The 72,089-nt window shown below is 26.0% G+C and overlaps 2 protein-coding genes across 3 annotated transcripts; both read left to right on the forward strand.

Moving 5' to 3' along the window:
* Window positions 1-13,927: 13,927 nt before the first annotated feature.
* Window positions 13,928-21,239, forward strand: LOC114127527 (pre-mRNA-splicing factor CWC22 homolog). Its single transcript, XM_027991789.2, has 11 exons — window positions 13,928-14,334; window positions 16,884-16,938; window positions 17,273-17,495; window positions 17,563-17,691; window positions 17,777-17,971; window positions 18,960-19,101; window positions 19,178-19,324; window positions 19,733-19,950; window positions 20,392-20,672; window positions 20,747-20,848; window positions 20,907-21,239. Exons 1-11 carry the CDS (start codon window positions 14,256-14,258, stop codon window positions 20,944-20,946), a joined length of 1,611 nt encoding a protein of 536 aa, XP_027847590.2. The 5' UTR covers window positions 13,928-14,255; the 3' UTR covers window positions 20,947-21,239.
* Window positions 21,240-22,495: 1,256 nt separating this feature from the next.
* LOC114127554 (uncharacterized) lies at window positions 22,496-37,229 on the forward strand. Of its 2 annotated transcripts, none has more exons than XM_027991824.2 (3): window positions 22,496-22,593; window positions 31,196-32,457; window positions 34,423-37,229. In XM_027991824.2, the coding sequence occupies exons 2-3, from the start codon at window positions 31,334-31,336 to the stop codon at window positions 34,802-34,804; spliced, it is 1,506 nt and encodes a 501-aa protein (XP_027847625.2). In that variant the 5' UTR covers window positions 22,496-22,593; window positions 31,196-31,333; the 3' UTR covers window positions 34,805-37,229. The 2 variants fall into 2 exon arrangements, with proteins under 2 accessions (XP_027847625.2, XP_050064103.1); XM_050208146.1 differs by lacking the exon at window positions 22,496-22,593 and adding an exon at window positions 26,483-27,239.
* Window positions 37,230-72,089: the final 34,860 nt, after the last annotated feature.

Below are 72,089 nucleotides of genomic sequence, written 5' to 3' on the forward strand. Positions count from 1 at the left end.
TTAGATAGGTATAATATTAATACCTGTGCTAAATGTTAGTAATATATCAATTACTCATAATTGAGTAATTGAACTGAGTGACTTAAAAAAAAAAAAAAAATAGTTATTAGTTTATTTTAATTAAAGTTGTCTGAGTTATTAAAATGTATAATATTATATTACTATAACTCCTATCCGAATTATATAGCCCTTAAAAATGTTTCTACTCGAGAATATAAAATTGATGTAATTTATTTTAACTAGTTATAATAGGTACTCAGATAATTTTTATAAATTATAAAATGTTAATCGATTAATATTAATTAGATACTTAGTATTTTAGTACCTACCATGATGTTTAAATCCTTATAGTAGCTCTTAAATAATATTCTAAACCTATTATCTTTAGCAGGTTTATAAAGCTAAATTACTTGTTTAAATATTTTATATCAAATTTAGATATAGGTAACAGCATTGATTAAATATACAATATTTAGTGTATTTAATCAATGGTAATAATTATTAATATCAACAATTTCCAAAACAGTCATCTGTTTAACAATTTACAGAAAAAAATTGGTATTTTTTAAAATTTATTAATAAAAATGACTACAATTATAAAATTCGTTATCGATAATAATTTTCTAATTGATAAAAATTATCATTATGACATGGTGTTGGTAAACCAACTCTATTTTTTTCCTTATGCGTTTTACATTATTTCATATAATAATTATGTTAAGTATGTTGTCAAATAATAATCAGTTTTGCATATATTTTTGGCTTTCTTTAGGTTTGATAATGTACTATATTATAATAATTTAGTAAATAAGTTTAACTGACCATTATCTGTAATGCATGATTTTGAACATATTACGTATTTATGTGGTTTGTATATTTCAAATCATAAATACATGACAATAATAAGGGATTACTAAAGTCTAAAATCTGAAATTTGTAGCGGTGGAAAACAGAAACCTATATTATTATTATACTGATGAACAGAAAGGTCGGCTTTGGCGAAAAACGATGAAGTAAACGTTAATTACAATATCATCCTGTGTAATGTTATAATCTAAATTAAAATGTGAATATATAATGACGAGTTTTTCTACTTTTGCATTCACATTTTTATAGTACCTAAGTCAATTCTATTTAATATTGCCATATACGCATGGTTCTATAACAAACAGTAATTTAAAATTTTGGCAATAGGTACATTCTGACAAGGGAGCCCTTTTTCGAGAAACCTGCACGTTTTTGATTAGATATGAATTATTTGTACCCAACTACAATATGATATTGACAAACATAACGTATACCTATAAAAACAACGAATGGACCACTGAAACACTATGTACGTCGATGTCGGTATGTTGCTACTCCTATGCTTATATGATACACGTTAACCACATATTATTTAATATTGTATTATACATTATTGGCATGTGTAATTTTTTATACAAATATATTAGGTATATCTCATATTTTATATGTACAAATATTAATTTATTATTATAGTCTTACAGCTATGAAAATAGATACAACAATACAAATATTAGGTGCCGTATGGATCACTATTATATATTATTATAGAAGTGTTAAATTTGAATCCAATGATAGGTATCATTGTATATTTGTATACGAAAAACGATTCTTAACGGATATGATTTGTCAGTCTAAATAAGGATTTACATGCACTGTATTAAATAGCACAATAATCCACATAATATGCAGTAAAATTCGCAAAATTATGTAATAAATTTGCAAAAAGTAAAATTTTAAAGTAAGTAAAAAAAAAAAAAAATTTACACATTAAATTATTATTTAATATTTAAATAGGTAATAATGTACTTATTTATTAAATATAAAAATGACACCCAATAATAATAACTCGACTTATCAATAACATCGATATACTTATTATTATAAGTTTATAATATTATATATTAGAATACCTACTTGCTAATGAGCATAATATGAATCAGTCAGTCGCGAAATGGTGTACGTTGTGGAAACATTCTCGATACGTTTTACAAACGTTTTGAGTACGCGTTTAAACCGTTTAAGACGCGAAGGATTGAAACATAATACGTAATAGGAACATATGCGGTGATGGTAATATTTTAGTAATGACTACGAGAGACTGCACTACCGCCAAGTGCCAACAACGTCAAAACAGAATAGGGCACAAGCGATCCTGGTAAGTAGGTCTCAAATTCCAGAGGTTTCATGTATTTTCGTTAGGCTTTTACAGATATATACGTGATATCGGACCGTTCATATCATGCGTTTTATCGGTAACTAAATAAAAACGTTCGTATTCGGTGTGAAGAGATTAAAAAACGCGCGAATCATTTTTGATTTAAAAAATATATTTTACAAAATATATACTACTCTTTATTGATTTTGAAGAATCTATATAATAGATGAAGTTTATAATTTGTAAAATATGTACATGAATAATATTTTGAATGAAATAAGAACCACTTACCAGCAGGTCACACCAATTGGTTTCACGAACGACACTAATTAAACAGGTTCATAATATTGTTCTAAGTACTTCAAATTATTATTACGTATATCAATAACATCATATTTCAAATGCCTATAAATAGCATTAAAGTAAGTGAAATATTTTTAAAATTAAATCATGTAAAGAAAATGCCAATTTAAATAATTGGTAAAATTTTCAAGTATCTACGACTTATACTTTTTGAATAATAACAGTTATTTAAAATCGTTTGAGGAGAAATCGTTGTCGTTACGCTATTTCGCAAAAATTTAAAATTAAAACGCACTTAAAATTTTTCCTATAATGATGCTTCGAGTTTCTCTATAGCTATTTGAAAGAAAACTTATTGAAAACTTACTATTAAATTTTTTAACCTTAGATAAAAACACAAAAAATTTTATGATTTTTCAACTATAAAATTACTTGCAAATGTTCACGATTTTGACATATTTCGTAAAAATTTGAACTATAAATGCTTATAAAAAAAAAATTGTGACTAACGATTTTTGGTTTTTTTTTTTAACTTCAATAAAAACAACTCATAAGGAACCTTATATTAAATTTTCAAGTTTTTTTGGACATCCAATTTTTTTTTATCGACACTTCAAAAAAAATTTCTTAGAAAAATCTAAAATTTCAATTATCTATAAATAGCTAAAAAAAAAGTCAAAATATTTTGAAAATTTAGCCATGTATTAATAATTTCAAGTATTTACAGTGATTAGTTTTTGAGTTACAACTCAAAAATCAATAATTTTAATACGGGTTAGGAAGGATTTGTATGCAATAAAAATATTGTAAAATAAACAAAAAAAAAAATACGTTTTCATTTTTAAAAGATACACACAAAAATAAAGCTACAATAAAAATTATTTATTTATTGAAATACATCAGTGATTAACTGATTGTCTTAATATAATACGTATATAATTGAGATTAAAAATTATTTATTTATTTTTCGCATGCGTTAACTATTATTTTAGTAATACAATTTCAAATTCACATTCAGTAGTAAAAATATGTTATAGTTACGATCACATGTTTTTTTAAATTTTCGAATACAGGTATATAATATAATCGACAAACGCGCATAGTAAATTATACTATAGGATTGTATTTATAAAAATAAAATTTATGTTTGACCAAAAAACTAACTAAATTTTATACTTTTATCGGTTTAGTTATTATCAGCTTAAATATGATCATACTAAATATGCAAAAATATGCATTAAGCTCAAAATATGCAAAATAAAAATAGTACCGTTTTCATCATAATAATATAAATCGCGGACATAACTCACTAAAACTTCATTTGAACGTAGCAAAAAAAAACATGCTGTATTTGCATATAATGTAAATGACAATATAAATCCTAACCTAGCTTATGATATTACGTACATTCAACTATAGAAACTTTGTACACACTATCACGCCACCTATTTAATTGAATAATTACAGATTTAGAATTTTATAAAATTTAATTTGGATTTAAGATACTGCTATCCGTCAATATGTGTACTTCAGTCTGTATATATTTAGAAAGAGACTATTTTATGTTTTAAGATTCACAGGACAAACGCTCAATTAGAGCACCGAATCTATATACACCATAATATACTGTTCACACTCAAATTCTTAATTCACCATTGTCGCCGGTAACTTACTCAACATTGTACGTACTATAACGATATCACTTAACTGTTCATAAGTTATCCATTCGTACATGTATCTTGCTACACTTGTATATTAATTGTAAACTATGTACAATATATTATTTATATAATCAATATAGGATTCTGAATTTAAATGTATCAGTTTAGATGTTTAAAAATATAAGATTTCACTTTTCATGAAATTATGAAAAAAGAATGAAGTATATTTTTTTATAAATAATTTCCTAGTATAGATGCTTAGTGATTAATTAATTATTACACACAGATAAACGGACAAGTTGGTAGGTACCAACTCTAAATGATATAATATATAGTACGAATTATAAGTAGCTATGTACTCATTTTTATTTTAAAGGGTTAAAGAAGATATTAATTATAGACCATCACAAAGCACTGTACACCGTGCGATTAAAGAGCAATCAGATCTTCCAGACAGTGTCACTAACACTAATGATCATTTACTACGCACACACTTGTACCTAAGCTTGCACGCACGCCCTTATATTATTACCTATACTGAACTCCTTAGAAACTTTCTGTTTAGCAATCGATACAAAAGAGTGGATAAAGCGTTCAAAATTCCGACTTTTTAAGCGACACTGCAGGAAATTAAACGAAAATGTTATTGTGTTGCTAAACACGTATTCCTATACCGAGAGTCAATACAGAAATATCGTGTAGTAGGTAGTAAGAAAAGACGGATGACTATGTTATTATAATCAATCATTTATTTTTATTTATTTAAGAAAAATGTTCGGACACTTGCACATTTTCTTTTTAATTATATTTTCAAAACGGCAATAATTAGTTATTAATTTATTAAATATTACAAATGTATAACATTTAAACGCAGCCCAATACACATTGCAGCGTATACATCGTATAAAGATATACATACGCACACTGAAGTGTTGAAAAATGGTACACGTGCAATACTTACTAAGTCCAAATTCACACGTCGCCGAGTTGAAACCTATGATGGATCTGACGGCGGCAGTCGTACAATATATTATTTTATATTTATATATAAGTACAAGGCAACACATTTTGTTGGTTCAGAGCTGGGTCAGCGGGCCTGCAGGGAGAGAGTGTAAGGGGTACGCACCTCCTCCGTTAAAATTTAATTATTTGCATATGATTTGAACTTGAAAAAATGATCTTACACGAAAACGATAATAATAATATATAATTATATTATAGGTAAGAGGTAACGTTTTATCGAGATTACCAACGTGACCAGAAGTCACCACGACCAGCGCTTATGTACTGTGTATAGGAATATCACTACAAAGACAATCGATAGTAAGTTGTTTTCTGACGTTTGATTCTCTGAAGAAATTAATAAATATACCTGCTATCGGTTGAAAATTATAGAATCAAAACACAACATTATGTTAGACGAATGATTATAATAAAATCATACATATTATATACCTACCTTAGAGATTCTCGGAACGTGAGAACATTTTTCTGCGGAATGAAATAGTAAATATTTAATCCTTATCACGCATAATGTTATATATTATTTATAATTTATATCGTTTTCAAACGAAATAATTTTATTGGTGTATGTTGTGCCATGCAAATATGCAATGGACACTGGACAGTGTTTACTGTTTAGTTGGTCTAGTGCACTCGAAAGACTAACAGTAGCATTGCAATTTTATTTTCGTAAACATAATTCTTTAATAATGTCTTATTCAAAAAAATATTATACTGAAAAATTAACATTGGTTGTTAAAAATATAAAAATATTGCATGGCATATAAAATTACACGAGTTTAACGACATCAGAAAAAAAGATTATACTTCTGTATAGTATACTGTCATTAGTCAAGAAATTAATGCGGAAAAAAGGTACCTAATATTATGAAAATGTATTAATATTTTAAATTTATTTTATTTCAATACACGTATGTTCGAGATTTATAATTATTATTAAGTAGGTACCTATATCATTTTTTTGAAACATTATTTGAATATTTAATTGTTTTTTACTCTATTTGTCATAGATTACAAATTAATAATAATTTAAAATATTTTTCTTCTTCTATTAACTTAAAAAAATATGGAAAAAATGTTATTTAGGAGATAATAAATTTATATATTAGTTCCGTATGCGTAAAGATTCATTAGTTCCTCTTGTAATGTTGATTTCAATTGACCAAGATTTCATGATTCATTTTCGTCTATCGTTGTATTTACACTATCGACAATACATTTTTTCACGCAAAAGATAGTTAAACAATATATACAGACTATTAAAATAATTTTTATAGTTGTTTCCTCCTTTACTTATATTCTTTTTTTTGTAAATCCATTTTTTGTTAGACTATGTACCGAAACTGTTTAAAGCCACAGCCCGTACTGCCGTACCCAACATATTCTGCAATTATATAAATATCTAGCTCTATTGTCACTTGGAGTGAGTTGCGTGCTCGCCGTGTGGGCTTTTATTCAATCAGGATTTATTTGTATACACGCTGTTCATAGCCTAGATTAAATTCCCGATGGGAAAATATTATTTCTAGAAATGAGTGAGCGGCAACAAAGGATTTCATTGTTTGGCATCAATTATTGATGCTTTAGTTTTTATATAGTCTCAGACTTTAGTTCTGCGGTCAACTGAATGAACTTTCGTATTGACTTTTACTTCACGTTATAAATTTATTTGAACATTTTTGTATACTCTATAGTCTATATTTTACTATTTTTGTAAGAAAATGTCGATAAACAAACAGCCTAGTTGGTCAAAAAGTTGTGTCAGAATTAAGTAACTTGTACATTTTTGATCGACAGCAAAGTCTTATACTTCGTATTGTGACATTAAAGTTGCGTGTGAAAAACGGTTTATCATTACTCAATACATTAATGCAGACAACCACAAAAAAGTTGATCCCTAAAGAAAAAAATCAATTATTTGAATCACGAAAATTACTATATAATTGGTGAGTTATTCAAAAATGTCTATTTTAATATTTCTCATAATAAACATTTATGTCCTGCGATGCTGTCGTCTAACAGTCAACTTTCCTCTTAATAATATATACTATAAGTTTAATTTAAATTAATTGTCAGATTAATTAGTAAATAAATTAAGTTCATCTATCAATGCATCTTTTCATTCAAGCAAATCAATAAAAAATGTATATGTTACAGTTTAATTGTTTAGAAAAAAATGGTTTTTTAATTAATCTAAAATAGTAGGTACCTATGTAATGTTTTTAAATTAGGTTATTGTATTTTATTATTTTAAATTATATTTATTTTATCAATATTTATTAAATTAAGCTTCTAAAACAATATAAGCGTATATTTTTTATGAATCTTTAGCCTTACTAATAACTTATAAGTAATAGTTGGTAATATTATAATAATTTATAATACATTAATACACAATAAATGTGGTGTTTTTGGAAAAAATTAATTCGGTCTACTGTATAGCTATAAATACAAAAAAAAATATATTGTTAGAAATATGGGCTGACAGACTATCTCAGTATATCCACTCATACTGATCGTTTTTTCGGATGTAATGATTTATCTATATATACAAATTAACTGTTTGATCTTTTATGAGCATATAGACGATGCATATAGTACACTCGACACTTTCTATATATACAATACCAAGACATTTTCTCGAAATTTTAGTTTTCAAAGGTTAAATTTTTCTTCAAATACGATTTATTTTTAAGCGTATAATACTAATGATTTATAATACTCTTAAAATAAAACTATTATCGAATACCTATATGAAGACATAATGTTAAAAGCGTAAAATAGTTTAAGGCATATATTTTCTAAGACATAAAAATATTGATTATTTTGTTCATTGATCATTTCATGTATAAATGTACTTCTTGTTGTAATGATAATTATCTATAATACCATTAATACCTAATTCTGTTTTAAGTTTTATCTAATGGTGAAATATCTTTGACTAAAAATAAAAATACATGTTGATTTTTTAAACCCGAACATTAAGACGTTTTAAACAGAATAAAACTGTTTACAACAAAAAATCCTGTTTTTTCTTATGGCAATTATATAATAATTTTGGTATAAGGCATAAGGTGACGTAAGTGTGCGTATTTATGCTAGAAATATTACAATATAATTTGATATATAGAAATAGAGGATGATTATATTATTTTTAATCATCTTAGTCACAAGTACCCGACCATCTTAGTTCATATTGCTTATGAAAATATAGTTTGGAAAGTTACTCTACGGCACATTTTTATGAATATTGCTTATATTAAGCCCCTTAAAAATCCACTTTAACAAAAACATAAAATTGTCTATACAGGTAAGATAAATAGATATAAAGTACAAAGTACGTTATTATATGTATATTTAAACGATAAAACAATATAATATTAAAGAAAAATTTAAACTCTTACGTGTTCTTAAATCAATATTTTAGCTTGATATAGTAGGTATAATATAATATAATATAATACATAATATTATATACACAAAATATAATGCTCAGTGTGGGCTATAATCCTTCATCCTTGTGACCTTGTGACAATCACCTCGTATTTCATTTTATTTGGTGCATGAAAAATCCAGCGTTTTTGTTTACTTTTCCAAAATTGCTTTTGACATTTTACGTTCGCTAAAGAATACAGATTGTGATGTGTTATAAGAGATAATATTGTATTATTTTATAGGTATATAAACAAAAAAGTTAATGGATGAGTTTACGAAGATGGTAGGTAAAGTTATATGTATGCGTAAAGGATTTCAATGTGTTTTCAATGTTGTTTTTATATGCTTGTAGATCATGTTAAGAACAGAATAGATATGTACATTATAACCTGATAATAAAATAATACGTGTTTCAAATGGTTTTTGATTTTTCCCTTAAAATGTATTATTAAGTATTCTCAGATAAAATTAATGTTGTCACTAATACCTACTATTTAAACGAAAATTATTTTTTATGGTTTTATTTAAAAGCATTTTAATGTCAAGATTGTCTTTCAAAATAAATTAGATCTAAATAATATCAAAAATATTTTTGTTGGCACCCATACCAATAACAAACCGTCTAGCGTCTTCAACCTACCAACGATAGTTAAATCCAAAATCCAGCCATCCTACTTCAAATTGTATAGGTTATAATTTATTAAATCATATATCTATAATAAGTAATAAGTAATTATGAGATATGTTGTTGGTGTAACAATTTTCCAACAAAATAAACTAAAATCCTCTATTTTTTCAAAAAAGAAGAAAAATATTTTCTATTTTACTCTAATTATGTTAAAATATATTATATTAAAGTACATCGGATATTTTGCCTATATTTATAAGTTATAAATATTTATATTATATTTTATATGGTATACCTACAGCCTTAATTATGGTGTTCTGTATAGTGTGTATACGTATTATAGAGACTATACGCTATTAACAAGTAATGATCTATACTCAGATTTTTAATTAAGCATAATTTAGATGTAAACACACGAGCAAATAAATTATACGCCGTAAATTTATAATATTTTTATTTACTTAAGTAAGTATAAGTTTAACTATCAAAATTCTTCTAAAAATCGAGTAGATAACTAAGTATGTTATTTGGTTAGTTTTTAATATTATAACAAAAAATGAATAATTTACAATTTAATAACTATATTGTAGGTATTTATGATGTTGATGTACCTAATATAACTACCTATACATACAAATATATATGGAAATATATTTTTGGCCGTAAATGTAACAATTATAGATACCTATTAAAATTTTTTGGAGGCTTATTATTTTAGTTTCTAAGTGCAAAGATAAATGTATTGATTTTATCATGATGTATTTTTTTTAGGATGAGTAGGTACTGGGAGTTGGAGATAAAACTGCTTCGATTTTCAAAAATGAGGGTGGTTTTAGTAACAAAATTGGATTAGTTAAAAATATTCTTATTAATATAAATAATAATATATATATATATATATATATATATAAACTATTTACATAGTTGAGATATGTCAAGTGGTATAAATACATAATTAAATATATTAGTATACTTAGTAAATACTTTTTAGTCTTATGTACACATCTGCCTGAGCTTCTGTTTTTTAATTTTTTAATTTTTATTTATTGTTTTGATGGAAACCTGGTTAATAACTTATTTGTAAGAAATGAGTACTTATTAGTGAAATGGTGGAAAAAAGAAAAGTAATATTAGTAATAACAAGTATTGTGATAAAATTTAAAATTATGCACGTCATGCAAATAGTACCTAAACTTAGTAAGTACACGAGAATTATTATATACTTATGTCGTATTATTATGTAACTATTATGACGTCATAAACGTATATCATTAAAAATATTAATATTATAATATTTATAAATTTCTCGACAGTCATAAACGTAAGTAAGGAGACGAGTACCTATACAGCATAAATCGCATCCAAATCTTTATTGTGAGTCGATTGTTCGTTGTCATCATTACGGGGCTTTTATGAATTTCACATAAATGAAAAATGAAAAACAATTAAATAATAATGTATACACACACTTTTAGAGGGTACTGTTGTTATTTTTAATTTATTGTAACAACGTTGTGTATTTTAATTTTTATCGATATTGCTTAAGTATGACAATTTTGCAATAATAGAAGCAAGAGAGTAATTTTTAAAAGTGATTAAGAAAAGAGGATCGATATTTATTGTAAAAAAATATAAAAATATTGTATGCATATTGTTAAGTAAAAAAACAAATTGATTTATTATGTATTTTATTTGGATTGCTTTTGAGTGTCATTGTTGCATAGACATGTAGTAGCTTCATTCCCTTTTGTCAGTTAAATAAATAATCATATAGAACTTTTTCATAATAATCGTAACTGTCAACAAAATTATTCAAGATATTCTTGTCTTGAATACCTATCACGAAAAATAAATAATCATACTATAAATATCGACCATTAGGAAAATAAAAACCAAAAATGCCGATTGTGTTGGCAATTGTATTAGTGGCCTTTGCGGTTGTATATACGTTAATAATACTTAGGTACAATAAAACAGTCGTATGCTCATAGTCATATATCGAGTGTTATACTTATTTGGTATTCTCAATACCTATCTCGTTAATATTGGAATATTGTTATTTTATTCGATGTGTAAAAGTACCTTTTCTACAGTATACACATCTATACATAAATGATGAAAAAATGATATCGTTTATTTTTCAACTTCAATATTGCGGGCGCAATTAATGTCGTAGAACCTTTTTTATACCTTAATATCGTCCAACGCAGTTAACGTATATCCTTTTTGAATCCCTTTTTTTCCTTACCTGTAATTTCTGGCGAAATATATTCATAGTATTTCAGAGTATAATTATGTTGGCAATTTATTACTTCATTATTCTACCTACGTTAGTGAGATAATTTCTAATAGACACGCTTCAAACACTGAGAGTATGATGTGATAATAACGATTTGTCTAGAGTAGATTGGTAAAATATTTCGGATAATTGAAAATATAAATTTACGTACTTTCGTTGTATTTATTTCAATTTATTTAAATTGTTAGAACTTAAAAGCCTAATAGTTTTTAGTTCTTACACATAACTGAATAAAGTACAGAGTTTTAGAATTAAAAAGAAATATTTTCACAATAGATGGACATTTTTTATAGTTTGTTCTTAACTTCTGGATTTTCAAAAATGGTTGTAAAATATAATTTTTAATATAGGTGCACTATAGTCTATAACATCTAATTTTATTTAAAAAATAATATGTTTTAAGCATATGTAAGTATTAACGGAAAGTTAGTGATATATACAATAAATGTTCAACATAAATTCTGTTATAAGTTTCTGCCTAAGGTGTAATATTTTCATCTAGCGAGTTTCAACCTTTTTGAATCCGCGACCCACTATGATATTACCTATCACCAATATTTTTAACGACCCCGATAAGGTTTGTAGTATTAAAATTCAAAAGTTGTTATTAATCTATATAATTTTATTGTATTAAAACAAAAATAATAATTATTTGATAAATTCGTTAACCTAAAATTTAAAACTTAATATTAAAAGTTTATTTAAATACAATTTTACAGATAAAAGTTTACAATAAACCTGTGTCCTGTTTATTGTATTTTTGATGTATATTTTTACATAATATGTATTGGTGTCCTTAAAAAAAAAAATGTTGGCGATCATTTAGTTTGAAAATTTTTGTATAAAATAACATAATATAATCACTGTAATATATTACATAAAAAATTATATTTAATATTATTTAAAAATTTTAAACAATTTATTAATTACTAATATGATATTAGGTACTATGTCTATATTGTTAAAAGGTACATATGAATTGCATCCGAAATAAAAGTTATATTATAGTGAGTAGCCAAGCCTACAGATTTAAATAATTAACTTAAAATTTGCTTATCAAAAAGTTGAATAATTTATACAAGTCTTGTTTAATAAATTTAACAATAAATAAGAAAAAATTATAACTAGAGGTTGAATATTTATGATTTGTACATATTTGTTTCAAATGTATGCAGTTAAATGGGATTAAGATACATTTACGACATAGAATTAGCATATATTATAAAAAAATACTTGTGAATAAAAATCATAATTTTTATTTGTGTAAATATTTTTCTGAAAAAAAATAATTAATAACTAAATTACATATTATTTTACACTATTTATACATGAATTAATTGTTATTGTAACCAAATTAACTAAATACATTTAAACTGAATAGTTTTAATATATTTTAGATATTAATTTACAGCATATTAAAAAAAATATTTTGCATTTTCAAGGGCATAAAACATCATATACCTGTCCGGTATTTTAAAGGAATATTAAGGAAATAAATTACTTATTTTAAACACATAAATACATCACATTTTAAGGATTTTAAGAGAATATAAATATGATCTTTAATAATAACAAATAAATACCACTTATATTGTTTCTCGGGAGTAGTCCATCGGTAATAGCCCTGAATTTTTAGTGAGCTAATCATGTTCCAGTAACACTCTACATCAAATTTTGGGCCCTTGTATAAATGTATTTGAGAGTTTTATTCAAAATTTCAATACATATTTTAATTTGACAATATTATCGAGTAGTTTTTATTTAAGTTTAAGTTTTATTTTACGAGCTAAATACTATAAATTCAACTATGGTATCATCGATTGCTTTTTTATTACTAAAGTAAAAGCATTCTTCATTGATAAAAGAGCTGCAAGTGAGTTTAATTTAGTTTTATTTTTAATCATTCTTGACCCGTTATTGATTTTTGACTAGTCTTCAGTGAATTTACCAGCATAATAAAACCTCTTTATTCACTTTTAAATCTAGCCTAGAGGATAGGTATAAATATCTTATCATTTTAATTGAAAACAGTAACGACTCATTACAAGCGATATGAGTGTTTCATACACGATTATAATTTTTAGGTAACCAAAGTATTATATATATATTGTAAAATATTATTTAATACATAATAATTAATAAGTTTATCAACATTTTAATTCAACGGGTCTCTAAAATAACCGAGCCCCTATATAACAACCCTCCCTCTTGTGCGATTCCTACTTGGTAGGTAGGTAAGCGTAGCGCGTAAAGGGTGGGAAGCGTACACGCTGTAAATGCGTCAAGGTTGATTTAAGGGTTCGTCCACATTAATACATTATTCGACATTGCGTCCAATTATTTGTGTACTCCTGCATCCCGTTATATATATCAACACAGTGAGTCACCGTTTTCAAGGTCACTGCAACAAACTAATGCGAACGTGGGTCCGTCTTATTTCCCTTCTATGCGACAAAAAATAATATGTTTCCGACAACGATTGCGACGACGGACGTCGGACGACGTCGCCATCTGCGACGCGTGCCGACCGCCCGCTCATCACCGTCGCCAAAGACCACCGATTGCTGCGTTCAGAGTTCAGATTGCTGTGCCACCGCTCTTCAGTTCACCACTCGCTATCGAGCGCCACATGCAGCATGTTTACCGTAGTTTCACTTTAGAATTTTCCGTCGACGTTATTCGCTCGCATTTGATAATAATATTATTATTGTCGCTATCACAACTATGTTTGAAATTTATTCTTCGGACACGGAAGAAGAGCCTCGACTCGATTTATCAGTTTATTATGGCCGCCAACGATTTTGTGAGTATGACTTATCGCCTATAATATCATAGTATGGTATAGTGTTTATTATCATCGTCTAAATCGTGTGAAATAATTAGTTACAGTTATTGGTAGGTACTTTTTAATCCATCATCATACTATGGTAATTTACAATATTACTATGATATCAATTATTACTTACATCATATTATATTATTAGATACTATCAATATTATGACGATATTTTATATTACAGTATATTACCCTTGCAGTTATCTTAATAAACATTTAAAATTTAAATCGAATTTCTTTCCAGTTTTTTATATGTTATAGCATACATTTTTATTTAAGGTTTCAAATTAGAATATTTTATCGATATTTAACATGTATTTAATTAGATTTTAAGTATTGAGTTTGAAGAGGACGTCATACCCGCGTGTGTAGTCTCCGTTTTACACACGTCCGACAAATACAAAACGCGTTTATGCAGTCTGTATAGAACTCGCTCAATTTTGGTTCTAGAGTAAATATGCATATTATAAAATTGAATCGCCCTCGACATTTTTGAGGCAAGACGCAGCGTTTTTTTTTTTTTTTTATAAAAAAAATAAATTTTGAAAAGTAATAGGTCATTTAAAAACGTTGAAGTTTTCACTATTTCTAAACGTCATATTAGAAATAATGTAAAAAACGCAGTGTCTTACATTTACAAATATTATCACAATTAAATTTTATTATGACTATATTTATTCTAGAACCAAAATTGAGCGAGTTCTATTAAGACTGCGTAAACGCGTTTTGTATATGTCCTACGTGTTTAAGACGGAGACAACACAAACACACGTGGGTATATATGTTTTTATTAAATGTATCACACACCCGTATTATTCTCAGAATTGTAAAAACCTAATCTACGGGTGGTACTTTTATCATGTACCTTTAATCCCCCCCCATCTCATAAAATATCTGTATTGTTATGCTTGCCATTCCTTCCAATTTAGTACCGGTTTTAACAGCATGTCCTGGTGTCCTGGATGCTCACTAATTTTGTCCTGTTAATGGAAGCCGAGAGAAAATAACTTAAATATTGTATTATTCAATAATAAAACATAAAATAATATTGTACATAATATTATTATATTATTATATAAGTATCGTAGTAATAAAAATACTGTACGAGGTCTAATGGTGTGTAAAATTAATTTTGGTTTAACTTGTTTGTAATGAATTTTATGAAAAAATTAAGAATAATATAGCTTTGTTGAAAACAATTTATTCAATGGAAAAGTATCAATATCAGCTTATTACTAATAATTGATAAATGTAAATGTAGTAAATTTAGTTGTTGTAAAAAAAATTGTATTTTTTAATAAAATAACGGATATTATTATTTCCATATAGCTATACTAAAAAAAAGAAAAGATTATTTAATATGATGTTCCGGTTTGGTTTGATGATTTTAAAATCTGGCAACCCTATGTACTGTATGTATTGTGCATACATCTATAGACTGTATAATATATTATAGTTAAAATAAAAAATAAAAGATTAGAGCAATCGTGTACAAATATTTTACTGTGACGCTCCATTCCACTTCACTCATCTAAATTTTAAATAATTATGGTCATAATATTTAAGTTTTAGTTTATAATTACTATATGAATTATGGTTCAAAACTCAACTTTTCATATAAAAATTTAAAAAATATAAACATAATAATAACAGAGGATTAAAAATAATTTTTTTTAATGTATTAACAAAACTGTTTTTTAAAAATGAAATACCGTACTCTTCCACTGTTCTTTTTCCTCAAATAAATAAATAAATAAATAAATGAATAAAATAAAAAATATAATAATAATAAGTAGGTAATAACAACAAAATACATATCAGTCAATCGTCCATTTCTCACTATTATCGAAAGAAGAAATTGTCGCCTTCTTATTAATTTGATCATGTATCATTTTTGGCCAAAATATTGTTCTATATGTTTATATATTGTATAAGTATAGGCAAACATTAAGTATATAATAAATTAAAAACCATTTTGATAAAATATAGCAAAATATTCATTTTTATGATAATTTAGAATTATGTATAATACAATTACAAATTAATTCTTTAAATTATCTATGTATTATTAATATTAGTGTTTTATAATTTTATTACATAAAATAAAATACTTTAGTTTATTATTTTTGGAGGAAAATGATACCGTCCATATAGGCAAGAGAAAACTTCCCATGTTTGCACCTCTACATCATACAATAGTCCTCTTTTAAAATTTAGAGGTTCATTTATGTATTTATTATTTTGTATAAATAATTTCAGTAAATATGAAATAAATCATTAAGAGTTTTTATTTCCTATTACAATCGCACTGTCATTTATTTCCTATCTTCATAATTTAAAGTTAGCATTTAGTATGAAAATTAAATTAGTATTATACTATTATTCATTATCATTTTTAATACAGTGATATTGTGGAATACTAATCCATTTTTATAATGTAACTCGTATCTATAAAATACATGTAAGCCTTATACCTACACCTTTTTTTATTAATTAGGTATAATATTTAATTACAGATTCTAAAAATAATCACGCAAGAATGAACAGCGAATATAAAAATAAAACGTTCGAGTAAGTTAACAATTATTTTATTATTAGATTTAATAAATAAGGTAAATTATTTATAACACGAATTCATGGCTATCTGAGTATCTTTATATTTATATTTTGTACAAAAGTATGCCATATTTATTTTTCACTTAATAGCCAATAATGGGGTACATTTAAAAAATTGGTTGTAAATTGTAATGTATTTTATTAATTAAATTAATTTTCTGTCATAAACCATCATCTAAGTGAAAAATCAAAATATTTTTTTCAACTATTTATTGTGTAAAATCAATTGCTCTGTTCACTAAATCTAAAAATATTTAATAACCGTTGTATATTTATTTTATTTTATTAGTGTATCCGAACAGATAAAAAGTTGGGATACTTTGAAATTATCTATTGCAGCTGCAATAGAAAAGTTAAACCCAGGCAATATACGATGTACAAGAAATAAATTGTTGCGACTAAATATTGTGCGTGGTAAAGGGCTATTTTGTCGGTTTATATTAAACGCACAATTGGAATCACCCGAAACTACAAATATGTATGCTACTTTGGTTTCCTATATTAATCTCCAGGTAGACAAGTATTATTTTTTGTTAAAAACAATTTTGCTCCTTAATAAAAACGAACTTATACATTTAGTTTCCAAACGTGGTCGAACTGCTGTTGATGAGGTACATTAATGTATTCTTGGATGCACACAAATATAACCAAGAGTACAAGTATAAGTCTCCAATACTCTTTTTAATGTTTATGATTAATCATAATGTTGTAAGTTATATTAATTAACATATTTAATTTGAATAATGTACAAATGTACACATTTTCTGACAATGTATGTCCATTATTAATCTAGGCTAAAGACTGGTTGGCTATGGATATTATTAAATTACTTATACCATCACTAACAGTGCAATCGATGGAAATGATAGAAATAATTTTCAAAGAATGTGGTAAAATATTGTACTCGAATCCGTTGAATGAATTAGACTTAAAACTCACGTTTAATATACTGCAAATTATTTCGCAAGATACACGGATTGATTCAAAGGTAAATTGATACTTATTTTTACCTACTATAATAAATAACTTACATAATTTTACTCAATTCTAATATCAATGATTTTTATATTATAAAAGTATTAATTATTTGCTTATCAATATTTTTTTAATATAATTTTCAAGCTCAATTTAAAAATACTGCTTATTTATTATATCTGTATATTATTAATTTTTGGGATATACTATTATTGTCATACATATTTTGTTCATTCTTAACTAATATTATTAAAATAATTGAAATTGACAATCGATATAATTATTATTATAGGCAATAAGTAATCTTTCGATTAACTGCGTTTAAAATATTAGATTTAATTATAAGTTTTGTAAGTAGTATGTATATAATATATTTATACTACAAAAAAAAAAAAAAAAAAAATAGAGCAATTAAAAATTAATAATGTTTATTTATTATTGTCGTTTATCTATATTCTATAGCATATAATAAGATTGGTTATAAAAAAAAATATAAAATTATAGTTAACAAATTATTTTTTGCATTATCTTGTGAACCTACGATTTTTATGAAAGTAATTTTATAAAACTTTACTTGAAAACTTAAACATTTGCTAAAATAATATAGTTATGGATATAGTATATATTATTTAATATTTTAAATTACGAGACTGTATCATAATATCTATAAAATTATTGTTTGGAAGAATAATAATTGTCTATTTACATAAACTTACTTTTTTAATGAATTATTAAATTTAAAGTTATTAAATTTAGTACTTTCCCTAAATGCTATACATTATAAGACCCTTTCGAATTGTTTTCTATTTTTTTTTTTCTGGAAATCTTAAATACACTAAGTGCTGTGAATATATATATAGATTCTACTACATATGTATATTCAACAATTTAAATTTCAAATTATTTGATATTAGTGATTTGTAAGAAATTTTAAAATAAATAGTTAAGTATGAAGGACGTGGGTACATTAGTTTATAATAAATAGTTCACTGGTATTTTAGGTTCAACGTTTGGCAAGAATTATAATTACAAAATATCGAGATCATTACAAATACGAACAGCACTTTCGTGTAGTAGATCCTTTTAAACAGTATACTCATTTATTGAAATTAAATAACCAATACGATTGTCAATATGAACTTGGTAATAATTCATTATATATAATTAATATCAAAATAATATTGTTTTGATACTTTCATTTTTATGTTTTGTTCTTTAGATTATTTTGCGCCTGATTTAGATTATATGTCTAATGACATTATTTATGAAAATAATATAAAGCAAGCCCTGAAATCAAAATGTAAAAATGTTTACCATTTTTCAAAAGACGATTATGATGAAATGGCTGACGATGAAGATGAACATGGTAAGAATTAAAATAATTGTTAATAGTTAGCGTTAATAGTTTCTTTCGGTACAATTAAAATATTTATTAAAACAAAAATCATGTTTCAACTATACTATACAAATAGAATGCTCATTTTAAGCTTATTTAATGCTATAAATAACATAATTTTCTGATATTACATATAATAAATATATTTTTTTTATCATTCATTTCAATTATTATTATTATTATTAATACTTTTTCCTTTTGTGAACAATAATCAATTGTCATTGACATTATAATAATATGATAATTTGATATGTTATACACTGATAAATTGAAATTTCTTTCAACCTCAATATACTGTATATAAAATATTTTAACATTATACTATGTATCTGTATGATTAGTTATAACTTAATGTTTAATAATTATTTATTAATACAGAATCAGAAACAAACAATTGTTCATTAAGCAGTAATATAGCGATAAAAAAAACTATTAAATTAATAGTAAATTTGAATTTATCTGCATATGACATCGTTACTGAATTAAAGCAAATTAAGCTGAAACCTGGTCAAGAGATGAAACTGTGCCTTATATATTTAGATTGTTGCTTTGAAAATAGCGTTGTATACAATAAATTTTTTGGAGATATAATACAAGTAAATATTAAATTAAAATATATTATTTATTTTATTAAATATTACGCTAATATTTGTTATCCGATATCCATTACTATACACATTACACAGTAAACTATGTAAGTTATTCACTCAATTATTTGAAATAAAATAAAATGTATTAGAAAATATTTATGTATGAACCTATATTAATATCTATTTTATTTATATTCTACATTTAAGTATAATATACAAATAGTTTATTGTTCTAAATATTACTTAAAGAACTTAGAAGACATGATCATTGTTGTTTTAATTAAAAGTTAAAATATTGTGTTTAGTCACAATATTTATTACACAGTTTTAAGAAGGATTTAGCTAATTATGTGTACAATGGGTAAAGTAACAAGTATTAATATAAACACGTAGAGTCCTTTGAAATGTCATAATCATATTTTTTCTTATGTCTATTCTATTTTTCAGTGTTTTTGTATCATGAATGATTTGATTGTTGAATCATTAGAATTTATTTTCATGCAAAGCTTCCCAATTATCCATTTGTACAACCCAAACAAATTAGTGAATTTCGCTAAATTTTTCGCTCAACTTTTATATTCTGATTCAATTTCTTGGACAGTATTTTCAACAGTACGACTGACTGAAAGCGAAACAACTTACTCTACAAGAGTTTATTTAAAGACCATGTTCAATGAATTAATTGAATATATGGGACGCGATAATGTGAAAGAACGTATTCTGTGTCCGTGAGTATTTTATTTTTCATAAATATTTAAGTTTTGTATATTATATAAATATAAATATTAAATTTATATTTTAGTTCTCTACAAACATCATTTATTGGATTATTTCCGTTTAACACTCACGGCAATTTTCGACTTTGTGATCAATTTTTCACGGATATTGGTTTTCCTAACTTAATGTAAGTGTAAATCTTTTAAAAAATTTAAATAATTTATTAATAATCTCTTATACTTTAGTGTTGAATTCAGAGAATCTTTACGAGGTATACCCGTTTAATTATTCTTTACGACTGACGACTTTTTGTCATTAATTGCAGTGACAGCAATCCTAACAAATTATATATAAGTACCTACATAATTAAGCTTTAAATATTATATTCGAATTTAAAATATCACATGAATTATTATTATACTCGTACTTTATCTAAAATATTTTTATGATACGTTTAATTTGTACAATTTAACATTATTGATTTTTTTCTTTTTAATAAATGTATCAATTATTTAAATTAATTCTGAACAGGGATACACGTTTGTTATTATTAGCCTTCGATATAATTGTTGTTTAAAGAGAATGTATTTCACTAAATATAATACATTTCTTATCATTACTATTATACCTATAACTTAACAATTTACAGAATATACAAATGTAATTAATTATACAAGTACTATTATATTTTAATTTGACAATTTTTTTTTGTTATCAATAAACAGTTTTAATATCAAAACATTTTGAGTTGATTTAATTTGTCCCCGTTATTCAACAAATCTGAACTGTTGAGCGGTAATTATTCCAATATTTTCAGCTTGGCTAATCTAGGTAAAGACGAATTTGATAATTAGGTGGTAAAAGGTTATATTATCGTTTCGGGTGTCATATTTTTTAAGGATTTAGGGACAGCCGTATTTTTAACTTTTACCTACAACAACTTTCAATCGTCATTTGTCATTTAATAGTTATATATTTATTTATCATATCAAGATTTTATTTAAAACCCAAAATTATTTAGCTTGTAAAATATAATTTCCTTTTTTTATGATACTTGAGATAAAATATTATCGATACAATTGTTAATAATACATTGCAGTCATCAATAGCTGTATCGTTGAAAAATCGGAATAAGGAAGGTATCTAATTTAATTTTATGAATCTAATTTAGTATAAGTATTAATAATAGGTGCATTTACTTAGTTATTTTACATTAAATATAATCTTTTAACTTAGTAAATTATTTAAATGTTATTCTTAAATCTTATATTCTCACTTTTTTGTGATTAATTTATGATAGAGAAACATGATGATTTGACATAGGAAATGTACACAGTACATACGTATGGATTAATAAGTGTTGTTAATTGGAAGATTTTGTAGGTTTCTGTAAACTTTTGTATAAAAAAGAATATGTTCCTGGCGATACTTATACAGATCTCTCTCTCTTTACCCGCCGGGAAATTGAATGCGTATTTGGACATATATTGACATTTTAATAATTTTATCCCAACATAGATGTATAATTGTATATTGGTAACAGTAATTATCAATGTAGTTTACTCGATTCTTAACAATTTGACTGTTCAAGCGAATTTCCACTTTTCTATGATTACAGTATTGAAAGTTTGCAAGCTTATTATTAGTAGGGATAATTATAAAAATATAAATTAAAACTATTAGACGAATAAATTTCTACTTAATATTAAGTGTGATATCGTTTTATATCGTTTTCACTACGACAATACAGCTCTTTACAAAAACTAACACTGCAAAGTTGCGCAAATGCGCAGTCGCGAATCGATCGGATTATTTGCAGTCCTCGTACGCCCAGGTTAGTCGGAGTAGATTCTAACAAGTCAAGCTCGCCTATTATCGTCTATCGCAATTAACATCTGTTGCTGTAACCAAACCAATAACTACATTTAAAAGGTAATCTTATAAATTTTACAAGACTTTAACGTATTAAGGTAGATACATTTTGCATGCCTTTACCACCTACTAGCATAAACTTGTGCCGGTGTGTGCGTGGTTCCAGATTATTATATTAGAATATATAAGCACGATTCTTATTCACACCAACTACATGTTAACTACCTAATATTAATTGTTTCATGTTTTTATTGTTAAATTTATACTTTTCCTCTTGTTGGTTCATGTTTATTTCGTGGTATCATATATATATATATATATATATTATTTTTAATCTTTTTATCAAAAGATAATTCATCCCGACAAAAGTTTACCGAAATAATGTTGAACGCAACTTATAAGAGTAGGTACCTATATTACTTATTTTAATGTTGATTAAAATTATACAGTGATTTTAAAAATAAATAATTATCATAAAGCTGAAGACTACCTAACTTAAATGGGTGCCACGTAAAATTTAACAGGAGGGGCATAATTAAATAACAAAAAAGAGCATTAAAAAAAAAAGTTTATTCTCCGCAAACTACAAAATAAAAGTAAAATGTACAACAAATCTATTCTTAAGTTAAGTTAAAATTTGAATGAAATGTTTATTAAGGTATTATTATGTTTATTTATTTTTATTATCAATAATAAAAGTTTAAAATTAAAGTTGCTGTAGTCCTGGGAGGGGGGGAATTTTCCGGTTTCCCATCGTACACATGACAACTGACAATACTATATATTACATAGATATATTTCAAAATTAGAAGTTTAATTTTCATTTGCAATATTACGGATAATATCTTTTATATTTTTAATATCATATTAATACTATTAATTAAACATTAGTAGATACCTATGATTATTATAATTTTTTTGTAATTAGTATTCATTATGTCATTACATTACTAAACAGGTTTTACATAATATTATTATAGTATGAATGTATATTATGACAAGTACACTAAACTATTAAGTAGTTAATCTACGAATAAGGAAGACTAAAACATTTTAAATATGATATAATCGGTGGTGGTATAGATCAATATTGGTCTTAGTGATCATAATACATCGTTCGGTAAAATAATTCTAACTATTATACTTGTGGTGAATGATTTACAATCAATAGTAAATGATGTTTATCCATCTATGCCAGTCAGTCAAAATAAATTTATAGGTGTTGTTATTTTAATATAAAGTCCGCTGTCCAGTGTTATATGAGTTTATGAATATATCTACTATAACATAGAATTTTAAAACTGAATTGAATATTATAGTGATTCTACGCATACTTGGAGGTTAGCAATTAACATTTCCTAATTAATATTGAAATAAAATACTTGTTATTTATAGTAAACACGTACAAGAGTTCCTTATAGAGTAACAATACAATATTTTTTCTTATTAGTGACATTAATATTTTTTTTAATGTAATAGATTCAGGGACATACTTAAGATTTTGCATTGAGAGTCCATTAAGCAATAATAATTACTTTTATCTTGATTAGATCTTCTCGTACAAATAATAATTTACTTTAAAACCAACAGGTTAATTATAACCCATGTTTTATGTAGGTAAAATTCTGATAAATTTAGGTAGCTATAATGTTATAAACCAAGTTATTAAGTGATTTATGTTTGAGAAGAAGTATTTAAAATAATGTTAACATTTTTTGTCATGAGAGATTAAGGTTCTGAAAAACACTCCTCTGGGACTACATATTTATTGCTTCCTAATGATAATTACGAAAAAAGGTTTTATCTGAGTTTCGACTGGTGCATACTACCTGTGTTCCAAACTTTATTTAAAAGGTAATTCGCGACCGGTTTAAAAGGGTCAAAAACAGGTCTTGTGTCTCAATAGCATAATTTTTTACAGCCTATAATTACAATTCCAAAAACGATAGATACTACATAATTGATTACTTATGTTATAGTTATACAAAGTTATATAAAAATATGGTTGTTGAATTTAAACTAAAAATTACATAAACTATTTACTCATTATAAAAATAATTTAAATTTGATTTCCATTAAAGTAGGTAGGTTATACTTAACTATATTTAATAATCTATTACCTAGATTAGGCAAAACTAGACATTTGTCTAAGGGTATGTCAAAATATTTTAAATTTAAATTTACTTATTGAAATTTGTTTATTTTTAATTACCTATATTTATTTAGACTTTATTTTTCGTGGTAATATTTGATATACTAGATATAAATAATTTTTTTTTTTATATTTTAGTTATAGTGTCTCATTATTATATTTCATTCATGCTTTACTTTGTATTCTAAAAAAATATATCAATAATTAATAAATGCAACAGCCTATTTGAGGTGCAGATAACGTGTCACAACAACATTAACAAAATTACAGCCTATAGACATCAGCCGATACCGCTTTTTTATTATTTATTTCTATAAACATGCATATATTTAACGAAAACATTTGTATAAATTCCTCCACAATCGAACAATTATATTAAAATAAATGAAATATAAACAATATTACCTAAAAATAGTTTTTATTTAATATTTATTGATTTCAATAAAATAATTTTTAAAACGTATTTTTTTTTCTTGTAGAAGAAATTAATATTATACGTCCCATATTATGTGCATTATTATTGTAAAATGTGAAAAAATATAAATTTTTCCAACACTAAATTTCGGAAAAATAACTTAGAAAAAAGTATATTATTATTTTTTTAAATACATTTGTTTAATATAATATATTATTGTGTACTCACTCTGTATGATTTCTGAGATCGAAAACCTGCAGTCGGCGTTAAATTAAGTCATTTTCTGACAGATCTGACCTGTTGTTTTGCCTATGTACCTACCAACTAGAAATAATAATTTATATTTATAAACAATATAATATATCCTTACACCTGGGACGATCGATCGATTTTCGCTTACGGTATCAATCTTCTATAAAACTAAAAAATTATGCAGTATAGCTACAATAAATAACTCAATAAAATTTTTTATAATTTATCTATAACACTTTAACAATGCGAGCGGTATTAAATAACTAGTTTAAGTATAAATTAATACACACACACACACACACACACAATATATATATATATATTTATTTATTTATTATATACATATTTCTATTACCTATTGTTTAGTTAATTGATAGAATGATTAGTTATATTCAATAGAATAATGTATAATAAACACTTATTTTTGTAAATTAATTAGTATATAATTTTAATTAATTATTTCTTTTTATTAATAATGTTAGAAACAATAAATACTTAAATATTGATGAGTCGAGTTAAAAATTTAAAACTATAAGATAAAAATAATAAAACATAGGTGTATTTAATATGTTTTTATTATAAAAATCATTATTGATTGTAATTAGTCATAGATTTTAGTAACAAGAAATATCACGATAAAATGGTATTATGTAGGACGTAGGTACGTATATAATGTAGTCAACTTGCGTCTTTGTAACAGGACCCCGCAAGTTATTATTTTTTTCAGATACTAGTAGCATATTATAATCGTTGCAGCCTAATTAATAATTACTATATATTTTTAAGATGTTACTATAATACATTATGTTACTTCTAATATTATCATCACTCAGTGGTGAACCGACGGGGGGGGGGGGGGGGGTTAGGTTAGGGATAATACACTTTTATAAAATAATATTATATTATTGTTGACTGGTTAAAAATAGCAATTGAAAATTAAAAAAATTGAGTTTAAAAAATGAGTATAACATTCAAGTTTTTACTAGTGCTTTAATTAAAAATTGTAAAACAATATGCCTGTAGTTATGATGCAATTACGACGTTATGTGTAAGAATAAAAAGGATAATAAAGTTTTATAATAAACAACATTTATTATTGTGATTCACATTTTTCACTAATGTGTAGTGTGTATCCTAAACAAACATAGGAGGTAATTTAGAAGAAATGTTTACCATTATAGGACGCAACTATTAGCCATTCCCTTGGGTATCGCTCTTCGCCTATTTTTACCCAGCATATGCATTATACAATGCTATTTTAGTGTGTACGTTACATACGTCCTGCTACTAAAATAATATTAGCTTTGAAAATGTGGAAAACGCAGTCAACCCATAAAATAATAATAATAATAATAACAGCATTAACATAACGGGCGTATTATTGAAAGTGAGTCTGAACCCAGCGACATTTCCAAACAATCAATCGTCGCGGCGAATCAGTTGAAATGGAGAGATCGTAATAAAGCGTATACTTTCACTCGAGCCCTTTTAAATTTAATGCCGATCAATACTTCGTCTCGCTTCCCGTGTTTTCAAGGACCGTTTCCCCGGGAAAATTAACCCTCGTCGTTGTACACCCATCGTTTTCTCCACACCGGTCTACTTGGGGTGGACCTGTAGAATGTGCGTAAACGGTGTTGACGTCGTCGCGAAATCCCTTAGGAACTCACTGCTCGTGTCCACCACTGTCTGGATTTGGCGCTGTCGTCAAATCCCAGGCACCAGGATGCGACGACCGAATATCGACGTACACTATACCGTAAAAAATAGAAACGTCAACAAGTTACAAGTATTAGATATTTAGATCGTAACAATTATAAACATAACTTAATACAACCGTTACAGGAGTCGTAGAGGAGTTATATACGTGCACTTATTCGTGTCGTGGTAAGTCAGTTATTGCATTAATTTCTAATCACAACCAAAAAGTAGCTGGTTTGATATAAAATTAAGATGTTATTTATTAAAAATAAAAAGTACTCGTTACCAATAACCGCCTGTAATACACTAATACTCGTTGTATAACCTAATATAATATCATATTTTCATAAGGAATAAGGCGCGTTTGAGTCGTTCGACGATGTCTACGTAATACTTCAAGTATTCAACTTAGTACCTACTTAAAACTTACGTACATACAATTTTGTATTTTGAATCTTCATTCTATACTCTATAGTTTTTATTCTCCAATTCTTTACTAAATGTCTAATCCAAAATACCTATATTTATGAAATAGCATACTGTATGTCTGTATACAATATTAGTATCTACCTATATTAACGATAGTAAAATAATTGTTATTATGAATATTACACTTAAATTTTCTTCATGAAAATTATGGAGACAATAACCGTAAATAATACATTTTTACATTATTAAATTAATAAATAATTTACCTTACTTAATCAGAGATATGTACCTAATATGTATTCATTTCAATTTGGTACTGAAGATTTGTTATAGACCCGCGGCAGTCTCGACGAGTGAAAACTTTATAGCCCCGCCACTCAGATTTGTTATCGCCCATAATAACAATAAATACATCGTATAAATAATCTAATAATTCGATGGAAAAAAGTGCCATTATTATAAAGTACCTATCATAGATATTTATTACATAATATGGATCGATATAATGCATATCTAATATCGATCAAACATCACAGTACCTACGTATTTGTCCGTCCTTAGTTCGTGTTTAAAATGCATTTTATACGTTTTTTACATTGTATTTATTATTATTCCATATTTAATTTTAATTTTTTAAAAAATATTTTATCAATACATCGTCGAATTATTAGATTAGTAAATATCAATAAATGAACTCATTATTTTGTATGTATTGGTATATCTATATTATGTATATATTACGTAATTGGCGAGGCGATAATAAACCTAAGTGGTGGGACTATAACAAACCACTTAATCTTTATTAAAATCAAACATGACAAAATAAAATTATATATTGTATACATTCAAACATTTCACACGAGCGTTCATGCGTAATTATAACAAATAGCTCGCCGCATACTAACAAATGATCAAAAGAACTTTTCCGTCTTGATAAATATTCCATGGAATTACACAAATTATTAAATTTGTTATTTGATGTTTAAATAATAAATACACTGTAAAAGTGTAAAAATAGTTTAAATGGTTATAAAAAATAAATCATCTAAAATAAATTATTAATAGGCTCAATTTCGGATCCTAATAATTGGTGAACTACACGGGCTCCTCGACATTCAGTTAACTCACGCTTTTACGCAGTTTGACGATGCACGGAAAACATATTATACCTTTACTATTGTTAATTGTTTTGCTAATTGTCTTGGTGTTAGGTGGTATTTACATAAAAACCATACTGTGCAAGCACGCACTTATCGTTTCAAGTAATATCAATATTCATACAATTTCATGTTAAATTAACTTATAGACAATTATATATTCGTATAAGTAGGTATAACATGTATTGTAAGTATATATATTTTACACCAATAGTACACATCGATTTGTCATCCCCTCAAAAATACTATTATATACTTTTTTTGTAATGAATGATTTTACTCTAAGATTACTTAAAAACATAGAAAAAATGATTCTGCGTAAATGCGTTTTGTCTGTGTTGCGTGTGGGCCAGAGAGAGAAAACTGCAAATAGTGCGCTGACATCCTCTATAAAAATCGTGTTGTTTTTTTTCTTATTTTTTTAAGTTTGTTTTTGAACTTTAAATAGCCTCATAATTTAAAACTGATTTTATCTTATCTTAAAATGTATTTTTGATAATATCAGTGGCCTAAGGATGGATAGGGACGATAGGGCTATTTTATGTTAGGTACCAGGAATTGAATTCAAGGGCCAAAAAAGTTTTTATCCGCTTCGCTCACAGTGCATTAATTATAAAACAATTATACATTCTTACTCTCATATTATTTGATTTTAATATAAAACTATTTATTCATAGTTGATACATAAACTTTTTTTTTTAATATACAACTTTGTGCAGCCATCTTATCGTTAAGGTCTGACTGGCTGATGTCACTACGTGATCACTTAAAATATTTTTGCCTGATTATAGTTAAACTGTGATTTATTATACAATTAACAATTTTAAAACTGTATTCTTAATTTATTAAATAATATATAAGAGAGTGGTTTAATTAAGACTTACCTTTTTGGAAATTAAATTTTGATGCACTTAATATTTTTAAGACACAGTTTTTTCATTATAATTATTGTCATGTATAATATATATAATTGTTTATATATTATTATATTATACACCTCTGTATGAATGTGCTTATTAGGTATATACTAGGTAATATTATTCAAAAGTACTGATGAATCATAATACTATAATAGCTTACTTGTTTGTATTTAAATTTGAGATAGGTACTATGATCCGTAACTATAACTTTGGTAATTTTTTTGTTTATCGTCACTTTTGTCACGAGAAAAATCCAGTTATTTTATTGGACTAGAAGAGCATGTCATAAAAAGATCATTCTTATTCTTTTTTTTTTATTGAGTACCACTCAAACTTTTTACAGCCACTCATATTTGACCTTATGTATTACAATATAAGTAATTTATGTAATTATAAACGATTTCAACTATATATATTCTATTCTATCGATTCTAAAGTATAAACAGTGTGTTATGTAGATGTATAGAGCCACGGCCGTGGCGTTAAGATTTATTATTTTGGAGAAAATTATTTGAATACGAAGTCTTTTTTTTCACAAAACTGATGACGATTATTACATATTTTTTGAATTTGTTCTATTATATGTATATAATTGTCGGACAACTAAAACTTAATTTTAATTTATATAATCAGTTGTAGTATATAACAATATTACATTTACAAAATATTATGATAATGGAATAGGCAATTAGCAAACTACCTAACTAGGTGCGGTAATAATTATGTCTAGAGCTGGGAATTTATAGAAAAATATAATACTTTTTATTTATTGTATAAAATAGATTCTTCTCAACATTCCAAATAGGTACTTAAATTTGAATGAACGATTTTCGAATTTTCATTTTTTTATTTTTCTATTACTTATTCATTATTTTTAATAACTTCTATCAATAAATATGATTTATACACATTTTATGATCATTTTATTTTTTATTTTCGTCTTTAAATATTTTACTCTACGCGTGCTATACTTAATATATAACACTTTTAAATTAATACATTCACTTAATAGATTTTTATATTTTTAAATTGTATTCTTTATTATGCTTCCGAATTTTACACTCTATTTGTTAAAATTTTATATATTGATATAAAGTTTTTTTAGTGTATTTATGTGATTTAATTTTATACTATATTTGAGATTGTATGCACTTTTTTAAAGGGATTTTATTGCAACGTTTTTTCATAGATAATATGATTCTCAAATTTACAAAATTCTTTGTCATAGTACCTACTTTATTGAATAATTAATAATCGCAAAAAAAAAATAATTGACTTTAATTTGTTTTATATATATATATAAGTATAGTATCGTTAAAAATTACTTACCTGGCTACCTATAATTTTAAACACCAGCATACTAGCAGAAACAAGTTTGAATAACAGAACATATTATGTACTTTACGGCACCGTCAGAAATGTATTTTAACCTATTATACCTTGGCATGTCGTAACTATATGCATGTGTTCATTGATAGTCATAATATTATCAGTGGTCCAAACAAATACTGCAGTTGACTGAAATAAGTATTATTAAGTACATTTAGCTGATAAAAAAAAGTAAAAAAAAAATATTATAAACATTTTATGTATTTTTGCTTGTATATAATATTATCTATTAATTGTATTTGTTTAGAGCATTACCACCACCATCATTAACCGGTTATCAAAAGAAACTGATATTGCGTACCATATTATCACAATACAATAAACACATTAATATAAACTTCCTCCCCCAATAATTTTTTTTGGATAATAGAGCATCTTATACGCAATGTCGAAGGAAGTAAAAGAGTACGACAGCAATCGTTTCGATGATCTGTTCTATGCGCATGCAGAAATTTATATGAATAATAATCCCTTGGAATCGTACGGGCCATGCGATTGGAACGACTTTGATTTTGACCGGATGTCGGAGTTCTCTATGGACGTCGTGCGCCCATACGTGGAGCGACTGCTGAAAGCGCACAGTGAGGGGCCGCTGCTGCACACCATCATAGCGGTAAACCTTGAGTGCGTACCGATAGAGGCCAAAGGCAGAAAGTTCGGTTTCATAGATAAATCTTCTATAGATACGACGAAAATGCCGGACCACATGGTGGGACTAGTAGCCGCTTGCGGCATGGATTTAAATTTGGCATGGGACATGAAATACGTATGCACCAGGTGTCGGTGTTCAATACGAATACCGGAAATGATTATGCCGACCGTTCTCGAAATGTTACACGCTCACATAGGGGTTTGCGAGATGTCGATGGATATGAGATATTTCAAACCTTTGACGGACTTTTGGAAGAAGTGTGACCGCAAAAGGTATATAAACTTACTGCACAGGGCCGTGACCGAGACCGTGCTCATAAAGCTGGGCTTGCTAATGGTTCATCCGCAAGATTACGATGAGCTGCCATTCTCGGTTTTTGTACGCAACCGGTGCGTGTCGTTGCACGTGGTGTTACGTTCGCGCAAGCGTCATCCGCAGTATGATGATGATGCGATTAACAGGATGGCGGAAGCCGGCTACCATACGTTCCCGAATCCAAAACAGATGACCTGGAAAGAATTAACAAAAGAGCTCAAGGACTTTGCGCGCCGTCCGATTAGCGAGAGTAAGATCACGTGTTTCAGTTGTCATCACGAGGTCACTCTGAGCAATGAATTCGTCAGTAACCCTTGGAGATACCACGCTCAGGAGTCACCGAAGTGCAATTTTTTGTTGATGAAAAAGGGCGAGGACTATGTTAAAGAGGTACAGGAATCGACGCACAATTTTTGTCAGAAGGAAAAAAAAGAGTCAACCAATAAGACCGTCATGGAACTCTCATTGAAATTGAAACCACCAACACCTCCTATGGGAGATTTTTTCAACTTTTGCAAAGTCGTGACCGGTCAAAAACTAACGTGAGTATATTATAATTCCGTAATGATACAGTAACTCAAGGAGGGTTAAATAACATTGTTATGTATAACGCTTTTACACTTGATTGATATCGTTGCTTACTATATTGTATAAAATGGTCAAAATGTAACATATAGGTACTAGTTTAATAATTATGTCATTATCTGCCATTGTCGGGTTATAGTAAAAAAAAAAAAAAATGACATTTGAGTAGGCACTGTTCTGCTGTACATCAGATGTTGAGCAACGAGCGTGTTACTATTATGGGTATGTTACATTTGAACTCAATGATTTATCATTATATTATTACAACGATTCTGAGAGAAAACGGCCAGTCAGCCAATATCACTAATGTATATTTTGCTATTTGTATTTTGATATATGTATAAAAGTCGTTTATTATAATTTTATTATAAACTTATAACTCAAAATATGTTAAAAATTTTCTACAAATAACGTTACAGTATAAATAGATAATAATATATTAAAATAAAAATAATATTATAACAAAATTCATAATAATTCGTCTATAATATATGTTAAAGTTTTAAATTATCAATCATAATGTTTTTAATGTTTTTATATTATAATTTATAATTATTGTTTATTATCGTTCAAATAAGGAATTTCGTCCAAATTAAAACTTAAAATGTCTATAAAAAATAATTGCCTTTATATATTTATTAGATTTTGTGATTTAAGTATGAATAACTTATTAGTTATTATAGTATTATGTTTTTATGAATTTCTAACAACAAAATAGTTTGCAATTAATAGCAATTTTTACGAATATTTATCTGTATTATAACAAACGTTGAAATTCTAACTTCAAATGTATGCAAAAAAACGTACTTATGTATCTATTTTAAATATTTTTTATACACATATAAGAATAACTTATATTATATCTAGGATCTTATATTAGATTTCTGAGAATTTCGACCCAGCCAATAACTTTTTATCAACGATTATGGAAAAAAAAATTAAAAATGTGTCATACCTATAGATAGTTATAGTTATAGAAAATTCTATTGAAAATGGTAATATAAATATTAAGTGAACATTTCAAGTATACAATGATAATATTCACTGTTATTTATTTATAAAATACAATAAAATATCGAAAATTGTTGGACAAGAAATAATTATTTTACAGGTGAATGTAAAAAGTTAAAATTTGAATTCCAAATGGTCAAAAAAAATTTATTTGCCTTTCCAGTAATTTTTATGGGTTGGTTGAAAAACATATATAAAAAAACCTTATATTACACTTTCAAATCTTAGGTTTAATAACAAACCTTTTTTATGAATTTCTAACAACAAAATAACTTGCTAATTTTCTCCATTTTTATAAATGTTGTTAAAAATTTTAACTTTAAAACGTTTGTAACCATACATTTTCATAACCTAACTTAATTTAAAAAGGTCGATAGACAAAAATCGCTCACTTTATCGGTCATTGTATAACAAAATACCTCAAACTTATAGTGATTAAAACCGCACACTTTTTTAACTAACGGTTAAGATAAGATTATAAGTTATTTTGCAATAATCATGCAATTCTTGCCACCACTCGTTATTAGTTGGTCTTGTATATACTTAGGTACCTATATTAATAAAGTGATAAAAATGTAAGTGATTTTTTTACATTTTTATTCAAATATTTTTAATTGGGTACAATGGATTTTAAAATTATCGATAGTAGTAAAAGGGGCAAGTGTTAATTACTCGACAATTTAAACTACAGAAAATTGAGAGTGGATTTTGAGTAGGTTTATTTTTTTTAAATTTGAATACTCGTATAAATAAGTACATTTTTTTTTTTTTTTTGTTTAAATAAATTATATTAGTTATAAAGTATATTATATTATAAGCACTTGAATACCTATATTATATGTTATTACATTATTATCGGTTCAGATCATTATATTAAATATATAACACTTATATCATTTATTATATTACAGCGAATCGACAGTTGTCTTGTCGCCGACCACCATGACAGATTGCACCGTGTGCAGCGTCGAGATGCGCAACGTCGTTTTGATACCGTGTTTACATATTGCGACCTGTGTGGATTGCTCGTTCTCAGTTCGTGATTGTCCGCTCTGCAGGAAGTTGATCAACGGCTTCATGATGCCGCTATTTGAGCCCGATGGTTCGTTCTGGATGCGGCCAGAATGCATGGGTGGAAATTATTTTATGAATCTGCCGTGCCGCCACTTGATAGAGACATGTGTCCCAGACAATGTCGAACGATGTCCGAAAGCTAAAGATGTGGAAGTTGACAAAATTAATTGCGTTGTGTGCGGTAACGTGAACATGGCAAGAATAAGGGTCTACCTTTAAATATTAGGCACTGCGAGTATAAATATATTAATGTGTAGGCAGTGCTCGAGTTATTGACAAAATAAAATATAGTTAATACAATATATATATGTAAGTCCAAAGTTGTTTAACCCAAATAACGGCGATTACCTCAAAGAAAAATATTAACTCCGGATTGTTTGATAAAAATAATGTATAACTAGTCGCATTGTCTTAAAACCTCCTAAATCATTAAAAACTAATTTATTAATATAGGACAATTTTGAGTGTAGACAATTTTAATTTTAATTTGATACTGAAGTTATTTCATCTATACAGAATTACGTAATTATGTTTTTGTATTTCTCTTTAGTTATTTTCACTATAATTTTAAATCTAAATTTATGTATTTATTATTATCTTTCTTTTCTGTTTTTATTAATTTTTTGATTTTTCATATTTATAATTCAAATTGTTAAAAATGAACTCGTTCTTGAACATAAGCTACAGCTTAAAAGAGTAGATATTATTGTATTTATATATTATATCATGTATGCATAAGTATTATAAAAGTAAATAACATAATAATAGAAAAAATATATAGGTAATAATTTAAATAAATATGACGGGGACTCATCTATATGCTTAGAGCCGGTCAACACTATCCGTTTTCACTGGTCCGTTGGTAATCGGTGAAAACGGATAGTGAGGACCTAGCTTTAGGTATAAAAGTTGAATGTTCGGTGTTCCTATATCTGTTTATATTATAAGTTATATCGCAATGCCGTATACCTCCTTTCATTTAAAATATATTAAAACAAATTTCTTAATTACTTTTCGTAAAAAATCGATTAAAACAATTGAAGCTAATAACAATTAACTAGGTATTACCTGTTAGTTGGGTTTGAATTTGAAAGTAATACAAACAATAAAAATCATTAAAAATTTAAATAAAGCAAAAAAAAAAGTATTTATTTACTAACAACCATAACAAAACACATTTTAATCTATAGAAATAAATTACGGATATTTTAATAAACGTTAAATTAACTTTATAAATAATTTAAATGTAATTTTAAACATAATAATATACGTCATACGATATTGATGAGTGACAATGTTTTGTTTTCGAAAGCTTATATTATAATATATATATAATATATATGCGTGTGTGTGTGAATTTGTTTGTATATGTATACACAATAAATAGTATAAAAAAATTTCGATTTTTAACTCTGATGATGGCTTCTGATAGAAAATGTCGTGTTATTTGTACCTACTGTATAATTTTTAATTTTATATAAGTACAAAAAACTATTATGATTAGTTAATAATAAAACACAGAAAAAAAATTTATGAGTAAAAAATACTTACCCATTACCTTAAAAATTAAATGAAACACATTGTTATAGGTACAAGAATTATACCTATATTTTATCATGAATTATGATAGATCTTGATTATGCATTATTAAAAAAAAAAGAAAGACATTTGCCTTCAAATTCAATTCTAATCCTACTTATTAGTTATTGTGTATACTTTACTTTAGCGATTAATGATAAGTTATCATTAAAATTTCATTTTTTAAATCGTTTTGTCATGAAATTAATTTTGTGCTCACTTAACATGTCATACGATCAACCAGAATAAATATGCAAATGCATACGAATCTGCGTTTTATTGATAACTTATTATATAAATAATAATAATAATATATAGACTTTTATATTATAGTAATCAGGTACTTTTAGTACAGAAATCTTAATATAAAGTATAGAACTATTTATTAATTATCTAGATTCTAGGTTATAAATGTTGTATGTTTATAAGAATTATGACCAAAGATTGTGGTGTACCTATGTCAGCTTGTTATTGACTTATTTTTTTAATATTACAATAATTATTATTAATAGTTAAAATATCAATATGATAGAAAAATAGATAAAAATTAAAACAATATCCAGTATCTCACAAATTTTAATAAAAAAAAAAACAAAATAAATGGAAAATATTTTACCGTACTGGCAGTCTTACTACAAAAACATTTTCGAGATATACAACTCGTTCACGTCATTCCATCACACAATTCGTGTGCCGGGTGTACATACTATGTTTATGTATAATGTTTGATTGACGGCCGAATCACCTCAAATTGATACGTGAATTATAGTAGAATTATAGTATAATAGGACATAGGTACACGTGAAGTTGTGTTGATATTTTGTATCATTAATCATTAAGTTATTATTATATATTATGTACTGTAAGTTTATTACATATGTATCCTACAAACTCATTCTTCTAATAATTTTATTATTCCGTCTAACTAATCCCTTGGCGCGTATTACATTTTTATCATATGTTCATTCTTAATGAATCTTTCTGTGTTTTTATTATTATATATTATATTTGCAGTTTGATGCATTGGTGTGTATTCCTCAAAAAAAAAAAAACATGTTAATTAAAATATAATAAACTTTTATTAGAAAAACTACTGTTTTGTTTATAAAACCAATACAATTATTAAATGTGTAATATTATACACTTCATAAGTAGGTACTTAAGTATTATAATAACAGTAATAACCTTATCGTCAACGATATGTAACTATTTCGTCGAGTCAACTCTCAGTCAAACTTATTCAGTATTCTTTTCGCCGATGATATTTTCCAGTTTTGCTTTTTTATTACAGACATAATAAAAATTCAGATTATATTATAAATGAGAATTGTATAAAAAATAATATCAACAATAATAATTTGATACCATAAATAAATAATATGTTTGTTTTATAAGTTGGAATGTAGCGTGTACATTCGGGCACCTATTACTTATAATATGATTCAATTAATATGTGAAAAAAAACAGAGCACAATAAAATTTGCGATAAAAGATCACAGGTCCAGTAGTGTATTGGATCCTGGAGGTGGCAGTGCCGAGCCTGGGAAGTGCGAGAGGTGCGGTGCACCGAGCGCTAAGATCCTTTTAATAATCTAAGTAAATATTACTAAGATTTGACCATAATTTAATTCATATTTTTTCATATTTAATGCCACGGACATTAATCGCCGGCGTCGACTATCCGTCAACAAATATAGAGTTTACTTTGAATTTTTGTGTGATTCGTCATTGTAACTGGCGATGAGATAACGTTCATCTATTCACATTGTAAGTTTTTAATGTCGATTTTGTACGTTGTACTGTCCAAGATCTTACTAAGAATATATTTGGTTCTTATTTTTGTTTATTTTCAATATTGGTATCTATTATAGTTATTTTTTCCCCGAAATGACGATGTCGTCGTCGTCGATCGTCTATAAGACGATATCAATAATAAATTAACTATAAATACTAAAATATTATTATATTTTTAACTCGATAGAATTAATTTAATGACAAACCTAAGCGAAAGTCGAAACGAGTCGTACGATTTTATTTTTAAGCCGTCATTAATAGTGTTCATATCATGGTAGGAGGTATCCAATTATTTAAAGGTAAGTTATTTATTATTTATGTTCTACTTACACAGTTTGAATTGTATTACTAACGTTTACTTCGTATATTATTATAGTTCTACGGTGAGACGTACCTTAAATTATACTGATTATTTCTTTTTTTTCATTTAATAATTAATACAAATAACCTACTAAATGTGTAGCGTAGTTATAACAAAAACATAATAATAGGTAGGTAATTTAATATGTATTTTAACAGCTACTTTACCTAAAATGTGTTAGTAGTTAGATGTCATATTAAATCGGAAGCAATTAAAAACGTCTTATTAATAGTGAATACACAAAATAATTAAAACAAATATATTTTCGTTATTAATTATAAATAATTCAGTAACATTTTATGGTGACTATCGCCTAATACGTAGTCTACCGTCGTATACTACCTTACTATAAAAATATTAGTAATTAGTATAGTATGCAGTTTAATAGTGTTTTAAGTTCTACCAGTTACCACAAATAAAATACTCGGTGCTCACAGTGGTATTTTATGCAATTTTATAGTTTTCTTCTCAGTGCTAACTGAGGTAACCTAACCTAGCCGAGTATTTGGTGGCAAGTAAAAATGGTAATATTTTTGATTTATTCTTATGAGATATAAAATTATGTTTTGTGGATAATGCATAATAGCTTTTTTTATTTTCATTATTATTATTCTTAAAATACATATATGTTTTCACATATTATTATATTATTAATAAATAAAATTTATATGTTATAATATATATATATATATATATATATTATGTATATATAATGTCTAATTCATGTCGGGTGGCACTGCTGGGATCCATCCTACTCTGTAAATGTCATCAGTGGCGGTTTTGGATGTATTTTTTTAGTGAGGCAACGTACCTGTGTATTACTTCCCATCCCTTCATAACAAAAATTAAACTTATACTGAAATCGATTTCATTAGGCTCTGTGACAATAGTAACAGTTTATGATTATCTAATATCTATATCTATGTGTTGTTGTTTAACGTGCTGCAATTACAGCTGCGGGCTTACCACATTATCTACTCATCTATTTTTAGTACTCAGAGGCGATGAAAAACGAGCCTCACGATGATCATTACGCATGCGCAATTTTGCTTATTAAATAGTCGCGTGCATTCGCGTACTTACATGTGTGTGTGTGTAATTCATGTACACAAGTAACAATTTAGAGGCGACGTTACACGGTGCCTCTTCAACGTCATCGGAATATTGCCGCCGGCTGAAATATGAGGGTTTGTTTACGTTATAATTATTTCGTACATTTCTTATCAGTTTATCACTATTTTTGTTAATAAACGCGGAATAATATTATTCAATAGTAAAATAAATGATAATTCATATTATTAAACTTCGTAAACAAGATTATTTTATAAATACGTTAACAATTGTTGGCGAAATGTGTGCTATCGGTGAGCTATGAATTATATTTTTAGAGTATTATTTACTACAAAATTTTAGGTGAGGCACCGCCTCACTTGCCTCACCCTCAAAACCGCCACTGAATGTCATTCTAAAATAGTCACCACATTTACCTATATTATACCTTATTCGTATAGATGTAGATTAAAATTTGTTTAGAAAATAAAAATGCATAATATAATGTAGGTAAGTAGCATACTATACTATAATATTGCACATTGGGAGATGGCCTTTATGTTAGATTGTACACTTCGTACGAAATTCAAGCCGTTTGTTTTAATTATCTTATTTATATTTTATTCAGCAACGAGGTAGTCGTAGCTCGTTTTAAATTTTAGACTTAACACGAAACAATCAATAAACGATTGTAAGTACTACTAAATTATTTATAATATTTTTTTCAAGACTATTGTAGACTATTAAAGACTTATGTTAATATACTCTTAAAAGAATACATTTTTCTTTTAATTTAAAACCAATATACACAATATGTAGGTAGATTATATTATATATTAAGTTATTTCTGTATTTTTTTTTTTAAAGTATTAGAAAATTTGGTTTAAACTGGTATAGGAAAAAATACTAATAAACATTTATTTTTTTCAACTAATATTTGTTGATTTAAGTTTATTTTTTATTTTTATCCAAAACAATCCTATGATAAATATATTAACATTACACAATAGCCATCGCGCGTGTTGTAGTCACTTCCATTTCGTCATCCATAATTTTATTTTTAGGAATTCTAGAAACTCCAGATGCGACACTGCTAACAATACGACAGTCTGTCTTCCAGAAACGCTTTTACAGTCGGTGAGTACAATAATCAATAGATAAAAATCATAATATTCATTTGATATTATAAACTTAATCGGTAAAGATAAATCATTTGTAATATTACTTTTACTAGTCGAAGTAATTATTTCCATTTACCGTCACCGCCTCCGTAGTTAAAATAAATCATTATTTTATTAGATCTTTAGAAACCGTCGATGAGAATTTTTTATAATATTAATTATAATAGGTTATCTTTATTTATTTGTTTATTTAATATTATTAAGTATTTACTTCATAATGTCGTGCGACTTAGCCAAAAGGTTTTATATTCTGAGAGGCATTTGCGGTTATTTTGAAATCAATAGATTTATGGTATGTACTTAAGAGAAGGACACTTATGGCTACTAAAAAAGAGTACGAGTTTTTTTAGAATAAAATAGGTGAAATCAATAGCAAATCTAAGACAATACGATAACACGATTGAACTGATTTTGTTTATGTGTAACGTTAATATAGCCATATAATCAAGAAAAATATTGAAATAATTTTGTCAACATATTTTAAACTGTACAAGTACCTATCTACTATTGAACTATATTAGGTACTTATTTTTTATTTATAATTAATATACATTTATACATAGTAATAATATAGATTTTGAAAATGAATAAAGATAATTTCGTTAACGTTTACGGTCTTTTAAAACGACTTCACCTAACTCATCCATGAAAAATTAACGATGGCCATAATTGAATATAAATTATTGTACATATTGTGCACTATTCAATACCTATAGTTAGTTTTAGTTTTAGTTAGACTTCACGTCGTTATTATTATAATATGTAGTGGTAGCAAATAAAACATGACTTGAGCATTTAGAATATTATTGTCATATGTATTTGACCCACACATGAATATTTCTCGACCCAATTTTGGGTCGCAACCCATAGGTTGAGAAACACTGCACCGTTGTACGTCCATTGTTCGATGGGTACCGAATTTCGCCAGCACTGCGCCCCATCGCAATACATCCACCTGCCTACCGATTTTAGTTCTTCGGGTATATGGTACGTGCGTACAACTGACCGTGGAATGTGTGGCTGTCATTGTCAATTTTGAATGCGACGCCACCGCCCTCCTCTTTACACGCCCGGCCGACGTTGCAGCTGCCCGTTTCCGACAAATATAAAATGTGTTCCTATACAACACATTTACAGCGGTTTTTGTTATTTCGACCGTCCCTGCGCGCTATTTTTCGGCTCTATATAACAATACAACACTTTATAATAGTATGTCCTTTTACCAATAACCGTTCTTTTGTCCATATAATATGTAGCCGTGTAGGGATTAGTGACAGACGACGCGTCCTCAAAATCGGTCAAACACGTTTTTTTATATATAATTGTGAGTGTGTGTGGCTCGAGCGAGCTATAACCGTCCGGTGTCGAACAGATAAAATAAAAACATTGTTCGGCACTAAAACACGTGCGATGTAATATATATTCCATCGTATGATGTTATAATATACCGAGGGTGCGCCTGTGTCTCGTTTCGATTTAAAAGAAAATTAGGGAAAGGTTCTTTTTATCTACGGTTTGTAATGTGATCGAGAATATTTTTAAAATTTTTACGATAAAAGAAAGGCGTTGTGTTTAGTTATTTGATAATGTTTACGAAAAAAACAGATTATGTACATTTTTGTGATGATTGTATATTATAACATTATTATTTTGTTTTGTTTTCATAAATGACATTTTTCCCAACTACAAGTCTACAAAAAATATCATAGGATTCCAAAATAATACTTTTATTTGAATATTTAATATTAGAATAGACAAATATTTTGTTATTGAAGCACCATTCTTTATTATAATAATTATGGTAGTATATCTGACATCTCTATTCAAATACAATGCTTTTGCTGTGACGTAAATCCTAACTATCATAGTATTACTTTCACGTATAAAACAGTCTAAAACATCGTCACATCTTTGTTACGCCACTAGGCGCTTACATTGTTCGGCTCCCATAATAAGTGAACAAGTTATAATACCCCATCCAAAATATTTCTAATATTAAATATTTATTATATATATTAATAGACAACAGTAATTAAATCCAATTGAATTTTTAGACATTTTTTCTCATTTTTAGTTATTTAGCCTACTTGAAATTAGAAATAATTGTTTAGAACATTAAGTAAATTATTATATTATAATATTTTTATAATAATAGGCAAACAAAACAATAAATATTTTTTATAACAATATTCTTAATTGAACTATTTTAATTTTTGAAGCTGACGTCTTGTTTTTTGATTTGCAAAAGATTTTATAATGTTCTCATATTATGATAATAAAATAAAGAGGTTTGATTGAATTGTTGGAATTGCCATACATTAAGTATTATTAGTATTTTTTTTTTATATAGTAATATTATAGCGTGGGTATTTATTTCCCCCCAAAATTACGACTACGTCGACCGCCGATAAGAATAACATATTTTTGTTTTTTTGATACATCATAATATAAGACGCATAGACGCATAGTCGACCATACGTACGTATTTTTAACGTGGCGATGCGAACTCTGTTCACAGCTGTGTTCCACGTGTTAATTTACAACTATTAAAAACTGTTTTCTTTACAATACACATACGACTAGTGGATTATTTTTACAATTTTTTACTTATGACAATAATAAATGATAATAAATTAAAATATTATATATACATTAAAATAACATGTATATAAAAATGTATAAATGACAAATGTACCTATACATTATTCTACAATTATTTTTCGTAAATATAAAGTAATTAAGTTTCCATTATTTTTTTTACAAAATAAACAATACATATACAAACATATAGTTTACCTATATTTATGTAAATTATACTATAACAAATAATAATGTTGATAATATTGATTTAAACGATTTTAAAATGTTTTTTATCAAATTTAGATAATAATCCTATAAATCCATAATAATAAAATTATCGTAGAATTTCGTAATACGCGTAGATATTGGTATTTGTAAATTAGGTCTAAGAATTTTTCGATTTACATTATTATAATTTATATTATAATAACTATCTAAATTTCCCGACTTCGATCGTGTGTATTTTTTTTTTTTATTTATTGTATAATAAGAATATTGGTGTCTATGCGATGCTTGAGATTATTTTCATAGATAAACTTCTCGGAACAATATTCTTATCTACACGACGGACGAAAAGGATGGGTAGCTGGAAACCTGCGGGCCACTGTGCCGCTGTGCTGCACAATACATATTATTGACGGTGAATAACTATATAATCCACTTAAACGACATTAACACGTCGTTAACATTTTTTTAAATTCTTTCGCATTGCGTGGTTAAAGTATAAGAGGAACCACTATTCTAAATTTCAAGTTTGTACGATGTTTAGTTTTTGAGATATAACAATCAGTGAATGATATAATTAGGTTTTTTTTATATATGTGTAGATATATAGAAGATTAGTACTCCCGTCGGCATGATGCACTGTAAAACCTGATTATATTTCGGCTTTTTAGTTTTAATTCGTGTTAATAATAAATGATTTATAATTTATGAATTTATAAACAATTTACATTTAAAAACAAAATAATATCGCGTTATTCCTTACTCATATGTAAAGACTAAAGAGTGTTGGATTTAATTATTATGTGTATTATGTTAAATAAATTAACAAAATATTATGACTTTGTATGACTAGGTCTGATCTATAACTTTGTGTTTACAAGTACAATTTTTTTAAATTAAAATTTTACAAAACAAATAAATTATATGGATTTAATAATGGATATATATTCAAAGAATATGGAATATACCTATATACTATAATAATTTTACTATAGTAAGTGGTAGATTGGCGGAAACGGAAATCAAACTTTTTTTTAAATTGGTAGAATCGGGCGCGACAGTGGAGACGGTCATTTCAAATTTTGATTGAGACGGGTAATTCCCGATAAAATATTATGACAATTATTAATCTTGAACGGATGAATCGACAAAGGAGTAACGACTTGGCTACGTACACGTATCGATCGTTGCGACGATGCTTGTGAGGAGGGTGTTGTTATCGAATATTTTTGAATATTAAGCAAGGTACTACCTAGAGAGCCTATATAGGCTCTCTAGTACTACCTGCATATTTTGTATAGACAACTAAATATGAATAATAATAATAGCCTAATTTCTAGATCTGATTCTAGACAATGATGTACTATACACGATGTATTGTGTAGGTATATGAAACATGAATGTAAACTGAATTTAGTCAAAAGACATAAGGGCATATTATTCTATAGTAATTTACCATATAGTTGATTATTTATATTTTTAGAAGAAAAAAAATAATCACAATACAATTGAATACATTATAATACAATATGCATACAGTGTACATTATAAATCGTTATAAATATTTAAAAAAGGGTCACGAGGAGATCTACTGACCCGTTTGACCGCAATTGATTAATATGTTTAGTAACATTTTATATTATTCCGTGTGTAATTTAAATGTTATTCAATAAAATATTTAGTATGTTGTAATTTTATTTCTATCAATTAATATATAAATATATAATTATGTATTATTATAACGATGACGCACAACATTAAATTATTATCAATAGTTGAAAAATCAATTAAGAATTTGTCGACAAAATAACAATTAAATATAAATTACCAGATTATATATAATATTTATGTATTCCTACATATGAAGTGATATTTAATTATTTTTACATAAAATGTATGATTATATTGTATTATATAGATTTATACAGTGTGTGGTAATTAATATATGTATTTATATTTTTGAGTGATTATATAACTTCCGTAATATATTTGTAAATTTTGGCCAGATCACTTCTAAGTCAATACTGGTAATTTAGTAAATGTAAATTTCTCTCCGAAATAGGTACCTAGGAGGCAAAAAGTTATATTTATTACTTATTACCTATTTCTATTTATAACTATTGTACATTATAAACAGTTTAAAATATTAATTATAAATAATAATTTAATAATATTAATTATTTGTTTATTTGATTCAACAGTATTACAATAATTGTAATGTAACACAATTATAACAATGATAACTGATATTACTCCTAAGTATTAATTATACAGCGTACAATGAGTTACAAGTTACATGAATTTTTTTTCAATTTTTACAATAAGGTATAATAATCAAAAGAAACATAGATAACTTTTAATTTATGTGAAATGTTAATCATGTTATATTATAATCGAGTTTAAGGTTTACTCGAGCATATTTAAACACTACATATTATTGAAGATAACAATATTTAGAAATATACGAGTGAGAAAAATAATAATCAAATATGTTTATGAATAACTATGATTATACAGTCACGTATTTGATTAATAAAATGTTTTCCTAATGATATTTTTTTAATATATTATGTTGAGAACGTTTGTCAATAAGCAAATGCAAAAAGAGTAAATTTATACAATTAAACCTTTTGACGAAAGAGTGAAGCGAGTCACCCATCGGTGACATTACTTATTTTTAAGATTTATTAAATTAATAATACATTTTTGTTCTACCAATTTCGTGGAGTTTGTTAAGACAACAATTTTCTGATTCAATACAATTTAGGTCATATCAGAGTGACAGAGTGTATACATTTAAACACGTGTAATGTGTCTTGTATGTAATATCATTGAACTACGATACGGTGCTATCCGTTACCGCACAAACATGACCCAATACCAGTGAGGTCTTTGGAAGGGTGGTAAGGTGGACATTTGCCTCTGTCCGATTTTAAAAGAAGCTCGATGGGCCGGTGCCGCGGGCTGTTGCCGTTTAACCATTATTATTATAACGATTGATACAACAATCAGTATTTAAGAATATAAAAATTATAAAATTAGTAAAGTGGGAATGGTAATTTGATAAAATGTAAGTAGATATCTGTTTGCGGGCGAAGCGATCGGTTTATTTTACGTATTAGGGCTGGTAAAAACTTTTGCCTCCCTCTATTGAAAACTGAAATGACGTCATTGTGGCCAATACCGCATATAAAATGCATAATCCAATAGCGCACATAAAAATAATATGATACTTCAGTACTTCACAGATTCATAAAAATATTTAATATCTTAATTTTCCTAATGGATTTCGAAGAGCATTTATATTAGAGTCTCCGATATTTAACGATTCTTTTCGAATTATTTTTATTAGCTTTTTATATATATTTTCAATAGCACTACATTGAAGAACTGTACGATTTTTTTTTTTTTTGTTCATTATTGCTTTTATCGTGTTGATGAAAATAGTTTCACTGCATTTATTTTTTTTTTTGCATACATCGCCAAACAATATTATCCAAACTTTTATTAGTTCTAAAATAACGAAAATTATAGCTGTTAATATAAATAGAACTATTAAACGTCTACCATTCTTAATAAAAAGTTAAGCATTATATTAATTTTATTTTAAATGATGGTTTGAGGACTGAAAACGGACTACAAATTTGTACATTGCAGAGGATATAACCTTTTACAAATAAAAATAAAGCTTAATATAATGTCGCACGATCTTTATTTTATATTCTATCGATAAGCAACGATAATCGTGAAAATATACGGCTAGATTTTTGTGCGGTAAAGGGCGACGTCTCGGTGGCCCTATGATAATACTATATTTTTATGAATCAATAAAAAAAATATAATTCAGGGAAATCACGAACACTAATCATGTTATTATTTACTACATAATAACTACACGCTAACCCGGCACTTCCACGAGAAATAAAGTATTGACCGTTATCTACAACAATTAAATCTCTTAAACGGCCGATTAATGTTTTATAAACCATTTTACAATTCATTGTTTTCTTCTATCTAAAAACTAATCTATTGTAATAGTTTCTAAGTATTTTATATTCGCCCAGTATACAAACGCGCTTACTATGCGTTTAAATGTGAATTATTAACATACTAGTTTAGAAACTTAACATTAAAATTAATAGGTATCAAATTATAATGCGACTATAATAAGAGCCAAGATTAAGTAATTACTCAAATTAGGTTTAGCTTGAATATATGTATATTAGTTTTAGTGGTGTTATTAAACATTTAAACTAAACCGTCTAAACCCCGTCAGTTTAAATAGCTTTATACGTACCGGTACAAAGTAATATGCTTTATTGGTGTATTCCTAAAACTATAATCTACAATCTACAGGTACCTATAGACCGTACATACTTGTAGGAGAGGATATATTTTGCATATTTGCCAAAGGCCGACTATGTTTAATAATTATTACACGTATATTTAATATATTGACAAATTGCATTCATAAAATTAATAATATTACATTTTTGTTTATCCAATTTCGTTGTAACATATTATTATAATAATAATTTTTGAGCCTTTACAACGATAATAAATTACATGATACCTGCCACACTCTCCCGATTTTCACTTTATTACGATTTTCATACGTACAAGTTTCCGTTTGTGCTTCAACTATCAATCCTTCTTCTATTATTAATGTATTATAGAACACTTTTTTTCATTGTATATCTGTATAAATACCATTATAAAGAAAAATTAAATAATTATTTATTATTATTATTACACATTTTATTAATGTAAGGCATAATACTCGGGTAAACGCTATTATATTAATTAAACACGAGTGTAGACTGTAAATGAATAGATTTATGACTCTTTATAGGTAGTTGTTATTGTTTTTTTTTAATTTATCCTTATTATTTTACTCTTTAATAGTATTCAGTATACACTACGTCACACTACTGGTAATGTCGTTGGCTAAAACATTACAAATCATAATGCATGGAAATTATAGATGCCAAATATATGATTATGGTACAACAGTACTTATAGATCAATGCGTATAATACAATTTTATTGTTATATAAGTGGTATTTACTGTTCACAGCAAACTACGTCAATTGTATAATTATCATTTGTTAACTAATTATATAGATATTTTTTACAACTTAAAATGAATTATAAATCATTCGAAGTTGAATGTTCTTATCGAGGAAAAATACTAAAACAATTCCAGTAATAATTTCAAATGTGTGTAGTGTGTGCGTATATGATAACTGGTAAAAATAAACCGTAAGAAAAAAGATTCATATATTATATAAATTTATATATATATATAATATATATTATTAATCAGCAATCAATTACTTTATCAGAAAAATTCGTCGAACACGAGTGTTACGAGCAGTCACGTTGCCCATTATTATGATTCTATAGAGTTACTGTGTTTTTTTTATGCTATCATATTATTAAGAATTACCAAACATCAAAAATCATAATGAAGACTATATTATTATAATAGTGCCAGAATTGGAAACTATATTCGGTTGGTTCTCTAAAAGATTTTTATTATTTTTCGTTTCGTGTTTTGTTTCCATTAGAAAAATTAATAAGTACATGGTAGCAATATATTTTCGTATTTCACAGTGTGAAAAAGTCATTTCCGTTTCATGAAAATATTGATTTCACAAAGCGACCATGACGTATATAATATCTATATGATTTGTGTATCATTGAATATAATTTTGAAATAACACATTTGATCGTAATTTAATAATATTCGTGATTTGTATTTGTATAAATATTGTGATAGAAAAATATTTTTTTTTCTGATACCTACGAATAATAAAATATTAATCAATTAAATTACAATTTGAGAAAAAAAATGTGTTTAAGTATCTACGTCCTATACCACCATAATTATTAAACGTTAGGTCTGTTCATTTTGTATTATACATTAGATTAATGTTTAAAATATTATAAATTATAATGTATACGATTGCATAACATTATATTTTGTATTACGTAATCATATGTAGCCCTAAATATGTATATTTTCCATATTCTATACCAAACGATATTTTAAATAATTTAGTTTAGGTTCCGTTATTCATTTAATTTATGTGTACTAATCTCGTTTCGTCATCTATGATCTATTGAACAATGTGTATTAGGTAAGTGTTATTATACCGGATTCCGTTTTTAAATCAGATTTCCATGACAGGTTTTAAGCTACGGGTCTGTCAGGTCACAGATTTTCAAGTTTTTGTATTTTAATTTCCCGCTTCTTATTATCTCAGCACAATATTTACCTATCGTTTATTTCATACAAAATACTGTAGATACCTACTGTTTAACATTGCCGCTAGTGCGGATAATATATTCCAGTAAGTAACTTTTCTATTCAAATATATATTATCAAAATTAATACGAGTCCGATTTCCAAACGTATAATAATATAGGTAATATATTCAAAAATTGTGTCCCAATATATACGATTCTGGGCGATATTTTCCTAAATTATACAATTCCTGAAAAACACGATTTGGAGTTATTATTGTGTAATATATTTTGAATTTTCTCAAGTTAATACTGTTTTGAAAAATGTAATTTAAAAAACATTTCGTTTTTATATAATCTGTTCCTTTATTAAATCGTTCGTTTAATTGGCTTTATTTATTAGGCCTCTATGGGAGGTCGGTTTCCCGTGTGTGTTATTTTTTAACTAGTTTTTGTAATTTACATTCAACAATAATAAAACTGTTGATCGAGGATCCAAAATTATTTTATAGTTCACACATCCAGGGACTTATAGTTATTTAAACCAAACAAATTATAACCGTTTTGTATGATTTGTCAAAGATTTTATTGTGCTGAGATTTTTTTCCTTGCTGTACACTACATAATAGTTACGCTAACCATAATAAGCCAACAATTCTTAACACTCTCAAACAATATGTTATAGGTGGTGTAATAATGTTTATTATTTGTTACCGTGATTTTGGGAAATTTTTTTCTTGAAAAATACAACACAATACAAATATCTCCCTCTTTTGTATGACGTACTCTTCTGTTACCGAGTCGTCGATAAAGTAAAATAAAATACATCTGATTTGTATAACATTTTATATTCTATTGAATATACATAATTAATCAAAATCCTTAAGTACATATTATTATACCCAAGCTAATAGCGTTGTGTTCATGTTGGAATACTTTAAATAACTAAATTTGTTGTTTAGATTTATAATATTATATTGACAGATGTATAGATATTATCGGAGAGATCGGCTACCTATATTATATATTTATATTTTATAACTACGGTAACTTTTACGATGACAGACTTAGAAAAAACTTAGAATAGACTTAGAACAGAATAAAATAAGTGTAAAAGACGACAAAACCATTATGTTGATCATAATGGAGCATATATTTAACATTTTATGGTCCGATAATGGATTATTAATGTAATGGAGTTTCACTATATAGACTTTAGTGAGTTTCAGTTTCAGTTGCTGATTAAAATGATTATCTGAAAACAAATATCAAACTGTAAGGTCATTACGAAAGGTCAGGCTGTAATAGTTTTCTACATGTCTAAATAATGTTTCACATTAGTATTGATCATTAATTTATTAAAATAATGATTTTTGACTATCTAAATTATTTTAACATTTCGAATAGTTTCACATACATTAAAAAGGCACAAAGATGATACATTTTAATGAGATAATATTATAATAATAGTTTATTTTACCAGTATAACATTTTACAGCTCAACAAAAAAAATACTTAAGAATATAGTATAAGAAAACTAACAATATTTTTGAACTAAAACTTAAAAAAGGGAAACAATATGAATGAAATAAAAAGTAATATAAGATTATATAATATAATGATATAATAACAGTTAACAATAAATTATATTGACTCACTTCTAAAAAGCTAAAAGCTTGTTCTAAGAAGTCAGAATTTCTTAAAACGTTATAAACTTAAAACATTATAAATGTAAATAGATATTACTTAATTCTTGACCAGCATATAAATATTAATAAAATAAAATATTTATAAATTATAACTAAGTGTGACACTATCAAATTGTTTATGTTTATTATGACTTTTTAAAGAGTTAATATAATTAAAACTGAAAAGATTTTAATTTAATTTAAGACATAACATTATAACAATGTATAAGGTACATTATTAGGTACATAGGTCTAAATAGGACTCTGCAGGGAGATTACAGCAGTCTTATAAAATTTAATACAATTAAGATTAGATAATGATTAGAAATGAATAATATGTAAGTATTACTACATTTTTATGTTTCATGAAACAGAAACTTTTTTTAATCTTAATGAAATACGAAAATAAATTAATAGTAATAACTAGTTACTATAGTTCCATAGATTTTTCTTTAAACGAACAATGGGCATAACAATTTAAAATTGTATGTTGCTTTTCATCTATTTGGGCGTAAATGTTTTTAAGTTTACTATATGGTAAAGACAACGAATATTGAAGGCTACTGCTTATTTTTACGAGCTTAGCTGCACGTCATGTCAGACGTAGTTAACTATAATTTACCAAAAAACATGGTTTCGTACTTCAAGTAATACGGCTTATCGAACTTTTACAGTAAAAATACCTATTATAAAAATTGTAGAGAAATTTTTTTCTAAAATCGTAAAAAGCCCAACTTTTTATACAGTATTCCTATCGTCCTATGTTGGCAATATTTCATAGTAAATTAACAAGTTTACCTTTTATTGTTATTTACCAAACTAATCAATAAATATATTAAAAATCGGATTTCTTAGGATTCTACAAAACATTTATTCTCTTCTACAGTTTTTATAATAGGTAATTTTAATGTAAACTTCTTCAATAAGCCGTATTATTTGGAAGTATGAAACTATATGTTTTTATATCATATTTTTTCACTATTGTGCTTTCTTAATGATTGTATTTTTAAGATTATTTTGATTTTTTTTTGTACCATGTGTAGATTCAAACGTCTTTTTTTAAACAAGTATTGACTTAATACTGCAAATTGTTAAGCAGGTAATTTTTTGAAAACTTTGATTTATGTAAGTAAATAATTTTAATTTTAAAATATAATCCTTAAATACACTTAGAAATTAATATTATCATAGTCCACCTTGTATTTGTTGCCCAAGAACACATTTTAATCATAGTATGCATTTTATAATACATTTTTAATAATTTATTATATGTTTTATTACGAATGTGGTTCGCGAGATTTAAAAAAAAAAATAAATGAAACGCTGCCTAAATGGATTAAAGACATCTTAAATATTAAATGGTAATTATATTGTAATTATATAACGATAAAAGTACTATTTTACGGGTATATTTTGTTTATTGTTGAAATTATGAATTATAATTCAGAAATATATTAAGTATAAAAACTTATTATTTTTATGAACACTTAGTATTTTTTATCAAACATCTTATAGTTCGTTATACTTCATACAATATACAAGCGAAATGCCTAAAATAACAGTAGGTTACCCTGTAATATAACATGCCACATGTACCTACTTGGCTAGCATGTACTTTTTCAGTATTACTAACGTGTTCAATATAAAAAAATTTTATTGAATGAATTTTGTGTTGTTAACTTTAATTTAGGAAATGACGTATATTAATAAATATATTAATACTGAATGGTAAAAAATGGTCTGTGGCGTTTCGTTGGTTATTTTTTAATATTTACATTTTTAATCTAGTAGGTAAAGATGAAAATATGTAAAATATTACAATTTAAAAATGCAATAAAATTAAAATACCGTACAAAACTTATGTACAAATATACGTATTATCTAGTTCGATAACTGATCCATTATTATGATTTATGGGCGAAGCATCCGGTTTACACAAAACGATTAAAAATTAATACCTAACATATTTCATTATAATGAGATCATAGGTTGATTATATTTTGAATTTATACGAATATTAAAGAATAATAACTTCTCTTATTTGTATTTAAGGCGTATGCTGTTTGTATAAAATAGTAATTACTAAATTGAGATAAAAATGTTAAAAAACTTTTTTATTATAATAATTATTTGTACTATCTATTTATTCAAATACGAATTCACTTTATAAAACTCTTAGATAATTGGCGTTTGCTTACGATATGATATTTTATAATTTTATTGTTGGCTTAAATTAATTTTTATCATTATTCTTTTACTAGACATTGATATTTGATAATCTACTTTGTAAATAATAAACGTTTAGGTCACATTATTAATTATTATAGACTAAATTTGTAGCACGCGAGATTATAATTATTCTTTAATCAAGAGCATTGATTTTAAAATATACAGTATAAAAACACATAGTATATTTTAAAATCAATGATCAAGAGTTAGTTTTAGGCAGTTGTTTTTTTTTTTTGACGATTGTAAATTGCGCCCATAGTGAGCAGGTAGTGAAAATAGTATAGTAAATTGAGCCCGGTAATTTTCAGGTATAAATTTTTATGTTGTGAAATGCACCCATGGTATCTAATCTAAGTGCGAACTTGAATTCATCCGTTTTAAACATTTTCATATATTTATTAGTGTAAAAACCAATAAACCGTTAATTATTAAAATATTAGCGATTTTATTTGCTGACTTTCCTCCGAATATTTGGGCATCAGCTTCCTCAACATTAATACGGACTACTAATGCTCGTAAATCTTTCCACAGTCATTTTAATAAAAGCGTTTATACTCCTCATCCTCATAATTATAATTTCATGGATAAAATATTAGAGTTACAGTCTGAAATTTATATAAAAATTAATTGTATAAATAAACCTTATAAATTTCAAAACACCAAATCAAAAAAAAAAATTCAAACAATAGACAAAATTTTATTCAACAATACAATTAAAACACTATTCGAGAGCTGAATATGTAAAAATGATATCTCATAACTATGCTGATATATAACTTATAATTTTATTATACTATTAACTCTATATTATATAATTTACTTGATATTTTAATATTAATAGTATTACATGTTTTTATTATTATTTACTGTAAAGATTAACCTAAAAATATTTAAAACAACTTATTAATCCCATAATATTAAAAATAATTTTTGGAGGATAGTGATAGTCGCTTATTCGTGGTGTCCTCTGGGTAAAGCTAAATGATTGTAATAAAAAAAATATTTCTATTAGGCGCAATTTACTACATAGAAATTAAAAAAATAAAAATAAACTAAAAAAATACCGTGCGCAATTTACGTTTACCCGTTTTTTTATGTAAAATGATAAAAGATACCTACACATTTTTACATCGTTTTTTACTTCAATATTTCATACGTATCAAGTGTATGTTATACAGTATACCAAAAGTATAAAAGTTATTGTTGTAATATTTCAAACATACAATTTGGTTGCATTATGCGGGTATGACGTCTTCTTCAAAATGACATGTCGCACACACGTTTTTAAAACGTTTGGTATACGAAATTATAAGGGGAATATTGTTGAAAACTAAACATTTTAATTTTAGATGTATTTAATACTAGAAGTAGGTAGGTAACTTATAAACGGTCTAAATATAATTATGTCATTATCTTGATTATTGATGGTTGTTGCGTATAATAATTACGATATTATACAGCAAAACGGTTTGACTAACAATCATTTGTAGCCTATAGTTTATACAGTTCTATAGTTAAGAAATCACATTTATACACAATACAAAAGCGGATATTGTGTTCTGTGTCGAAATTTTTCGAACGTTTATAATTGATGTTTTCAGTGTTTGATGAACACGTACAACGTCAAAGTGCGTGAGACGTGAATACAAAAAGGAGTGAGAGGGCACGTGAACATTGTTATGCGACGTTCGCGTTTTTGCCCTTTTGGACGACGTTTGTGTGCATACATTATTAAATTGTGTTTAAACAAACAAGACGAATAATTCAAACAGCGAGTAGCGTACTATAGTTTTCCTGAACATGTATTGGTGTGCATTCCGTTATTCGCTCTTTGACTTGTGTACATAAGAGTATAAGACTATAAAAGACGAATGCATGCTTACATGAAATCACATTTGATACTGTGACGCGGTAAATTGTTTCTATTTATGTCTATATGTATCTTAATTCTTAAGGTTATCTATTGAAAATTACAATTTGTAGATAATTAAACAATTACTGCAAAGGTCTAAAGTGCTAGTTTACACATTTTAATTTTCTCGTACTATAAGTTTTTCATAAGATTGTAAACTACTGAAATATGATAAAAGAAGAATAAATTGTTTAATGTTATTTGGTTTTGCGATAAGCTCGCTACAATTATTTATTACCGATAATTTCAAATGTCAATTTTAAATCTAATATTGAATTATAATATTATTTACTTTACACATTTCACAGAAAAATAGGAATTGATCATCGTTAATTAAGTTTAGTTATTAATGTCTTTAGAAATATCATGACGTCACTCGTAAAACATCAAGTTTAGTAAAATACAATTAATAAAAATCTATTATGCACGTCTTTATACGGAACGAAGCTTAATTTTTGTCGCGACGTCTCATAAAATGACCACTAGATGACGCTACTCTGAACGGGTGTTGAGAATAATACCACCAAAAAGAATTTAATTTAATACTATTCTAAATTGTATTTAATTTTATTTGTTTGTCGTAATTTTATTTTCTGACCAAACCTGGATGATGGTCCCATAATATGGCAACAAATTACTGATAGTCAACACCTTAAAATTATATACGCAACTATAATAAATTATATACCTAAGACAACATCCATTCATTTTTAGTTTTATTTTTATTTGTTTTCCTTTTAAAATATGATATATATATATATATAAATGATTTCTATTGATTTTTGGAAATCGTTATTAGAAACGTGGATCCTTATTAAAAGCCTTAAATATATATATTTTTTTACTTTTTTACACGTTGGCAAGATAAATAAATAATAATGATATATAATTAATGAACATTTCTAGTGTAGCTTAATCAAATTTTCTCCATAACATTGGTTTCACGAAAATTTTTAAATCAGACATATTATCTTTACAAGCTATTTGTGTTAACTATCAACCGTTATATACATATAAATAATATTATTATACATTATTCATATATATAAATACATACATAAATCATACAAACACATTGTAAATATTATAAGCAACGTAAAAGTACGCAACCTGACTTTACCTTGGCTGTCACTGTTATTGTTGTTTATAAAAGAAGGTACAACATCAAGGGAATTTGCCATTTGAACCCCTGTGGAATTTAATGTTTTACGGGATTCATTTATTTATATTTTACAGCAATAATAAAGCAATTGCTTTCTGAAAATTGTAATATAAGCAGTATAAGATACTATACGAGTCATTAAATCAATCAGAAAAATGTCGGCAATTTGCGTCTAATTGTTTAATAATGGTTAAATAAATTAATAAAATAGAAAATTTTAGTAATACAAATTAACATCAAATAATGCCATATAGTAAATAGGTACTTGGTTATTACTTATATATATATTTATGTAATATATTTTAAGATATTTTAAACGTTTATATTATTATACTATGTATATTATTCTTACATTTTTAGTAATGATGGAAAAAAAACTAATCTTAATCAAGTTGGGCCACAATGGAAATAATTGCTATGTAAACTGGTACAATGTACATATTTAGGTACATTTCGAGAATCTATATGCGGTGGTCATCAGTATTATTCGATACGACGTTTGTTTTTCGTATAGATATATTATTATCAGTACCCATCTACCAGACGTCTGACGACTGTACTGTATTCAATATTTTTCCTACTTTTTGAGTCTTTGTTTCCCCAGACTTAGGATCTTCATATTATTCGTGGATCACACTCTGTATAACGACGTTATCGTATCGACCGTGCTTCACTGATGTTGAACCGTGTTTTAAGTCAGATAAAACTGGACGAGGGTCATTGTCAATGACATCTGTCACGGGGGTTCGACAACAGTTTGTATGTGTGTGTCCTATCTACGTTGTGTACAAATCTTTTTGTTATTATTTTGTTCGATGTTCACTACGGCTTTTCTACTCGGCACACAATACCCAGTCCGTCTCGAAAGTATTGATAATATCAGCTATCGTAAATAATGCACGTCACATATTATGTTGTTGAATACAGTAACACGATGGTATAGTAGAATACAAAATACAAAATATGTGTTTTTCGGGTAAAAAAAACCGGTTACCCCCTGCTGCACCAAAATGCACTCGACCAAAATGTGCGCCGCAGAGGAACGTTGCCGCCACCGCTGGCGACGACGTCCTATAGTGTTATATTTTAACTTTTGTACGCCTAATAATAATAGTATAATGGAATTTTATGTTTTTGTTCGACTGAAGAGGGTTACAGTATAATATGTTATGGTTACCTATATATATATGTACTAGCATCGAAGGTCAAGGCTTTCTTATAAACTAATATTATATATATGTGATTACGCTGCAAGCCCCTTTCTTACTTCACAGTATATTATATCCATAAATTAGGCAGCAGTATTGAGTGTAGTCGGCAGGCCAGAAAAGATTAACGTAAAAGTAATGAATAATGATAATGCCATGCCGGCCGCATATGTGTGTAAGCGTATTTAATTTATTCAATGAATGTTTGACCTTTTTCATCCATCCGGGGTTATCGATTAAGCATGTATACATATTATTATATCGCTACGGTAATAGTATGATGTGAGATTGTCTGACAAAGTTATAATAATATTATGTTCTCGTTGTCCCTATAAATTATAATATATATTATATTATAATATTTTAATAAAATAATGAATTTTATACTCCTCGTGATTCCCAAAACTGCTTCGTTATAATTCACCTATTTAATATTTTAATGACTTTTGGAAATAATTAAGTTTTTAATGATATGTACATATAATATGTATAGGTAATTTGTTTTACGCATAGAAGCCTTTTCTCCGTTTCTTATAAAATTTTGAGTTGTATATTTAATAATATAATTAGTGAATAACTATAACTTATTGTATTATAATTGATTATTATAAATTATATTGTTTTTATATAATTACAATTGTCGTTATTATTATAAATACTTTCTTTTACATTAGCCTTTGACCATAATAAATAAATAAAATAATTAATTAAAAATAATATAAATAAATATAGTAAATAATAAGAATATTATTGTTCTTACTGTATTTTTGAAATTTTGTTAACATCACGATATATAGTTATTTTAGTTTAATACTATAATTATTATTATATTTAATATTTTAAATGATTTCACTGTATACTTTCGAGAGGCATAATATTTATATAATATATAGTATTATGGTAAGTATTAAATAAGTAGTTTGATTTATCGTTTAAAAATTAAAACAAAAAAAATATGAGTAAAAAATATAATTTTACATTTTCACAATCGATGCATTACATATTATATATTATATAGGTATATTGAATAACAGTTATTATTAGTGAATATGGTAATATGTTAAAAAACAAAATTATGTGTATAAAAAAACAGATATGTTTCATTAAATGAATAGTATTAAATTCCCCATTAATTTAAATTATTATTTGTTACATGTGTTAATTCAGTTTTATCGACTTATTACACATAAAAATTTAGTCTATTTAAAACACTATTAACTATTTAATAAAAAAAATATAAAATTGTATTTATTTGTATTTTATTTTACTTAAACAATAATCAGACACAAAAATAGATTATTAATTTTTCTACGGGTTTCATTGCTTAATTAAATAAATTATTATTTAAACTAGATAAAAAAAAAAAAAAAACATTTTTATAGTTAAAAATTGAACGACTTGATATATCAAAATAAGTAATAGCTAACAACGAAATTTAACAACGAAACGGACTTCGGAGAAATCGATAACAGTAATTCATACAATATTGTAAACATAATAATATAAATAACTATCATTTTTGTAATTCGTAATTATCGTTTTTCTAATCTTAATGGTTAATAATTTGAGCTATATCAATTATAATCTTTGAACTCTATTATCTATTCTAATAAACGTTCGTTAACGTAGCCTTAATTTTATATTTGTTCCTCTTTTCCAATAACGAATGTGAAAATATAAAGCAGCGGTATAGTTATTACAATACGGGCGAAACTATACGTTCACCGAAAATTCGCATATTTCAAATTGCGTGGCATCTTCTACCATTACGCTAATAATCGCGAATATTAGATATATGCATATTTGCAAATTGTGAATTATATCTATTTAAATTAATTAATTCTGATTGTACTCGACGTCTGATAAAGTCGCTCCTGCCTAGTGCACCCCGCGGCCGCTGCTGTTTACATAACACAAAACCTGTATTGATCTCGTCGAGGGTTGTGTACACCCGCACCATACACCCCCAGCGCTCGTTGCACGTGCGTGTGATCCCCTCACACTGCAGCTGCTATAAGTACATACAGCGGCAATGATTTGATAGGCAGACAAATATAATAACAAATGTCTGGCATTGTATCTCCGCCTTAAATTATAATGATAGTTACTCGCGTAAAGCGTGTATTACAATATTCCTCTTCACCGAGGAATACAAATATTATTTGATTATAAATTATAATATTTTAAAGAGATCCATCATAATCTCAGAAACAGACAAACGAATAAAGAAAATATCGATATAATATTCTAATGATTTTTAATTAAAAATCAATAGTGATGACAATATAAGATTAAATTGTCTGTGCAAATAATAATATAATCTCAAATAATCATGTATACAACATTTAAGAATTAAATTAATTTTATATAAATAAAAAGTTGTAAAATTTTTTTATATAGATACACCAAACAATAAGATACTGTTATATGAAATAATTATGTCGACTAATTAATTTATATTTACATCGTTGAGTTATAATATTAATAAACTACTTCTGAGATTGTGTTACCATTTTATTTTACAATATTATGTGTTTCACAGGACATTAAAACTATAACTATGTTTTATTATATTAAAACTATTGATAATTTTTTTTTGTGTTATGCATGACGTTATGAAAACAATTTGTGTTATATTCTTATATATTATAAATAATTATAAACACTTATTGTAATTATAATATATAGACATATAGGATAAGGTTATTAAATATTAACAAAAATGTGTATATAATATTTTATTATTTTTAATTTGAGGCCATGATAGTTCTAATTTATTATAGAATAGTAGCTGAGCCCGAGTGTATATATTTTTTTTATTTTAAATAAGAATATTGATGTACGTGCAATGCATAAGATTATTTTTATTGATTAACTTCTCGTAACAATATTCTTATCTACACGACGGACAAAAAGGATAGATTATACGTAGCTGGAAACCTGTAATCCGCCTTGCCGCCGTGTTGCACAATACGCATTAGTGGTGAATAATATTAATAATATTAATTATTAAATATTAAAAAATAATATTAAATTAAACCATTTAAACGCAACGGTTTTTTAAAATCCTTTCTTGCACGGTTTAAGTATTAGAAAAACCACTATTCTAAATTTTAAAATTGTAAGTTATGTAATTTTTGAAATACAGCGATCATTGAGTGAATGGTATTGATTCTCATATATTTTATTTTATTTTTATTTATTTATTGTGTAAGCGCCAATCGGCAATTGTGTAGGTAAATACAAATATAAAGTGACTATATGTACAGCTTAGAATAAAAATAAAATTAAGAAAATATAACCACAAGGTTAATAAAGCATAAATAAGTATCATAAACCAAATGTTATAAATTAGTGTAAAATACACCCCTGTGCGTACGCCTATGGTTTCTAATATTATAAAAAGGGACACGTAGTTTTAAATCTATATAACATAGAAAACATATTATTATATAGATTTATTTTCATTATATTTTATCACAATGATTTATGATTTTAATTTACTTAATATTTAATGTTTATACATAAAAATATATCAATAGATAATATTCTTTAACAGAAAATTATTTATAAAATTATTCTAATAATAAAAAGTAGGTCAGCGCATTTCAGTGATGGATGTTTGTCCATCGTCCTTTCGGTCCTCGGACAGGATAGTGTAATTTTACTGTAGGTATTCGATTTGAATGCAACGATTGCATTTGATAAAAAAACTATTTTGAGCGGACGAGGGATATTTTTTATTTAATTTTATTCGTTTCTGTGGTGACGAACAAAGCCGTAATTAGTCGTCCGTAATTATTTAATATTATAAAATCGTGATATCGTATGTTTTTTCTCCTTTAACCGCTTTTATTTCGATTACCGTTTCGAAAATCCAAAATGACCTCTTTAAAGTACCAGCTCAAGAACATTACCTTTCAGAAGATATGCTACACTTGTACTTTTGAGCAAGTTTAGGGGGAGAAAAAGTGTTTACAGAATAAAAAAAAAATAAATATCATTGTAAAACCAATACATTCCTCGCTCCGCTTAGAATCTAAAAGGTGACATTTTCTTATTTTAATAATAATAAAAAAATATAAAATGTTAAAAAAATGTTTTGATTAATTATTTTATGGTTGTATTTTGGAGAAAAATAAACAGTGATAGAATATGGTATTTCGTTTTTAGAGGATAATAACTACGATCAATGCATTTACAAACATTGTTAACTTCGACTTTTCCATTTTATTTTACAGGCTTTTATCTTGTGTTTACATTTATATGAAGTGTAAATAAATAAAGCCTTTTCTTAAACACTTTTAATCTAAGTATATTCTCGAAAATGTCACGTACGTTTGTGACTACGTGGTAAAGAATATGGTGTTAATAATTATTAAATTTGTATCGATTGCTAATATAACGATACACCAAAGACGGCAGTAACGTAAATATTTATCCTGCAGAATAAGTCTTTAGGTATCGGGTTTTTGATTGATAATGTGTTTATGTGGCCAAGCATAATATTATTAATATTACTGATGTATGAAGTTGTAGGTATACATGTATGATGTTTACTTAGCTACAAAATTGAAGTCATTATTAAACCCAAATATTTATAGGGATTTAAAATAATAATTCTTTATCAAACAATAAAATTAAGTTAAAATGATTTTTATGTTTTTTTTCAACATGATTAATGCATTAATATTACCAGTGGGTTTTTATCCACAATTTAGGGTGATATACGATTGGGAGTGGTGGGAATGCGAACGTACCATTCTCAGAACTTGATTGTGAACGTTTATACCTGCATTTTTTTGTGCGGCGTTGCCAGATTTTATGTTTGTCGATTATATTTAATAGGTGAATTGAATATTATTTATCAAAATTTTATTTTATTTTCAAATAATCAATAATCATATTATAAGGTTATAATGGTTTTCTACTATCGAGCAGAGTGATAAAATAGATATTATGTTGTAGAATAGATAATAGCATATTTTTCCAAAATATTATCAGTATAGGTATATGTTAATTAATTTTTTTTAGTTTGTAACGTATTATAAATTATACTACACCGTCATTAATATTTAAACAAAGACATTTTTTTTAAGTAAGAAATTTATTTTTTATTATTTTATTTTAGTTTCAATATAGTTATAATGTAACAGTATTATTAATATCAAATATTTTTTATTGAAAAAAAATGTTTTAATTAAATTCCTAAATAAAACAAAATTCAGAAATTTATGAATATTCGTATAGGTATTTAAAAAAATATAAACTTAGCAATGCATCCTATAAAACGTTCGCAATCATAAATTGTTCGTTTTTCGGCTAAAAAACAAGGTTTAATTGAAGTTAAAAGAGAAAAACATCCATCTTAAGGAAATCGCAGACAATTCAGAATGCCTTATTGTGGCGTCACTGGGGCGGCATATCTACCCATCCATATTCCCCTTCATCTCTTACTCACTCTTCGCTCTTAGCAAAATTGTTCATTCCACCGCCACTTTAGAACAGAAAAAGAGGGTCTTGTGAAAACCAATCACAAATCACAATACGGTGGTTTATTATATCGCTGTTTTTTCTGTTAGCCCTTACGCGCACACACACACACATTCTTGCAAACATACGTGAGTATAACTATATTATACTCGTGGCTTCTTGGTTCGAACACACAATATACAACCATAGTATAACCTTGTGAGTTTCGATGATTACTGCAACGACATAGACGTATATTTAAATGTTTTTATAATGGTTTTATTTTTAACATTTAAGTGACTTTTAATAATTGAATGAAATATTTCTATGTTTTTTACAAGTTTTTTTAATTCGATTAGGATTAATTAGAAATATTATTCTTTGTTGAAATTACCCGCATATTATAGAAATCTACAAAAAGAATAAAAACAAAACTATAAAGATATTTATGTATTTATGCTTAAATATACTTTTAATGTATCATAAAATATAATCGAGCTAAAAAAAAAAATACGGCAGCTTAAGTTTTTAAATATTATTACTGTCCTACAAATTTAAAAATATATAATAAATACACAATAAAATTGTTATTATATTTTAAGTAGGTATCTTTATATATTAATCAATAATTAATATTCGATAGGCCTTAGTGCATTAATTACCTATAATCTAGATATTATTTTAAATAATAAAAATATATAATATATAAAAATAAAATGTACTGAAAAATAATGAGTGCTATAAATTTGTATAAATGAATATAAATAATAAATAATTATTAATGTTTATTTTAATCAAAATTTAAAAATAATTTTTATTAAATAAATTTAAATATAATCAACAATGGAAAATATTATTTAGAGAATTTTAACATAATTGTTACAATTTAAAATTAAAAAAAATCTCAGTTCAGAATTACATTTTTTTTTAATTGATATTGTTTTTGGTACTTATAATTTTTTTATTGAAATTACGAGACGCGTACAAATATATTATAATGTCGTCGGAATAATGACAGTGTATATATTGATATTATATTTTTTATTAAAACTGTTATAGGGTAAGTAAATCGAGTTCTAAAAAAGGTCACAAAAATTTTAGATTAATTTCAGTTAGGATATTTTCGAAACATAGATAAGTACGTTTCATATACGAGACATTTAAAAAAATTATGCATAGTGATACATATATTATAATAAATGAGTTTGTAAAATAATTATGCAACATAAATATCAATGCATATTATACTTTTAAACATGAAACATCCCATTATTAACATAATTGTATTACCTACCAGTTCTAATATTGAAGTTTGAAAAAACTGTTTATGCCTCAATTTATATACTTGATAGGTATATTGGAAATATAGCCGAACTGCAATTACGTATGCATAAAAATATATGCCCTAGCCTCAATTTACATTAAAAAAATTAAAAATAGGGAGTAATTTACAATAACCTAACTATTGAGTCTAAGCAATGTCAATTAACGCTTGAATTATATTTGAATTTCAAATAAGTAGGTAGGTAATTTATGATAGTTTTCGTTACAAATGAACAAAGAAATAATAAAGTTATTTCTGATAATAATTTTTAATTTTCAATTTTTGGTTTTTCAAATCTTAAGTTTATTTGTCCTTGATTTTGTGGTTATCTAAATATTTAAAGGCTTAATGATGTAAAATAATAGATTGTACTATAAGTCGTATACTATTGTCACTTTCTTATGATTGAAGCCGATCGAAAAAATTTAAATTGTTTTATTTAAGTGTATTACAATCAATTAAGTGTAAGTATTCATTATTATGCATTATATTTATAACTAATTTTTATTATTTAAAATGCCTTAAAGCATACATTATCTAAATTAAACTTTATGACTGGTAAAATATGAAATTTTTCAATTCTTTAATTATTGATTTATTAGGAAACATTTAAGTTGATTGTATAATTATAATAGTACATATACGTTCTTAAGTCATAATTTAAATACACAACAAAAGATGTAAGTTAAAAATTTTCTTTTTTCCAAGAGTATTATGTAAATTGTAAAAATTACATTAGATAGTTTAGTCAGTTTGTAATTAAATTAACGAATTTAACGTGTTAACAGTTAGTTTTGAAACTTTAACATGAGTAAATTTTACACATTGGATTACATTTATAAATAATTTATTTAAATTTGTATATTTTTTTAAATTTCTTTGTACTTAATAAATCGTATTTATTCAATGTTTTGGTGTATAGTGTATATAGTGTATACTTGGATATTATGAATCTATTTAGTTATCCTCAAATGTACAAGTGTAAAACACATAAATGTAATATGCATATTACATAATATTCAACACTATTGTGTAAATTTGGTTTTGTTGTAATTCGGTTAAAAATCAAAATATCAATGAGAGCGAAATAGGGATATAGATATTATTATTATTATTATGTTTTCGATTTTATCTATATTTCATGCTAGAATTTATAAAAAAATATCAAAGTATAATAATATGAGATTAACATAAATGACGTCAGACACACAAAAAACACACATCATTGTAAAACAAATAGATGCATTCATCGCTTCGTTTAAAGTCTAAAATATTTTAACATTAATTTCTGGGAAGTAACTTACACATCGGCTTATTATTATTTTTATTTTTTTTTCTATTGAAGTATTAGTTATTATTCAAAATCAAATCATAATCATACATTATTGAATACTAAAAAATAAGTAAAAATTAAACTGCCTCAAATAAAGTATTAAGTAATAATAATGTATTGCTATGGCCTGTAAGCAGTTTGACGATTTAATAAAAAATATCAAAATGTATACACTTTTAGTCACAATTAACACGTTATGTTATTATGTAGCTACGTAATATATTATGTAATTTCACCTACCATTTAAGTAAATAATAATAATTATTATTTTTGTATACTTATTTATTTTATGTAGTCATATTGATTTTTAAACCTAATTTTAATATTTTTAAATGCTACCGACATATTAACCATACTAATTTTAATTATCAAAATATATGTGTAAAAACGATGGCGACACACACCTTTGAAACAGAAGGAATGCCTTACATGTTAAATAAGTAGCCAACTATATAAGACTATATTATGCATCATTTATGTATCTACTTAACAAAATAATTATAAATATTATTATTTTTACGATAAGGGCGAAGGGACTATTAGTCATACAAGCTTGTGATAAATATTATTACAATACTGGTGAACTGTACTAACAAGTTTCACCTACCTACGTAAAGTACCATATCACTGGTCTTGCTTTAGTAGTGGTTTAGACAAAAGATCATTGGTGAGTGCGAACTTTGTAGCATGGCAAAATATATTTTTTTCTTTTACGTCGGGTAATTATGTTTTATTCTATAGATAATAGATATAATATAATATTATAGCAATTTATTTCTTTTTGAGTTATACATAGGCAATTTAAATAATGCTCGATATTTTAATTGTTTTTTTTTTTTTATATAATATAAGATTGTCAATTATATGTTGACCAAAATAGTTTTGTTTTCTTCAAATACTCAGAGCAAAGTTCCTCATAAATTGTCATTAAAAAAAAATTTTAAAAAAGTTAAGTATTATTTAACAACATTGTTTTGTAAGACACGAGTGTATGTAATTAGAATATTAACAAATATTGACAAAATTATGAAAATCAACTAATTTTTTTGTAGTTAAAAATTCATACAATTTTAAATATTCATACCCAAGATTTGAAAACTCAATGAAAGAATAATACTTATATAACTTATATAAGACAATAGGTATAAAGTTTTATAACATAAATTTAAAAAAACTATTTTACTGGAAAATAAAATAAATTATTCATGAGCATTTAAAGTTCAAATTATTAAGACATTGAACAATATTCATTATTCATAGTAAAATACCTATTTTTTCCTAAAACTATTTTTATTTTTTTTTTTTGTTGAAATTCAGAAATTATAATAACATTAGATATTTGAAGTGTTCACCAAAAGCTTACAATATCATTACCAATACAATTTACATGGTATAATTTAATCTTTTTCAGCTATTGTTAGATATTTTTTCAATATATTTTGTTTTATAAATATTTATAAAGTTTTTCGTTTGATTTACAATTACGCATTATGTTTGCTGACAAAGGTACACTTACCCTGCATTTTTTTTTTTAACGTAAATTTAATAATGCATTTCGTTTACTTTTAAAAATGTGTAAATCTACAGTGTATTATGTATACTTACTGATTTATTTATTATGTATCTAAAAAAACGAATACAATTTTTATTCAGAATACAAATAATAAATCTTTTTTAACTTAAATTATTTTATTTGAATTTTTTTAAAGAATTTTTTTTCATATAATAATGAGATTTAGGTTGACAGGTTGGTTTTGTACAGAGTTACTTTTGGTGTTAAACAATAAATCATTGAATAAAAATGTAATACACTCTTACACAGTGATCCACCAGCAGCTACCTACCTTACAGCAGAGCTATACCTTCTTATTGTTTTTCTTTTTTTTAGTAGGTATACAGAACTTACATATAAAAAGGATTTAACCAAGTCACAATTAGGTAAGTATATTGTTTATAGAATCTTGAAAAAAACTCAATCCAGTTACTTAAGACTATCGCATTATAATTTCTTTTTTTTTTGTTATGATGTTATGATTTTTTCTTATTTTTATTATCTACCTTATATATTATACTATAAAAATGTTTAGATCTCTCTAAAGTTTAAATGCAAAATCACAAATAATGTTTTTACTCTTACCTTTGATAATAGTTAAATTCACTCTAATATTAAAGCTAATAGTAACAACACAAAATGTGTTCAATAGACCGTAAATTTTCCATGTCGTATGCATGAAGATTAGAGATTTATAATAATTATATATTATATATAATTTTCATGGTCGTATACTCGTATGATTGTTCAATGGTTTTATATTGACAAAACATACCAGTATATTCTCCTAATCACACGATTTTGAAACATTTATTTTCAAAAATATTTAAACCATTAATTGTATTAATAATTAGCGTATTAAATATTTGATCAGTTCTTAGGCTATTATTTTTTTTAAGTTTAAAATTTTATTTAAATATTAAGACTAAGATAAAAATTGTAACAACTAACAACTAATATGATAACATAAGGTATAAATATAGTAGTTAGACAAACCAAAGACAAAACTTTTTATGATTATAAAGATCAAAATTTGACAAAATTCATAAACTTTAGAATCTTGAAAAAAACACAATCCAGTCACTTAAGACTATCACATTATAGTTTTTTTATTTATTTTTTTATTTTTATGTTTTTAAGTTTTTTTTTTGTAATAATCAAAATTATTAGTCCAATAGTTTACAATAAATACCTTAAATATTTAAAAGCTTAATGAGACTCATTTCGTGCACAATTAAAAGTAGATGAAACCAACATTAACATTCCATACATTATCGGTAAAGACATTTGTAATAATTGCAGACATTCGAACCTTAACCGTGACACATCTTATCGGTATTTAGAACATAGTTCTGTGTATTTTATTATTCTTCTGGAAAAAGAAAAAAAGATAATATTAAAACATTATATACTACAGTTTGTATATTGTATATTAGGACGTTTAATCGATTATAAACTTAATTTTTCAAAAACATGATAAGAAAATTGATCCATTATGAATTAATATTTATAGCATTATTATTAATTTTAACGATCCAAATGCTAGATATATAAGTTTACATATATTTTTCATGTGGTCGATAAATAAAATGTAGTCTCAGAAATTAATTACGGTTTTTACTTTTTTTTTTATAAAATATCTAATCGCTAAAACAATCTATTTTATACATTTTTAGGTATAAAATAGAACGTAGAACGATAATTCTGACTACCCGTACTCTCGTCTAAAACATGGACTTTAGTAATGGTATCTATATCCTAATATTGTGTTCATAAATACCTGAACGATTTCGTAGGTTGTTTTTTTTTATGTCATTGTAGTAGATATGTTTAAAAGACTAATGCAAGCACATATATTACAATGATGGTAAACGGCGCCAATCATATCTTTTTATCGAAAAAAAAATCTATTGATTATTATTTGGTGTAAACATTTAAAATATTTTTCTAATAAATTTGATTGTCTGAATAATTCATACCTACATGATATTGGTTCTGGTAAACAGCGTCATCGTATTGAATCATCAGATTCCAGTGATAAAAATAATATATTTTTTAAAACGCTCATGAGCGTTTTGTGCATTGTGCTGACGGTATCCCGGTCATTATTTCAAAAATTACATAACACGCATGACATTACAGAACATTTTGAGCGTTATAATAATTATATATATTTACATACTTATGTGTTGAATAAGTATAAAATAATAAATTATTTTAGAAGTCAATCGTTTACACATAATATTATCGAGGAGTAAATAAATATGTCTGTAGACAGTATGTACGAGCACATCGAACGATTTAAAAAACATATCCTTATAATACAAAATTTTTTTAAAACAGCCTGTATAAATGATATTCTACTGATTTCACCACTTGAATATTGCAACATTTGTTTGCTAATAAATGCCTCCTTTTCGATTGTTTTTTTTTTTTTGCTCGTTTTAAATTATCAGTATAATAATAATTAGTCCAATGACCAATGTCAATCGTCATTTATATTATAAAAGTGTTATATTGTATATATCGTAGGTATTATATCTTTAATATCAAACAATAATTTCCAAATGTCCACAATCTTTATATAAAAAATAATAATTGAACATTTGTCCGCAATCAGTATCTTATATTTGTGTCCGCAATTTGTGTGTTACCTTTAAATATTTCGTCCGCAACTCACATAGTTTTTGTCACTTTATCCGCAATTCGGAAACACCGATACAAAATATAACAAGATGTACCTACCTATAATTTGTTAGTAGGTACTAGGTACCTAATTAAATGTTTATGTTGCCGTATTGTTTTTAGTATTGCGATTCCAGAGTTTAGATTTTACAATTTTTTACAAATCTGGTTTAGGCTTTTAATATATTATAATTGTTTGACTTTTAATTTCGGTTTCGGTTAACAAAAAAACACATTAAACAATATATCATAGAACTTACTGCGTACGGTGATGGTTAATAATTTGAACCAATGATACAAATTAATAATAAAATAAAAACAGAAATTATAAACCCAAACATTTTTTAAATATACTGCAGGCAATTACATAATATTAGTATTGGTTTAATATCGGTTTTGTTATAAAAATAAAAAGGTTTAGTCATGGGTTCCCGAGATTTTTGGAAACCTAGTACCTATATAGGTATTTTTAAATATATGGTTCCAACCTCAAGTGTTTTAATATCGGGTAATTATTTTAATGAAGAACATTCATTATTCAATAACTATTAGAGCTGGATCCATAATAACTATTTTTTACGAAATGTCTATACGCATTGTAAACACGTTGCAGTAATTTATAACGTTTATGAAAATATTTTTTTTAAAACAAATTAGTTTTAATACATTTTTTTTTAAAATGTTCGTTTTTGAAATAATGACAGCATGCATTTTTAATTCTCTATTCTAAAGTAGACAATTTTTTGGAGAATTTTCATGTCCATATAAATAAACGTACAAAATAATAATAAATTATAAAAATTATGATGTTATGTCCCGAATTAAAACTGTGTAAAAACATATATTTTTTAAAACGTTTATAGTGAAATGAATCGTCTAAGCGGTGTAGAAGTCTATGTTTTTCTTTTTGTATACGCGATACAGGTGTGAAATATTATTGTATTTTTGAAACGTGCTTAAAATGGAAAGTTACTTTTTTTTAGTATTAAAAAAACATGATGATTGATCGATCTTGTCTCTCATTTGACATTTTAATGCTGTGAAAATGTATGATATTATTATTTATTAATTCACGGAGGGGGTGGGATAAAAACAAGACAACGTTGATGCATCGACACGTAATCGAATTAATAATTGTTGAATAAACTATGATATTATAAACTATAAAAGTGAAGTTTTGATAATAATAATTACGAAAAAAAAAATTGTTTGCCAAGCAGTTTGTTTTTCGTCATTCTATAATATTTTAACGCCCGCGTCCGTGTATCGACGTTTGACTCAATAACACAAAAACGATAGTGTAAAAAGGGGCGCAAAGAATTTGTACTATACATGCTTATAAACATTGAATATTATACGTATAATGTATATATATATGCGATATATGTATTACTCAGACGATAATATTTTTTTTTTTTTTTGAATAAGCTCCTAACAAACCAACCAGGTTTTCGCCATCTGATATTTATTAGTTTATTACCTACTATATATTATACTATATACACTATATCACTTTAATATTATTATTTTTTTTAGATATATACGTCAATCACAATATCTGATAAAGGTGTACGAATATGACGAGGAAGCGGCGCCAAGACGACGGCGGGAGCGACCAAAATTCGTTTTCCACAAGTGTAGTTTTGACGAGTTATATAGGCAGACGGAAAAGTAGTGGTTTGTATGTCATTTCATATCATATTCGACGCACGCCGCTCGCCCCGCACCACACTATTTATGGGCTACGGCGCCACCACCAAGCCGACCCCACACATCACAGACACAGCAGCTGCTGTATAAAATGTAATATTATTATAACAGCCATTTTTAAAAAAAAAAACAAATATTAACTTTTCGTTGAGCACGTTTTGTCGGATTAACAATATCATATCGCTTAGAAGGTAGAGACGAGAACAATTAT

This window comes from Aphis gossypii, chromosome X, assembly GCF_020184175.1.
Source record: "Aphis gossypii isolate Hap1 chromosome X, ASM2018417v2, whole genome shotgun sequence".
NCBI lineage: Eukaryota > Metazoa > Arthropoda > Insecta > Hemiptera > Aphididae > Aphis > Aphis gossypii.

Coding starts and splice junctions, on each gene's coding strand:
- LOC114127554 (XM_027991824.2), top strand. CDS start 31,334: ATGTCGAAGGAAGTAAAAGAGTACGACAGCAATCGTTTCGATGATCTG. Junction 32,458..34,422: donor GTGACCGGTCAAAAACTAAC/GTGAGTATATTA, acceptor ATTATATTACAG/CGAATCGACAGTTGTCTTGT.
- LOC114127527 (XM_027991789.2), top strand. CDS start 14,256: ATGTTTGAAATTTATTCTTCGGACACGGAAGAAGAGCCTCGACTCGAT. Junction 19,102..19,177: donor CGATTGTCAATATGAACTTG/GTAATAATTCAT, acceptor TTTGTTCTTTAG/ATTATTTTGCGCCTGATTTA. Junction 20,673..20,746: donor AAAGAACGTATTCTGTGTCC/GTGAGTATTTTA, acceptor TTTATATTTTAG/TTCTCTACAAACATCATTTA.